The sequence below is a fragment of the Homalodisca vitripennis genome, unplaced genomic scaffold (genome assembly GCF_021130785.1).
Source record: "Homalodisca vitripennis isolate AUS2020 unplaced genomic scaffold, UT_GWSS_2.1 ScUCBcl_2211;HRSCAF=6734, whole genome shotgun sequence".
Classification (NCBI taxonomy): domain Eukaryota; kingdom Metazoa; phylum Arthropoda; class Insecta; order Hemiptera; family Cicadellidae; genus Homalodisca; species Homalodisca vitripennis.
In genome coordinates, this window is record NW_025778327.1 from 2,475 (window position 1) to 72,941 (window position 70,467).

General features: G+C 35.0%; 3 protein-coding genes across 3 annotated transcripts; 1 reads left to right on the forward strand and 2 right to left on the reverse strand.

The window, feature by feature from the left end:
• Positions 1 to 5,423: 5,423 nt before the first annotated feature.
• Positions 5,424 to 7,429, forward strand: LOC124371891 (N-acetyltransferase ESCO1-like). The gene is made up of 3 exons (XM_046830259.1): positions 5,424 to 5,559; positions 5,682 to 5,887; positions 7,188 to 7,429. The coding sequence occupies exons 1-3, from the start codon at positions 5,434 to 5,436 to the stop codon at positions 7,330 to 7,332; spliced, it is 477 nt and encodes a 158-aa protein (XP_046686215.1). The 5' UTR covers positions 5,424 to 5,433; the 3' UTR covers positions 7,333 to 7,429.
• A 1,671-nt stretch (positions 7,430 to 9,100) lies between these two features.
• On the reverse strand, positions 9,101 to 52,366 carry LOC124371890 (T-complex protein 1 subunit gamma-like). The gene is made up of 12 exons (XM_046830258.1): positions 52,205 to 52,366; positions 52,060 to 52,121; positions 41,973 to 42,149; positions 38,312 to 38,466; positions 24,932 to 25,118; positions 23,701 to 23,850; positions 20,963 to 21,121; positions 18,582 to 18,725; positions 17,332 to 17,529; positions 16,360 to 16,519; positions 14,392 to 14,504; positions 9,101 to 9,544 (listed from the first exon to the last, which is right to left on the reverse strand). The coding sequence occupies exons 1-12, from the start codon at positions 52,236 to 52,238 to the stop codon at positions 9,434 to 9,436; spliced, it is 1,650 nt and encodes a 549-aa protein (XP_046686214.1). The 5' UTR covers positions 52,239 to 52,366; the 3' UTR covers positions 9,101 to 9,433.
• Positions 52,367 to 67,378: 15,012 nt separating this feature from the next.
• On the reverse strand, positions 67,379 to 69,467 carry LOC124371889 (A disintegrin and metalloproteinase with thrombospondin motifs 7-like). Its single transcript, XM_046830257.1, has 2 exons — positions 69,334 to 69,467; positions 67,379 to 67,862 (listed from the first exon to the last, which is right to left on the reverse strand). Exons 1-2 carry the CDS (start codon positions 69,414 to 69,416, stop codon positions 67,442 to 67,444), a joined length of 504 nt encoding a protein of 167 aa, XP_046686213.1. The 5' UTR covers positions 69,417 to 69,467; the 3' UTR covers positions 67,379 to 67,441.
• Positions 69,468 to 70,467: the final 1,000 nt, after the last annotated feature.

Genomic DNA, 70,467 nt, shown 5'->3' on the forward strand with positions numbered 1-70,467 from the left:
CTCTCCTAAACCTGGAAAACTTAAAAATATCTGTTTACTTTTTGAACACACCTCGTTTAAACAAAATTACTTAATTCATGTAAAAAACAAGAAACTAAAACCCTTTTTTTAACATTAAATTGTAAATCTCATGTTCGCCACAACCCCACAGGGCTCTCAGCAGCAAGTCCCTGACCATTGTCCTGTCTTCACAATCCTTAACTCTTCTAATATCATAGGGGAGAACATTCCAAAGGTGGCAAGCCTGAACAGTAAATGACACATTAAAAATTGTTAATCTATGAATTGGAATTGATAGTAATTGGTTTTCCTTTTTGTCAGTTGTTCACTGATATTGGAAATAAAAATTGATATGATTAGACATATAAACAGGAGTTTAAAGATTTTATAATTAAATGTAGAGTTGGAAAAATATAGATTTTATGTACTTCTTGAAGTTTTATGGTGCTAAAAATATGATTTATTATGCTTGTGATGTCTGAGATTAAAAATAAAATATTCTAATACAGCAGTTCTTAGCACACTAATTGCAGTCTAATTGCTCAACAATCAAATAATAATCACTAAGATTGCTCTTAATAACCACTGAACATAAAAAAGTGTTAAAATAAAGTAAAAAACGTTTCTCTTTGGATTTTTAACATCACACATTTACTTTAAGCTTTTAACATGATATTTTTTAAATTTACCAATTTTAGGTAAGGAATAAGAAATTTACGTCCTGAAATCTAAGCTATTGTTCTAAATTAAACTACGTCTTCATTGTCTACAGAGAACTCAACGGGTGGTTCACAAACTTCAAGTGTCTATCCAAGTAAAAGTTTCTTGGAAAAGGCGTCAACTTTGTACAAGTTGAGAAGAGTGACACCTCCACGGATGAGAAAGTCACCTATACAAAAATCACCTTTTTCAACAGGTAACTTAAAAATTCTCTTGCTCAATCATATTCATTGAACATACTACTAAAAATGAAGTGAAATTCTAAAATTATACCGGGTGTCCCAAAAGTCCCACCCCCCTTTCTAACTTTTGAACGGTATTAAACTTACCAATATCCTTTGGAGGGTAGTTATAATGACAAATGATGATTTTTGCGCTACTTTGAGAACTTAGCCCCTCAACCCAAAATGGGGGGAGGGGGGGGAGGGTCAAGTCAAAATTTTCAAATGCAAACCCCCATCAAATGACACTTTATTTTAAAGGTCTTTATAAAAAGAAGAACAATGCCACAGATTAGAGGTGTCTATCTCAATCCAGTACGAAACAACGGCTTGTCATAGTTTTATTGAATTCTTAATTCATCTATTCAGACTTATTCTTAATACTAAGTAGTGCTAAATTAAACTTAAAACAATTAAACTTAATGTTGAAATCTTACCTCAACCTTTTTTAACCTCAAAGTAAATGCTCAAAATGGCCCCCATTTTCTCATCCCTACGGGACTGGTGTGAACAGCCAGTGTATGCGGTTTTACATTGTTTACATACCTGCAAACCATCGCTTCACCCATCAGCCCCTCCCTCACCTATCCGCAGATGTTTGGGTGGTAGTTGGAAGTGGTCGGCTCTGTCTACCTGCTCTTTCGCTAACGAGTCGTTGTCTGTTTCAGTAACAATATTCTAAACTGCGCGCGCTGCACTAGTTGTACAACACTTCACTTAGCACTGCTTGCCGGTCACTAACAGCGAGTGTTTTTCTAGCTTTAGCCGCTAGATGGCACATAAGTTGAGATATTTCAAATGGAAACAATTTATAACACTGAAATGTTAACCTTCTCCAAAGGATTCATAATCAAGGCTATTACTGACAAGAGGGTTAAGAGATTAATCATGCAAGCATTACTTAATATAATTTTTTATCTCTATTGCAGTGTAATTAAATTTTAATTGTATGTATGAGTGTTATTTTTTACTTATAGAGAGTGTTCCTGAACTCTCTATCAACCTTTTCAGATACTTTTCTTGGATCAAGACAAGCTGAAATATATATTTAAACTTTCAAAAACTCAGAAATTACCAAAACAGCTGCCATTTTGTTTTTGCACTTTACAATTTTTAACTTGAGACCGACGTTTTGTAATAATTTGAAATTTTGTATACACCTTCATGTTATGAACACCTAGTTAACGAACAAAATATTTATTACAAGCTTTATTTACAAAATGGCGGCTTCTTAAAAACATTTAACATCAAAATTTTTAATACCATACAATTGTTACATATAACTTATACTATTTAGACAATTTAATTACAAATACATTTAAACATTACAATATTAAGAAACCACCATTTTGAAAATAAATCTATTAAAAATATGATTCATAAAGATATATAATAAATTTCATCTTATTACAATAAACCGTTCTAATATTAAACATTGTTAAATGTATAAAATAAAATGTCGACTGTTTATTATTGAGTTAAAAAATTTGAATATGCTATATTGTTTTGTCTTTTGCCCAATACTAATTCTAGAAAAGGTAGGTACAGAGTTTGGAGGCACTGTACATGTACAGTTGGTATATATTTGAAAACATCAACAATTGCATAATTTTGTTGTCAAAATTGGAAAGAATAATACAGTTATGAGAAAAAGATACAGTTAAAAACCAAAAATAAAAAAATAATTTTTATTGCCATAACATTGTTATATAGTTTTAAAGTTTGCTTTTTACAATGGAGTACTTAAAAATAGTCATTCATGACCACATATTATCTTCTGTAAATGTTCCTGATATAATTTGTTAAGTGAAACTTTTTCAATTTTACATCACTAATGTACACATTTTTGTAATAGCAATAGATCCATATGCTGTGGGACTGGTAGTGGTGCAGGAGACCCTGCAGGAACATACACGACTGGTGGACGAGCTGAAACGTGACAGGGAGACACTGAGTTGGCGAGCAAGACAGGAGCCTTGTCCCTGCGATGTGGCCAGGCATCCGCGCCCCTGGACCATGGATATCATCACAGCTGTGCATAGCTACAGCTTCCTGCTCGACTGTCAGGTGAGTTTTGATGGTAGAGACTTACTTAGATACATTGCAACATTACTCTGTTATAATGTAAAAATATAGTTTATTCCAAGATTAATATTTTTCTTTACTTGCGTAGTTTTGTATATAATTCTCAATGTGCTGTATTAGCTGGTTGTTTACAGACAGATGATTGGTGTATGATCACTCGTCTTGTCTCTGATTGGTCACAGTAATATATGTATAAATGAATGTTTGTCTGTATGTCCTTTATAGACTTAGAAACTATTTGACAGATCATGATGAAAATTGTATATATTTATATATGTGTATATGTACTTTTCCATGTAGAAGGTTTATATGATATGCCCATTGATGTGATTCACCACCAGGTAGCGCTGCAAAGTATAAGTTATCAAAGCGCCTGCAAATTATAAACTGCAGTTACGAGACAGTTATGTATATTAAATAACCAAACACTATTTGAAGGTGTTAAGTTTTTATGTATATTTTGTCTTTAAAATAAATTTCTAGTTGAACTTAAAGCTTGAATGTTAGACCACTTTATAATAAAATACATGTACGTGTACAATGGCTATCAACATACACTTTTGACAGATTTTCTTGATCGTGGCAACAAGGTAAACTCTACATCGGTGTTGGAAATATAAATCACTTGAACTAGAAGTGCTCATACATGAGCAAAGCTTACGCAAAGTAAGCAAAGCCGTGGGAAACAGCAACTAGAATATACAAAAAACAAAAAAAACCCAGCAAAATTGGATCGGCGTAGCATCCCGTCTCATTCACTTCATTGTGAGTGTCCAGAGAACTGTAAATTGTCTTTCTCGCTCTCCCGTTTATAATTATTATACGCAAATTGGTCTCTTCCAAGATATACGATTTGTCCCCTTTGCCCAAGTCATGTCATGGACTATTTTTTAATCAAGCTTCCCTAAGTTCGCTGCCATGGGATTATTTTTCAAGCTATAAGGGTTCTTTTTATTTATTTATTTAATCGATTTCCCATTACACAGATTTCATACAATATTGTGCAATAATAAACTTAAACCAATAAACTAAAAAAAAAAAACAAGTTCAATCTTAACGATGGAAAGAAGAAAAAAAAAACAAAATTAAAGCTTCAGGTGGCACTTGAGACACTCCCTGTAGACTCCCATCGACTGGCCGATGTCAGCACTGCTCTTCAGCTTTAGAGAAGACGAGGCATACTTCAGTGTTGACTATAAGTAGGGGGCAAGGATCCTTTAGTGAAGAAACTCTTGGATCGAGTTCCTCTTGGCACTTTAAAGTCAATGGAGTCTAGAATCTCCGGGCAATCAAAAAGTGTGAAAGACCCTGTGACAATCTTACCATGAGGAAGTGCCATGCTGTGTTGTAGACAGTTTCAGTGATCTGGCAGTCCTATAATACTATATAACCTCTCTCTCTATTTGTATACCTTCTCCTTTCTTAACCACAGTGTTTTTAATTCAATTTTGGGATTTAAATCTCTTCTTTTGTTGATACGTGATTGTCTAACTAGCCCATTGGTTTTGGTTCATTTCGAGTCAGATTGTTTTTTGTAGTCTGAACTAGTTTCATACAATTCGTATTATTTGACAAGGTATTGATGTAGAATATTAATGCAAGAAGTTATAATAAAGTATTTCTTAAAACTTTAATGAGTCACCAAATTTTTTATATATATATTATATATACTTTTTTTGAAAAAGTTGTTGGTAACGATTTGTTTAAGATAGATTTATGACAGTTATATTTTCTTCAGAAAACAGACAATCAATAACAAAATGAGATTTAATCAAAATTTACTTTGGTTAAAAATATAACCAAAATTAATTCACTGAGGAATACCACAAAGATTTATACTATTCTCAATGACATTTATTTGTATATAAGTGTAGATTTCAATATAATGCAAATTTTGTCCTAAATTGTACAGTAAATTTATTTCATTTAACTTTAATTTAGACTGTAACTTACTGAACAACTTTAAAATATTAAAAAAAAATTTCAGATTTTCCCTCTGTTGAAGGTGTTGTTAAATTGTTACAAATTTCTTGGCATGAAGTCAATACTAAAGAGAATGCATTGTTATGATAAACATGTTTATCCAGCCAAATTATTTGTTTGTATAGAGCACAGGAAAAAATTACCGCAAATAATGTGTATTTACAAAAATGTTGTTTGACTAATAAGTTGCCAATCTAATCACTTTTGGAACTGAACATGTTCCTGAGGGTAAGAGTTGACCACCCCTCAGGAATAATAGTTTGTGAACCTTTTTAATTAGTACTTCTACTTATTTCAATATGTTTATCAGCCATAAAGTATAATAAATGTCAATCAACCGTATGTTGAAGGGTCTAGAGATGCTGAGGAGCAGAGTGGTGGGGGCCAAACAGCACAGAGACTGTAGTGGATCTATAATGTTCCGATGTTGGAGAGACATCACTGGAAAATGAAGGCAGAGAATGTGTTACGGTTTGTGGACATAGAGCTGGGTGTGGGCGATCAGATGGCATATGATCTCTTCCACTATGTGCAACCAGGCAACAGACAGGTATGCTAATGATAGTTTATATGTTTGTAGATGTAGAGATGGAAGTTGTAAACCTGTGAATTACATCATTCTCGCCATAATGCATACAGTACATTGTCTGATGTTAAGAGGTCTGTGTGCAGATCATGGTCGTGGTGTCTTCACGTAGAGTGGTGGGACTTATTATCGCTGAAAAGATGGAGTGGGCGAATCGGATTCTGATGGAGACAGAGAGATATCGAGACCTAGAAGAGGATCCGGTTCCGGTTCGGGTCGGTGTAAACCGATTGTGGATCCATGTCAGCATGAGGAGACAGCACTTGGCCACCTGTCTCTGCCATCTTGTGAGGTATTACACTAACCAACTGGTTTCCCCTTATCATTGATATATTATAGTGCTTCTTCTTTGCTGTAATGATAGATTTAAGATACATAATAGCATAGCATATTTAATGAAAAGTGTGATGCTAAAAGTAAGAAATTCCTTTCAAGAATTTTCCAAAATATTTGCCTCAGAGGAGTATCTCTGTGCTCACATATTACAGAGTATTAAATAATTTAAGTTTTTTAAGCACAGAACCAAATTTAATGTTCGTTCAGTTTTGAATAATTTACATGTTATAGATTGTTTTAAGATATATATTTTCAAAATTTACTTCTATTACGTTTTTATAACCAAAGTCCTGGAACTTTTTGCACGTTATTTCTTAAATAAATTATTTAATAAATGTGCAAGAAACCCTATGGGATCTTATGAACATGTAAGTTTGAAATACTATGGGTGATAAGAAAGTCTTATTGCATGGCCTCTCGGCCATTGCATCAGCCACCTGGAAGTATCTGTGCAGCATCCTCAAGAGTTGTGAAGAAACATGGTAGTGATTTTTCAAAGTAACATGCATGCCAGCCCACTAATTAATGTTAATTGATACCCAACATGACCACCCGGCACAGGCGACGGTTCACATCTTGAGCTACCTCAAAGGGACCCACCAAATTGCACTACTGTCCTAATTGAATAAAGTCAGTTCTAAAACTGTAATAATGGAAGTTTACAATATGCCTCTACTATTTATGGTTGGCTTCACTGAGCATGGTAACTTTGGAGTGTACCTGTTTAAGATTAATAAGTTTGAAAGCTTGGAGTATCCCTATGGGGATGCAGAGCATGGGTTCCTCTTCCGACCAAATGTTCTTCTTCTGCTGACGGTGGGAAAATGAAAGAAGGGGACTCGAGATAGCCGTAGGCCAGCTCTTACCGGACCATTGTGCGGAAAATAGTCTCAGACAGACAGATTTGGAATAGTGTCTCTGCCAATGTAAAGTGGGTGCTGAAAACCAAGAAATTAGAAGAAAGGTAATAGGCTTCAGCTCCGGAGTTGCCCAACCAATGACCTGATACTGTAGGAGTTCTCTCTTGGCTTAAGTAGGCACCCTTTTGAAGTAATGCAGAAAGCAGTCACAGGAGGGAGTAATGCTTGGGCCGTTGAAGCTTTTAGTGTGAGTCCCAGCGAAATTCACTGACGGTGCATTAGCACTTTTCCCATTGTAAAAAAAATAAATAAAAACGGTACTTTAATAAAATTTAAATTAAATTACAGTATAATCTTGAGTGAAGTTTTATTGTACTAAAACACTTTTTTTGGCAGGAAAATGTTTTATGAAGATGAAGAACTACAACTGAAAGATTTTGCCTTCAACGACATCTCTGATGCAGGAGTAGCATTTGCTAAAATGTTCCTTAAAACCAACGCAGTGCCCTTATATAGTGGAAAAACTGGAATGCGGCAATAATAGCTCATATACAGTACAATTCCATTTTAAGCTATTTGAAAATAGAAGCGGAATACAGTGGACCAAACTATTGTGTAAATATTTATTACACATTATAAAAATAACAGTAATTTACTGTACAAAATATGTAATAATACATCAATTTAATTGTTATAAAAAGAGATATATATTACAAAAATGCACATATGGACTTACAGGATGTCCTTTTGTAATCAGAACTTTAGCTTTATGATGGATAGTAATATAATAATTTATTCCAGATATTGTTGGTGAATACATTTAATTAATTAATTAAATAAGATATACACAGTAGATTTCCTTGATTGTTAAAACAGTGTAGAAATAAATTAGTACCTTCTACTGTAGCAAAAAATATTGCGTTATTAATTTTTTATTATATCTATATTTCCAAAGTTGTGGTTACACACAAAAAAGAGCCTGATACATATTTTAATACTTAGGAATTAAAAACAATGAATCTTATATACTGTATGTGTTTACCAACTTGTTTAATTTGGTTTTGTACATGATAAATTGTCCACAATCCATTTTAGATCTGTCATACATGGCAAAAGACTATAAGAAACATGGGTGACAGTCTGCAAGATAACCGACCCTGATGTAACATGTTAATAAATTTTGCCACAATTTGTAAAACTTGACTCCTTAACTTGTGATCCATTAACTCACTATTACTTTGTCATGGCTTTGACTCTAGTTCTCTAAAGCTTTGGAAGATTCCTGAAGCTACTGGAGAGTAATTGACATGTTGATTAATCTGCTCTAAATGAACAATTTTTTCATGTTGGCAAAAGTAGCCTACTTTTACATAACGCAAGAAATATATGAAATATAACTGACCTTATTAGTTAAATTTAGTCTACAGTGAATTCATCGAGCGCTGCCTTGCCCAGAGAGGCGAGCCTCTGGAGTTGTATCCAATCGGGGAGATAAACCCAGGAAAGTCCGTATGGACTGTTTCAATCCCTAGAATATTCACAAATAGTCACTCGCACCTTATCGTTTGTCCAAGATACTTGTTTCATTATATTATTGGTGCGTCTGTTTCACTTAGTAAAGTATGGTTTCAGTGTTAATTGTACTTTCAGTTATATAAAAATTAGTTTTTGACTAAGGACAAACCTATATAAAAATTTAGCGAAGTAAAAATATTTCAATTCAATTCAATTATTATTTTATTGCATAAAATACACAAGTACATACAGAAAATAATCAATGCAAAGTATGGGTTTAAATATCAAAATTTAAAAATCATTTGGAATTCCTAACTACATTCCACAAGTTATGGACTTGGTCAAATTTAATCAGTTGTTTTTACTAGTCTACTACTTACCTTTGATTTTTAATCTTGCCCAGGTTGTAAATTGTTAATTCTGACTTATAAAACTTTTAACTAGTCACCATTTTGTACTAGGTTAAGATGGAGACCTCTAGTTTGCATTGTTAGTTTTCTTTTAACTCATTATTAAGTACAATGTGTGATCTTCAAAATGAGGGGTCACTCTGAAATCATTTGAAATTTCTGAGTTGCCCCAAAATCCTCCATTTTAGGTTTGTGAACGAAGTTGTAATTATGCCCAAAAAGTACGTCATAACGTGACATAAAGGTGTGCAGAATTGAGCTTTTCTAATGTGATGCCATTACAATATTAACAGAGGGTCTCCAGACTTCTCCCATAATTATTATATAATTATAAGTCCCATAACTATTAAGGATTACACAAAGGACAAAAAATACTCCAAAACGTAGGCACTTATAGTGTAATTTTAATACAATACTCAATTACAAAATCATTTCAGCCTTTCTATTATCATGGTTAGGATAACCATAAGTGTTGCCTCATTGTGCTTGTGGAAACAGAGAAACGAGGAAGTTGGACAAGATTTGTCCAGGAACAACTCAATAAAAAACAATCTGGACAAATTTCACCAGGAACTTACCTATAGTAAAAACAAAAAAATAAATGCCATATTATGGAAGTAAAAAATTAGTACGCACAGATTAGATTAATTAAAAGATCACAGGTGTTACGATTAAGGAAAATTATAAATTAGTTTCAAAAGGCGGGGAATACTGATTCTATTCTTTCATTGACTCCTCTGTGGGCTGAGCTGTCTTCTGTTCTCCATCTCGGTCTTTCTTCTTTGAACCAGAGACGATATCATCGATTCTCAGCAGAAGGATGGCAGTCTAGAGCAAAAAATGTAATCAATTTCAACTTTTACTGCTATTGATAATGCATTTGAAGATAACTATAAAATATATAAAATAAATATGCTATTGAAACATGCCTTGTCTATGTACCTTGCAGTCCCTTAACCCTTGATCTGGCAAACAACTAATAACTTGTAATTTTACATTTCGCAGTGGTAAGCAACTAGGCATCAGCCATTTTTTACTGGTTTTTGGACGTGTTGCACCGCTCTGGTACCATCAGCTGTTTTCAGCCACTTTTTTTGTCAGTCCGCTTCCTGTTATACCTACGCATCACGTTAAAATAGTTGTTAAAATTGTTTTAGTCTCGGTTTATTGTATTCACCTATATGACTGATCCTTGAGGTTCAAATGTGATCATTTTTTATAGACCCACTAAGAAAGGAAGGTCTCCACCAGCAATTCAGAATAAAAACTATGTACATATAAATAAGTGTACTGTAGACCTCTGACTTGTTTGCGTGCGAGGGGACACAGGGGTGAGGGGGAAGGTCCGCTCCGCGATTGGGCCAAATAGGTCGTTGCCTAGCAACCGCACGTACTATTCACGATGTTTGTGTACGGCGCCACGGAAAGTCACTGCGCTAGCGCTGTTACACGCTCAGTAGCTACTAGTTAGTTGTGAGAATGGCGTCGGTGCGTAAAAGAGGACAGACTGTGCATAGTGAAGCAAGAGAAGTGATAAGGAGAGTGATAAGTAAGTGTGACGAAGAAGCGAGAACTGGTAATTTGCAGCACTTAATGAAACAGAGCAATTTGCGAGTCAAGAATTACACTGGTGTTTCGGTGAGGACAATTTCTAGCATTAGAAAGGAAGGAGATGCAGCTGGAGAGACACCTTTAACTACGCCTGGTAAGAAAAGGCCGTACTCGGAGGAGAAGAAATTTCATATGGATGATTTTGATAGAAGAGTCGTTCGAGATGTGGTGAGTGACTTTTATTTAGTGAGGAAGAAAGTGCCCACTGTTCCTAAACTGTTAATTGATTTAAAAGAAAAACTTGACTTCCCTTGGAAAGAAGAAACCCTACGAAGACTCCTGCACCAAATGGGATTTAAGTGGAAACGGTTGTAACAAACTAAGAAAAATTCTTATCGAGCGGCCAGACATAGTTAATTGGCGTGCTCGTTATTTGAGAGATATCCAACGGTTTCGACATGAAAAAAGACCAATATTTTACATTGATGAGACATGGGTGGACAACAATTTGACATTCGGGAAGTGCTGGAGTAGTGATGAAGTGCCTGGTGTGTTGACGAACACAAGTTCATCTAACAGACTGATTGTTGTAAACGCGGGTTCTACAGATGGATTTCTTAAAGGGGCTGCTTTAATTTTTAGGGCGGGTAAAGCGACGGGGGATTACCACGGACAAATGAATGGTAATAATTTTGAGAAATGGGCTGAAGAAAAACTCCTGCCTAACCTTCCAGAAAAAAGTGTTATTGTAATGAACAATGCACCCTATCATTGCCATCAAGAAAATAAGGCGCCAACAAAGTACGCTGTGAAAAAGGAAATGATAGACTGGCTGCAGAGTAACAACATACAATGCTCAGCAGATATGAAAAAGTTTCAGTTGTACGAGCTGATAGAAAAGCACAAACCTAAAGAAAAGGTGTATCGCATCGACGTGGCGTTGAAGAGGCGAGGCCATGCGGTTCTCAGATTACCACCCTACATGTGTGAATTAAACCCAATTGAGCTGGCCTGGGCTAAAATCAAGAGAGTGGTGAAAGGAAACAACATAAGAGGAGACCTGTCACTAACGAAACTGGAAGAGGCAACACGAGAAGCGCAAAGTTCTGTTAGCAAGATCGACTGGGAAGGCTTCACAAACCACACCTTGAAGCTAGAACAACACTACTGGGAACAGGACGGCTTGATGGAAGATGCCATCGACAAATTCGTGATTGAGTTGGGCGGAATGGACAGCAGTGACAGTGAAGTGTCAGATGACAGTGAGGAAGAAATATCTGACAGTGAACTGGCTCAACCTCTTCCAAGTACAAGTGATGATTAAATTGTAAGTCGTAAAATAGCACATTATTTATACATACATACACACACACACATATATATATATATATATATATATATATATATATATATATATACATATAATAGCAAAATTTCCTGCTGTTTTCCCTTTTTTATGTTAGAAATCAAATATAATCAACTTCCTCAAATATCAACTTGTAACTTTTAACTTAAACAATGTATTATGTATTCGGCAAATACCGTACTGTAAATTACCACTTCTCACTTCAGTGTTTATAAAATATTTAACAAAAATACTCTGTTTATTATATTTTTTAATTATACACCAACTATTATAATATATTATCAACATATTTATTATTTATTTATTTATTTTATTTACATGCAACAATACAGGTTACACACCCAATTACATTGTGCATGTTTAAATCAAGATGACATGCAATAATATTCACACATTAAAATAAATTCAATCCAGTCCAGTGTTCCACCAAAATAGTTCCATTAAATAGATAATTAAGCCTAAAGATAAATAACAGATACATATATATAGATATAACAACGTAACTATAATAAAATTATAAGATAAGCCATAACAAAAAGAACGCGCGCGCGCGTGTGTGTGTGTAATTAAAAGTATAAACATCTTAATAAAAATATTGGTAGTGTAATATATTTGTTAAATGTGTATATGTAAGGTATTAGATAGTCTAGCTCAGTTTATATCCCTCTGACAAAGTCTTTTGTATTGATTAATGTTATGTAAAAATATATCAACCTCCACAGGCAAAGAATTATGCAATCTCATCATTGTATTCAAAGGTGATGAAAAATGTGCTATTGTACGAGAAAAATTAATGTGAAACAAATTTTGGGATCTAATGTATTATAATGTATTATCAATATATTTCATGTATTTCACAACTTATTCTGGTTTATGTTTACATAATAATAAAATTTCAATTTGAAATTGTGTTTTCTATTGCCAATTACCAAGTATCAAGTGTTCATCATAAAGTTTACTCCAGAAATAAAACTATTTATAAAAAAAATAAATGTGTTGAATAGGCTACGAATAGTGTAATAGTGATTATATGATATTGATATTATGATATGAAGACGTATATTGAGAGGGTTGGGCTGTCAATGTTGACAGAACCGATGTTTTCGGTTGGGGTCGTAGACGGTGACGGAGAAGCGCCCCAGCAATGGCTGCCGCATTCCTCTCGCGCGCAATCAAGTCAGAGGTCTAGTGTATAAGTTAGTAGAAACCTTTTTATCGTTACAAAACAGTGAACATTTAGTAAAACTTGCATTTATTCTACATAACTGTGTTTGAAGCTAGAAGCTGTAAAAGGACAAATATTTTTTTTACTTAAAAACTTTTCAGTTATGGAAAGAAGAAATGTTTGATAAAAAAGTGTTTACTTAATTGTATTACTGTACTTTATTCTATTTTATGACATAAGATATTATATAATACATGTATGTTTACGTACAAATTTTATTATTTATACATGTAAACAAAAAAGTTTTTTGCACATAGTAAAAACAATTGTCTACCATTCTAGCTGTATTAGACTACACTTGAATTTTTTAGAAATTCTATTACTGTTGCTTGGTAGTGCAATTATAAAAATAAATATCATGCAATATATTGTGTTTTTGATTACCTTTTCAAGGACTTACAATTGGTATAGTCTATTATCGCATACAACACATAACAATAACTGGCAAAGTGATTTTAACCGGAGAGTACAAGAGAGTAATACATTGCACTGGTGGCACTTTCAGAACGACTAGGTCATCGCAAATTATGGTGACAGACGCTTGGAGGATTAACTCTATTTTCTGACTCTTATATGAGAACATTAAAAATTAAAAAAAAATATGTTAAAGCTAAGAGAAACAAACAGTTATTCAAGGTAGAGTATCTTTGGTTAACAAAAAATCTAAACTGCTTAAAAGGCAATAAAGCAAATTTTGAATCTAAAATAAATAACTAACTAATACTAATAAAAAACACACGTGGAAGTACAATAAATTGTGAAAAAATACATGGGTACTGGGGATAAGGGATACCAAGAAAAAAAATCAAATCAGACAGTATAGGCTGAGTATTTCCACATGTAGTCTTTCAAAGTTCAAGTTCAACTGTAAATCCACAACCTGCCCGTTTCTGATACTGGTAAAACAATTTAAGGTATCTTATAAAAGTTGTATTTCTATCATGTATTAGATAATTTTTTTTCTCAGATCACATATTTTTTAGCTTTATAAACCTAAAACCAACTGTCAGACAACTAGATAAAGACACAAAGTTGTCACTTTAAGGGTCTATAATAGTTACTGAAGATGATGTAACATTTATTTTAAGTGTGTCTGACGGTTAGGTTTGAACTATTTAAAAACTACTAAAATCGTGTAACATTTGTTTTGATTTAGCTTTAAAGGCTTTACAAGCTACAACACATTTGGTGACTTTGGAATATCACAACAAAGAATAGGCTCAAAATAGAAAAGCTTTTCTAGCCAGTCTCTCAACTACAGCAATGTGCAGCCTTCCAGACTGACGGACGCATCGTTCTGCAACTTCTTCCCAGGAACGTGTAAGATTTCTGTCTTAAAGAAAATTTGGCTTGCGGCTTCAGGATTATAACTATTTATAATTTTTTTTTTTACAAAGATTGATTTTTTTACTATTTAGAAAACTCACAGGCCTTCATTATTTGTAACTATCATATATTTTACTCTTTCCACATCTTCTCTTTCAATATAACCGACTTCTAGTTGAATAGGATAAGCACTGCACGTTTAATTACCTCCACTGCAGTCTTATAGATCTGCAACTTGACGGCCAGGGGCTCCCAGATGCCCAACTCCTTCATGTCTACGATTGCTCCAGTCTCTCCGTTGATGCCCCAACTAGTTCCACCTGTACAGAGGACAGACAGAATATTGTAATTTATAACGTACATAACATGGTATCGGGTTCTAACCAGAAAGATTTAATCTAGTTGAGTTAATAAAGAAATCTGGATGCTTGTTGTATTTAACCACTTAACTTAACCAGTGCGACTGAACTGTACGCTGACTACATTAAGAAATCGTCATGAGCGTTATACAACATTATACAAGTTTCATGAGTATTAATAAAAATTAGTAAAACAAATTTCAACTACTTCAACTATGTTTAAACCTTACTGAAGTTTAAATTACAATGATCTTTTAAAGCTAAAATCACAAAAAATTACAATATATTTTGAAGGTTTATGATTTTTTAGGTTGTTTAAAAAAAATTGATAACTAAATAAAGGTAGAGAATATATTTTGTAGCTACTGGAGCTGCACTTGTCCCTACAAGAAGCAACAGTTGTGTTCGAAGTGGACATTTTCCGGAAACTTTGTAAGTGAATATCTTTTGATATAATTAAGATTTACAAAGTATTTCAAGGAAATTATTAGATAGGATTTTATTTTAAACTTTTTGAGAGAGCTAAATTTTATTTTTGGGCCATGTTTTGAGAAGAGAAGAGGAATGCAAACTGAGGAGGGTAATGTACGGTAACCCAGAAGGAAGACGACCCCGTGGGAGACCGAAAGTGAGATGGTGGAACCAGGTGAAGGCTGATATGGAGAAGGTGGGCGCTTCAGAGGAAGATGCAGAGGACCGTTCAAGATGGAAGAGCTTTGTTGGTGCGGCTAAATATCACCTCCGATATAAATGGCCCTGGGAGTAAGTAAGTAAGTAAGTAAATTTTATTTTGATTTTGTTAAGTGTATAGAAGAAGAAAATTGATTTTGCTTTTAAAATTTTGTTTTGTTATAATAAATTAATTTGATCATTTAGCTTGCAATTTTCATCAGAGAAACTAATACAAAAATTCCTTGATAACTTAAAATTGCAATACTAGAGGACTGTTGCGACTTCCAACTGTAGGAGTGGCAGAAACCTTTACATTGGTGTTAGCTTATTTCAATTAATTTAATCATGTTATTATTTAGTAACTGTTTTCGCACACCCTCTTTATTGCTCTCTTACCAGACACATATCTCCATAGCGTAATTCGTTGTTTCAATATAGATTTATTGAGCACAATTATATTCATCATATTTTTAAATTTTTAACCCATATTTGAAGCCAATATTTATGAAGATTGTTAAATCCATGTGAATGTTGTCACAGTTTTCCCTAAGTGCTCACGATTGGTTATAAAAACATATAAAAAATCGTCTTGACAGTTTCTATAGTGGGCTTCTGAGAGCGTAATAGTAATTATAATGTTTTAAAAATGTTGAATGTGATAAAAATAATTACAAGCATAAGTTTTAGCAGATTTTTATGTTTTAAATCTTTAAACATGAACTTTTAAAACAGTTTTCAACCAAACACTTGATGAACAAGCACAAGGAAGATGAACATGTGTACAGTTTCATGTAAATCCTTATCTTAGTTTAGGGTTCCATTATGATGAAAATTATGATTGAGTGGGTTTTTGAGATTTGCTGCAATTAATTATGAAGTCATACAAGGAAAATTCATCTTAGGTGTTTATAGGATCAATGTGCAACTCAATGATAATTTTAATTCTTTCGAATGTGATCAAAATCAACATTAAAAGTACAGCGGATTTCCGCAGTTAGACTGTGAAAACCTGTTACTTAGTGAGAACTTAATAATAGGGACGATGAACAAAGCCCCACGTAAATTCGTTCTATAGTTTTGGAGATTTTGTGATGAGTCAGCCTATGGTATTTATAACGATAATGTTCATGTACTCCACTCTCACCTGTGGCATGCTTCGCCCTGAGTGCTGTAAGAGTACGGATTGTGTTCGCGCCGCCACAGTTCTGCGCAAGTGTACGTGGGATCACTTCCAGAGCCTGCGCCACAGCACGGTACGGCCACTGTGCCACTCCCTCCACACTCTTTCCTTTCTCTAGTAGTGCCTGCAACAACAACCATTCAAGGTATCTTACTGCTTGTAAAAGAGTTTCTGAACAAGACATCTACAGTAAAAGGATATAAGAACACAATTCTCTCTAGGGAGTTTGAGAAATGTTTCCTATATTCTGTTTTTGTTATGTGTGGTGTAATATGACTCTTGGTTTGTAACCCATACAAAGAATGTAACAATTTAACTAACTTATTTTTGGTTGTAAAATTATGTATGTAAGTTTTTTATTTATTTACTTTATTTAAAGTATTGTATATGAATCCAAATGAGTTTTTGTTGTAAAGGGAACACTTTTGAATATCTAAACAAAGTTGCCAAAAGAGTTTGAGATAATTTTTCTGGATAATGAAAAAAAACTTATTTGGATGTACTATAATGAGGCATCTGCAATAATTTTAAGACCCATATAAGATCATAAAAATGGTTGAGTATAAAAATAGTAATATCGGTGTTAACCAATGAAATAGATTTTTAATTAAATAATAAGTCTTTACATAGTTGGCTGAGGGGCTGAATTAACTTTGATTTCCAGAACTTTTATCTGAAAAGTGTTATATTATTTGATATATTTAACCCTTTCCATAACTCCCATTTTGACCCTCACCATAATCAGCATGTGGTTAATAATCATTTTATTCTTTTGGGAAAATTCCTTCCTCAATTTTATGAAAAGTTGCGTGCTAACACAATGCAAATTTGCTCTCCTGTCCCGATCTATAACGCAATCAATTACACAATTGTGTAATTCGACTTTAACGATCTTTGAGTTCCTACATTCAAATAAAAAAGTGACCGACAACTCACCTTAGACACTGCCATCTCCACTGCTCCACCGCCTGGAACCAGCCTGGGCTGCAGCATGATGTTCCTGGCCACATGAAGAGCATCCTGCAGATTGCGCTCAGTCTCGTTGAGTACGTCCTTGCTGGCCCCTCGCAGCATGATTGTACATGCCTTCGGGTCCTTGCACTCCGTGATGAAGCAGAAGTACTCGTCCCCGACCTGAACAAGGTGAACATGGTTGTCAAAATTATTTAATCCGTATAAGCCTATACTGGAGTAAATAATACAACGGTAACTTTCTTGAGAATACTGGGAACCCCATGAGTGGGGCAATGGGCAAATATGAGTTAAGGAAAATTAAAAAGAAAACAATGAATTTTTAGGCCAGGACTTATATTGTAACAAGAAGGCTATTGTACACAGCTCATGTTGGAATAATAATTTGTTTAAAAAGTTTCCGGATTCACATCTTATCATATCATATACTATACATTAAAGTTCACTCCTATGGGTCAAATAGTCAATAATACAGACTATCGCAAAGAGGTACATCGGTTACATGATGTTGTTCACTGAAAAAAGCCAAAAGAGTACAAATGCAAGGAAATTGACAACTCCATCATGATAATGCTCTAGCTCACAAATCACAACTTGTCTAGCAGTACTTGGTTAATCATCAAATTACACCGGTCCAAAAGCTCCTACTTACAAGATATTGCTCCTTGTGACATTTTTCTACCTTAAGTCTAACATCTGCTGAAAGGGCAAAGATGTAATGGAGATACAATACAATCTGACTTAGCAACTTTTTGAGGTTCTGACATGCCGCCATTTTGAAATCAAGCACACCACTCGTACACTTGAGTTAATCCCATAGCCATCATCTTGGTAAGCTGTTCTCAACATTAAAACACAAAATTTTACCACCTACACATTTTTCACTTAAACTTGCCATCACACGAAATGAAATAAGAACAAAACAGTGAAGCCAAAACCATCACTGCAAATGAACGGGACAAGCCAGATTGACAATACACGTGGCACTGAACTGGTAAAGTTGTGCTATATATGCTTGGCAGCAGGAATGCTTACTACACAATCCTAGCCTATGTAAATATTATTCAGAATACTTTGTACTTTCTCCTAGTATAATTAGTTGGTATTAGTTCAATTGTTATAAATGTATAACAGTTATAAAAAAAAACTATTAAATATAATGTGCCAGCGTATGAGCAGGCACTGTTAAGATAGTTTGGAGATAAAAATGTTACCTTCTTGATTTCAAAGAGACCTGCCCCAGTGCCCACATCATCTTCCTTAAGCTCCTCTGTTCTGTTGACAATTGTGGCACCGCAGGCTCGAGCAATACGATTGTTGTCGGACTTCCGTACCCGGCGCACAGCAGAAATGTTTGCCTGCAAAGTTTCATAAGTGTTACTTTGGTGACAATTCAATAAATTATAAAAGCTATTACACTCAATATAAGATGTAGATTAAATGATTTGTGTCAATAGCAAAATATTATTACGGATGTAATACATTTCTTTGTGTGTATGTAAGAAAATTAAAGATTTAAAACTGTAAGTCTGTACTTTTATTAATTATGTTATGTTCTAAATTACCAAACTATAGGATTCTTCTAAAGAATAAAATTATCAAATTAATACGAACTTGCTTAACTATTTTTAATACATTAAAAGAGCTTTAATATTCTACTTAACAAGTAATTTAAACATTTTAAGATACCTATTCATGTTTATTGATACCAATATCTTGGAAAGAACCTTTTTATTTTTAATGTGTAATGTAGATTTGTATACATATTACCTATAAACCAATATAAACTCGAGAGTTGATGTTTAATATTTCATTTATCTTAAGGTAAATAATATTTCCAATTATATATATATATAAACTACTGCCTGTATAAAAAATGTACTAGAATTTTGATTCTAGTACATTTTTTATACAGGGAGTAGTTTTTAAGAAATTCATAGACAAAATTCAAAGACATTTATTTAAATGATGAACTTAACTAGATTAGCATATGTAGAAAATTTTAACTTTCTACCTTTAATGGTTATTTAGAAAACAATTATAATGTAAAAAGCACAAACAGACAAGACAGATGGAAAACAATGCGTTTTAAGACATACATTTATAGGAACTTTTTGGTTTGTTTGACACCAGGAACAACCTCAAGAAGTTTGTTGGTGTATTTTAGTTACACCCTGTATATATTAACTTGGGTTGTTTAATTGCATAAATACTCATATAGAAACATAAAGTAAACTTCTTAGTATAGATTCCTTTAATATTTCAGCATTTGCCGTTCTCAAAAAGCATTTATAATAAGTATAATAAAATAAATATATATACCATTAGATTTTTATATAATATTTATTTTAGATGTTAGTAGTGAGTTTTATATTATTTATATTTATATATTTTATAATAAGTTTGAAAATAATATCCTCAAGATGGTGACCATTAGCAGCAACACATTGTTGAAAATCTTTGAAATTTTGTAGAACTCGACACATGTAACGAGGTGTAACGTTAACATCCTTAATACTCAGCTCCAGCAGTATGTGAGGGTGACGTTGAACACTGTATCCTTCAGGTATCCCCAAAGCAATAAATCAGAAATGTTAAAGTCTGGTGATCATGCGATCATGCTGGCCACTCCGTTTATTGTATCGTGATCACTGATTATTATTGTTTTTATAATATAACTGCACTGCAAACCCTTAACCCTCCCCACACGGTAGACGGATATATTAGAATGGTAGACTTTGACCAAAACGCCAAATACAGTAATATCCGATATTATAAATTATGTCTCTTGGAGAATGTTTTAGTTCGTTATCAAGGTTGCCAAGGAAGTATTTATAAATGAACTTCACTCTGCTGCATGGGGAGGGGAGTACCCTTTGTCTAACTCCGACCACGTGCTCCTCAGTTCTGCGTCTCTCCTACAGAACCGTGACCAAACATATCTGTAGCATGTATTATTGCTTTCTTGGTTGTCAAGTGTACATCTACAACGTATCTCGTTATTATTGTTCATCGTGTGGTACTGTTGTGATTAGTTAGAAATATTTAACTTGTTTTATAGCGCGACGAGGTGTATTTAATTTAATTTCAATTTACTTGATATGAACAGTTTTGTAAATAATTCTTTTTTTATTTTTATCAATAAAAATGCTAATTTTAAGTAAAAATGTCCTGTTTTATAACTTTTTGGTGTTGCCTAATATAATTCAGTTATAATAAAAATTAGCGTTGAACTTAAAGACATTTTTTTACTTGTCTTGGTGTTGTAGGAAAGATAATGGATTTATTAGTGGCGTGCAAAGGGTTAGTATTATTCAGTCCAAACCATGTCCAATACTGAAATCGGGTCATCTATACAGTGATAACAGACGTCCTCCTTTCTTCCTCACCAGCCCGAGAATCTGATCAAGCTTATCACCTTATCAATTCTGCCGCAATTAGTAATGTGTGAATGTATCATGGCACAATTTCTTAATACCTTCTAGTACAGAATAGAACAAAAAAATTGGTAATGAGAAACACACGTAGAATCTAAATTAGTAATCTCGTAATTTTATCCTTACTTATTCATTACAGAATAAAACAAACGATTCACCTTAACAAGATAATGTTGAGCGAGATCAGAAACTCCCTTCTCTGTGAAAACAACATCAGGTTTGAGTGCGATGATGTCCGCACATACTTTCTCTATGTATTCCTCTTCCAATTGTAGTATCCTTGTGAAGTCAGTTTCATTCATAATTTCCACATTTGTCTGAAATACACAGTACTCTTTAACAAACAAGTCACAGCTTTCAACACATGTAAATATTACAAAATGATAGCCAATAGAATACTAATATTTAAAGCAAAATTGTATCAAGTAAGGAAATAAAAAATTCAAAATTAACTATATTCAATATAATACTATAATATAAATTGATTTCATTGTTACTCTTACTGACTTAATAGATTTTCCAGAGCAATTCCTTACAGCAATAATTTTTATCTCTTGAAAAATTCTTTTAATTTTAAGTACTCTTCAAAGAGTTTTTATTGTATTTAACAAACTTAAATAATCAATAATTTAATCTAATTAACCCTTTGAGTGTCGCTAATTTTGACGCTACGAAAAGTGCATAAAGTGCCAGCGTCGCCAATTTTGACGTTTCGTATTTCGATAGTATTTTATATAGTACAAGATTATTTGGGCCAAATAATCAGACGGCTGTATTCAATAGGTTCCAAACTATCAATAAATACGAGTTTTATGTTGTTTCTCTACTATTTTATCTGTGAAACTTATGTTGTTTGGGTACTTATCAAGAAGCCACTATTTTTGGACGAGTTTTCCTTATCGGGGACAAAATAAATTACATTGTTAAAAACAACTGACTTTATTTAACCTATTTTGGAATGTACAAGTTATTACGACAGTCAATTAAATCAAAAACTATAAGAACAACGTTTCATTATTCGGAAATGTCAGGTCATTCGTGTGTCTATTTGGAGACGATTTGGAGATAAGAAGTATGACTCATCGAGTATTTTTCTATTCATTATGGAAGAAGGAACGTATAATGAAGTTTATTTTGATCTCTGATAAGGAAAACTCGTCCAAAAATAGTGGGCTGTGATAAGTACCTGTACGATGATTCTGTCTTACAGTCACGCGAAGTAGCGGACGAGTACCGTGTTGCGTAACGGCCTTTCTTGTTGTTTATGTGCCGATAACCAAGCATTTGAGTTAATACAAAATAAAATAGTAACTTATATAGTATTTTACTGTATTTCTTTACAAAAGTAATGTATGATTTGAGTTGTGTTCAAGCGAAAAACGTGAATTTTCAGTGTAAATATTATTAGGGTTATTATTTAGTAAATGTAAACTTTTATGTAAATATGTTAGCAAGTATTAGTTTCTAAATTTACTAATCATAATTATTTGTGTTGTATTAATGTTTTATTAGATTTATTGGGAAAACTACATCATTACTAAGTAATTTCTAAACTCTGACAAATGAAGTACAGTTTATAAAATGTCGATACCGGGCAGCATTTTGTTAATACATATAATGCCATGTTTTTAAAATTCTATAATAAGATATTACACATGGGTTTTATTTATAATCATATGGCCTTTATCATGGTATAAAGAAAAAAAATCTTAAAAATACCGTATACACACAAATTAGGTCGAAACTTAACTTTTTATACAAAAGTAAAAAACTTTTTTTATAAATACTGAAATTTTTTAATTTTTTTAAATCAACTTTTATTTGTAACGATATGTATCATATTCTGCATTTAATAAGAAAAAAAAACAACAACAAAATGATGGAAATCTGTTTGGTAGTTATTTTACAACAGCTTTTTTCCCAAAAGCTTACAAATATGCGAAAAACAGCGTGGCACTTTATGCATATGCCTTCAGAAAGTACCCGTGGCACTCAAAGGGTTAATTAAGTAAACATAAAATATGCTTGAAATTTTTGGTTTGCATTAAAACACCTGTTAAATTAAAAATTAACATTAATGTTGTTTATTTGCAAATTGATGAGTTATTACTGTAAACAATGTTATTGTTTCAGAGAATAACAGTGTTTGTACAATGGTTGCTTCCAAGTATGTTATAAATTTTGCGATTCCAAAGGCACGAAACAAGTGGACGCATCGAGCACGGGTTTTAATTGCTAAGCAATACAGCCAGCCTAGTGCCCCTAGTTGTACTTTCATGAATATACACGTTTTTGACATACAGTTGGTTATTGTTTTTTCTATTCCAAAGGACATAACCCATTCAATGAATGTTATTTTATGGTCTGAAGTGTCTTGTAGCCTGGGAGGTCATCGTATGTGCATAAAAATGTCTTGATTTTTTGGAATTTACAAACTAAAAACTATTAACAACTTACCTAAAACCAGTTAGTTGGTGATAAAGGTAAATATTACAAAATATTTTGTTTTTAATTAAATAAAATGGCTTACTCTACTCACATAAATTTTGGACAGCAAAAGTAGTATGTAGATTATTGTTTATGCATTTATTTATGAAAACATATTACAATGCTACTATGAAGACATATTTTTACAATGCTACACCTCCAATTATTGTTTAGTAACAGTACAGATAAAATGTGTTGGTGTGGCTCCCAACTAAATATGAGCTTGGCATTGTAAAATGTTTTCAAATGTATACAGCAGTTAAGGGGTTAAAATTTAAATCAAGCAAGAAAAGTGAATTTACCTAACTTAAGACAATTGGCCTAAAACATTATAAAACCAGTTCAACAAATAATTTAGCTACCTGGGGGGAAGTTGACCTAGTTTACAAAATTACACTGATGTACATACCTGACTCTCACCCTTCTTGTATTCTAATGTACAGTCCAACAACACAATCCGAGGGTTCTTGATCACCCGCCGCATCTTCGGATGGGTAACGTCCTTGTTGATCATGACACCATTGAGGACATAGGAGTCTTCAATACTTCCTCCGGGGATCTAAAAAACAGTATTATTTGTGTGTATTAAGTCCTGAATTTCATTTTTAATTTCTGTTTATAAATTTTGTACTACATTAATTAAATTACAAACATATGTATACAAATACAGTATTGCCAAATGGACTTAAAAATCCATTGTGTGAATACAAAAATGTATTTATAGGTATAGAAAAACACTGAAAAAGAAGATGATATATCTATTCCAAAGATAGCTTGTTACACACAAATAATTTAAATTTGTTTACCAAATGTGCATGTTTCATTCTAAAAATTCTTCTGATTTTGTCAAATGTACAGTATCCTACAGCTCATCCTAATTTTAATGACACTTTTGGCATTCAGAAAAGAGCAATAAGAATTTTACATAATAATCCAGTTTTTCTCAACACTGCAAACCCCTTTTTAAAAGTCTGCAAATACTTTAACTTTGCCAAGTCAATATATTTTAGAAATTTGAATATTTTATGTAAAGAATAGGAATAGGTGTTAAATAATAGGCCTACTGACATTTACAATACAAGGAGAAATTTTGTGTAATTTCTATTCATAAAACTTTAAAAATTAAAAATGTTATTTAACATTTTGCTTTTATTACATGGTTTGTATATAATAAATAACATTTTACAAATTAAAAAAATTTAAATAAACCAAGGATGTCTTAAAAGAATATTAAACATATATTAATAAACAAAACCTTTTACTTTCAAAATAAAGAGTTTTTAAGAAAATAACTAAACAATTCTAAGCTCTGATTTTGGGAAGATTGAATTTAATCTACCTACATGGTACATTTAATCGTTTTTGGATTTATATTATAGTTTCTAGTAAATTATGAAAGCTAAAACTAGCACTGGTTGAATATTATATCCAGTTATTGTTAGAAAGTAATTTTAAGTATTTACACAATGACAATTTATCAATGTACTATTCTATATCAAATTTAAAATAACATTTAATTAATTGATTTCTGAAATAATCAATCCATACAATCAACAGCCGCAAATTCAAATCCATGCTCAATCCTAAATATTCCATTGGAAGGAAATGTCTAGAACTTGATGAATTATATTATTAGTTACCTTTTCGACTCGAGCGTATCTCTTGATGTCAATCTCCTTCCGCCCGTTCTCTTCCAGCATCACAGTCTGGACGGCCTCCAGGGCAATCTTACACGCCATGTCTGCCCAGCGTCCGATAAACTTAGTGCCAACACATGACTTGACTACCTCGGTCAGCCGTTCCTTGTCAGTTACATCCAGAGGAGTACTAGAACAGGGAAAAATAACTCATTTATTTACTAACCTCAAATATTGGGCTGGATATGGCTCGCATCTTGGTTACATCTTCCAAGGTATCTGTTGGAACTCTACTTGAGCCACGAGTAGAGCTCTATTTAGGAGGACTAATATTTGTGGCAAATTATCTCAAAGTGTGGTTAGCCCTTCTGCCATCAGTATTGAACTTATTTGATTGTTTTCTCAGATTACCGGACCACTACTGTTGGCTATGGCTGTTCTCCGTGCTCAGGTCATTGATTTGCCATTCTGGGTGTCAGACCACTATGTGTGCCCCACTGTATTACACAGTTATAAAATTCAACCCTTATCTAATTATGGCTGTAGTGTGTAGTGGCTCTTGGCCAAATAAGTAACTAAATTATTGTTACTCAATTTGTAGCACATGCCATAGTAAACGTTGTTTTGAATAATTAAATTTTAACTTTGTGAACTATTTGAGAATTTCATGTAAATCTCAGTCATTTTAAGAGCTGAAGGAAATACTACCATTTAAATTCCAGTTGAAGTAGCATACTTGGTGTTGCAAACACTAAGTGACAATGTAGAACCCAGCCAGCTACTATGCATTGTTCGGCGAGCTGAGAGGACAACCACCTGAGACTCCATTTGAGCTGAGCAAGAGATAAGGCCACACTTAGAGGCCTAACGATCGCAAAGAGTTAATGTACAACTAGATGGTTCGTGTGGCCTAGAAACTAGCCTAGCAGAAATTCTGCACTAATATTGACAGTTTGTGGGATGGTGTAAAAGCTTAAAAGGACTGATTGAGTGATCGGTTTGTTTAATCCCTACAAATTTTCTGGTAGAGATAAAGTAAGACTGGACAGCTTATAGCAGGGGCAGAATCTTCTCTTTCCACTCTCCTGCAGGATGTTTGAGGCATGCATAGCTCTCAGGTATATTCCTCAAGTACGGAGATTCTTTAGATTTGTTTTGACAACAAGGCAGGGGGGAGGTCTAGTCTGGACTGTATTTAATCCATTAGGCTGGTATGCCTGTCCTTCATTTTAAACCCCATAAACCTGGTTTTTGAAGTTTGGTTCCAATTATTAGGAATGAAAGCTATGATAAGTCCTAGAAATATGCAAACCATCGTGCATAATCATATTCTAGAGGAATCATGTCATACTTCCTTGTACCAATAGTGTATACTTACTTACTTACTTCCGTGGCTCTTGGTACCCAAGGTGGTACTTTGCCTCGCCAACACACTGCCTCCAGATCTCTCTATCCAATAGTGTATAGGAAAATAAAACAAATGCACCAAAAAATGTAGTTCTGGGTGTCCCCTTTGACATTTAAGGGTTACTGACAACCCTGGAACTCAGATGATTGATCGTTGTAGCTATGGGACACTGAACCAGTGTTGTTACCACCTTTCTTCTTGGGACAACACTCAATGCAGGAACAACCAGGCGCTGCCCTCAGAATAGTGTGTATACCCTCCTATTATGAGGAACCTGGTAGTAGATGACTTGTAGTTTATTTAAGAATAGTGATGTTTTCGTATAAGTCTAGCGTGACTGGTTAAGCTTCTTCTTCTTCTATGGGGCGGCCTATTGTCATGCACTTAAGCCTCAAGGGCCTTTTGCACACCCTGGAAGCACACCATGAGGCCTACCATTCTATGATTTCAGCAGTTCCAGTCAGGTCCTCCTGGGGAAATTCACCACCCTTGTCCAAACCACCAAAGATGGCATACCGCTCCCTTGCTGTTATAGGACAATCAAAGAGCATGTATTCGGCAATTTCATCCCGCTCATCAAACATTCTACAGAGCAGATCCTCCTGATGGATGCTGACTCTGTGAAGATGCTTCCTTAGGTGACCATGTTCCATGATGAGACCTATAACCCGAGAAAAACATTGATCTACTTAGTGAGAGAAGGTCAGATGCCACTCTGGAGGCAGACGACTGTACCATGGTAAAGCTTAACACTCAATGAACTGATGAATCAAGTCTGGACTTGGTGGAAACCATTGTGATAAAGTTAGTGTTAATGGTAATTCAGCCAAGGCTCCTTTCTGCTGAAAGTGAACTAATCTAATCAATCAATCATATCTTTATTCAATGAATACATGTTGTACAATGAATAGTGTCACACTATATTACAAATCCTTAAAAACCAATATAAACTAAGTGATCTATGGTTCCTTAGTGCTGGTCAGCTCATAAAATTCTTTATATGAGTAAAGAATCGTCTTTTGGTAAGTCTTTTGACATTAATCTGTTCCCCAATGGGGTGTGTCAGGGACAGAATTTCCATTGAACATTTTGCAGCTAATGTGATGAAGTTTCAACAAGCCACGGGATCTCATATACAGATAATAACTTACAACGAAAATTCAAACCACAATTTAAGAAATGGACTTTCACACGCAGACTTTTTGAAGGAGTTGAGACACATCATCAGCATTCATCAGGCATCATTCGACAGGCAGCGAGAAACAAACCAAACATCAGATTTGACTTTGGATGACTCTTCAACCTTGGAAGAAAGAAATGACATTCCACACGCGGGACCAGTGCAGTTGACCACCAGTTCTATATTAAGTGATAGTGGAGAGTCATTAGATCGTTCTAGTGATATCAGTGTTCACTTTGAGGAGGAATTGTCATCTGTTAACTCTTTAAACTCCTCAGTCATTCAAAGCCAGACTACGACTTAAAAAATAATGGTAAAAATAAGAATATAAAAATTTTTCATCAAAATATTCAAAATTTAAAATCTAGAATTGAACCTTTACAAATTGTCTTAGATGAAATAGATCCGCATATAATTGTTTTATCTGAACATGACATGAGGTCTCATGATATTGACAGACTTAATATTAACAATTACAGAGTAACATCACATTTTTGCAGAGAAAAATCAAATAAGGGAGGAGTAATAATCTTAAGTAAAGAACAAATTGAGTGGACACAGGTGGCAATTCGTCTTCCAAAGAGTTTGTGTGAGGAGAGACAGTTTGAGTTTTGTGCAACATTGTTCCTTTTTAAAAATTTTAAGTTTGTTTTAATTGGTCTTTACAGGTCCCCCAGCTCAAATGTTAATGTATTTTTGGATAAATTAAGTTGTCTTATAGATTTAGTTATTAAAAAGTATCCATATATTATTTTAGCAGGGGACTTAAATATAAATGTTTTAAAAAATAGTAGCGAACATGTAAAACTTAAAAATATCTTGAAAAGCTTTGATATGAATTATGCAGTAAATTTCCCAACAAGAGTATTCCAAGGGTCTGTATCAGCAATAGATAATTTCTTAACTAGTTTAAAAAAATATCAAATATTAGTAACTGGAGTAATAACTATGCTATCTGACCATGATGGTCAAGTATTAGAAATAGTGAATACATGTAGAAATAATGTAAGAAATAATTGTTTAATAAATATCAAGAGGGATTTTTCAGAAGAAAATATGGTAATGTTCAAAGAACTATTAGAGAGGGAAACGTGGCAGACGGTTTTTCTTTCACCTGTGCATGAAAAATTTGGTATCCTATATAATATACAGCCGCATGTGTAACTGACTGACTGACTCACTCACTGACTGACAGATATATACAAATTCTAACATAGTTCTAGAAGTGCTGGAAACTTGAAATTTGGCATGCAGGTACCTTTTGCAATATGACCTGGAGGAAAAGTCTGAAAACCGGACTTTTTTACTTTTAAAACCCCTCAAAAAAATTCGAGAAAATTCATGCATTTTTCACCCCTGCAGGCCTTTTTTGTAAGCCCGATAGCGGGCGAACCGTTGGAGCTAGCTCGGATCTGACGAAAAATTCATGGTCAGGAATGGAGTGAACTACAAAAAAGGTCCAGTGACTTTTTGCTCTATCTTCCATGGTTAAGCGACAAAACGCTCGAACATTTGACATTCCAGAGATTTTTTCGCTTAAAATAAAGTTTCGAGCCCGATAGCGACCGAACGGTAGGTCGTAGCTCAAATCTGATTGACCCATCAAATTAGCAAATGACGTGATCTACAGAAAAGGCCCAGTGACTTTTTGCCCTATCTGCATTGGTTTGGCCGAAAAACGTGGTTATGTGCAATTTATTTGTAATATTTACGTGAACATTTTGTTTTTGGTGTCGATAGCGGCAAAAAAATTGTCGGAAGTCAAAATAAAACATAGGTTAGATTTAGGAAATAATATGATCTACAAAAAGGGTTGAGTGACTTTTTACTATATCTCCATTAGTTTGACCGCAAAACGCGATTAAGTGAAAATATTTTGAAAATTTTCGCCTACAAATCTACATTCCGGGCTTGATAGCGGCTAAACGGTTGGGTCGTAGCTCAAAAAATGCGACCTAATAAGTTTTAGTAAACAACGTGTTCTACAAAAAAAGTCCAGTAACTTTTTGCTGTATGTACTTTAATAAGCCTGAAAAAACGCGATAAATAGCAAAATATTTGTCGTGAATTGGAAATTTTTGGAGTTTTAAATATATATTAGGCCTATATGTGACTAATATTTGTGTAATTCAATCAGGATTCAGGCTTTGCTAGGTTAACGAGTGAATACAACCCCACATAATAAGTTGGCTGAGCGTTAGCTATGCGTCAATAGTAGATAGGGACAGAATAAATTTTTATTTTGTTCACAGACACAACACCGTCTAAAATAGGGACAGGTGTGTCATTAGCCCCCGGTAACATTAACCCCCCTCCGAGGATTTCCTGGTATGACCAGATAACCTCCTGAGTAAATTAAACCCCCTGATGTGTTAACCCCCCGGTAACATTAACCCCCCCCCCCCAGGGAATTTCCTGGCTTGACTAGATAATCTCCTGATGATATTAAACCAACTGTTCAACTTAAAATACTGCCTTTTAAGGTCTGTTTTTATTACGTTTATAATAAACAATTCACGATAGCTGACCTGTGCAAACTTTTCTTCCGAGCTCATTCCAGGCTAAACAAAAGTTCGCAGCTAAAATCTGACGACGGAATCGGAAGATAAAATTAAATTTCCGACAAGAAAGGTCCAGTCACTTTTTCACGTATCTCTAACGGTTAAGCCGCAAAACGCCCTCAAAGTCAAAAGTTTGGGTAAATCCGGAAAATTAAACTATGGTATACATACGTCCTCTGACTTTGGTTAAAACCAAATTCTTCTTGTCTCCAAATTTCACGAACACATAACTTAACTCTTCTACCACATCAATTGATTAATATTATACACCACACATCTTTTGGCTGAGCGTTAGCGAAGCATTACGACCCGTAAGATTCTCGAGAACGGATACATAAAATTTGGAAACTTCACGTCTGAATTTAACCAATCACCGAACTACGCTTATCCCCGAATTTAGACAACACCCAAATGGGGGCCTGGGGGCGTAGCCCCCAGCGAGCCGAAGGCGAGTCCCATATATATACAGCCGCATGTGTAACTGACTGACTGACTCACTGATAGGCGATACAAATTCTAACCCACTTCTAGAAGTGCTGGAAACACCAAATTTTGGACACACGTAGCTGGAGTCTTGAAACCACCGGGAAAAGTCTGAAAACCCGAATTTTTTAATTTTGAACCCCTCAAAAAAAATTCGCGAAGTGACCCCTTTTTGCCCTTACAGGCTTTTCTTTGAAACCCGATAGCGGGCGAAACCGTTGGAGCTAGCTTCGATCTGACGAAAAATTCATAATCAGGAATGAAGTGAACTACAAAAAAGGTCTAGTGACTTTTTGCTATATCTCCATCGGTTTGGCCGCAAAACGCGATTAGATTAAAATATTTTGAAATTTTCGCCCAAAAATTTACCTTTCGGGCTCGATAGCGGCTAAACGGTTGGTCGTAGCTCAAAACAAATTTTCAATGGGATTTAGGAAATCACGTAATCTACAAAAAAGGTCATGTAACTTTTTGCCCTACCCTCAATGGTTTGGCCGCATAACGCGTTTTAAAGTATTGATTTTCTAAGTTTTACGTAAGATATTGTTTTCTGGGCTCCATTGCAGACAAAAAATTAGTTTTAGGCCAGATAAAAAATTTGATTTTGATACTAAATAATGCGATCTACAAAAAAGGTTCAGTCACTTTTTACTCTATCTGTCATGGTTTGGCCGTAAAACGTGATTATGTTGAAAATTTCACTGAAAAACTTTCATTCTGGGCTCGATATTGGACGAACCGTTGGCCTTAGCTTAAATGTAAAATTGTTTCTAACTAGCTATTGATAGGATCTAAAAAAAAGGTTCAGCAGCTTTCTATCGTTTATCTTTCCGTAAGCCTGATAAATGCTCTAAATGACAAATTCTTCGTCGTTACTTTTAGGTGTTTTAAATTTTTCAACTTTAATTAGTGCGCTTCATGCTGGTTCCAGCTTGCCCTTGTATTATTACGTTAAAGAGTGACTAAAACCCCCCTCCACGTCGGGAGTTGGCTGAGCGTTAGTGAAGTTTCAATAGTAGATAGGGACAGAGTGTTTTTTATTATGTTCAAAGACACAACACCCTCTAAAATAGACCCACGTGTGTCATTAACCACTTGTAACATTAACCCCCCCCCCGGGAATTTATTCATATTACCAGAAAATATCCTGACTAAATTAAACCCCCTGATGTCTTAACCCCCTTTAACATTAATCTCCCCCCCTCCCGGGAATTTCCTGGCATGACAAGATAAACCTCTGAGCAAATTAAACCCCCTAAACAACTTAAAAATAATGACTCAGGGTTGGGTTTTTGTTATATTTACACTAAACAATTCACAATAGCCCACCAGTGCAGTCCTTTCTCCACAGCTCCGTACTGGCTAAACCAGACGTCGTAGCTAAAATCCGAGGCCAGAATCGAAAGATAAAATTAAATTTCCGACAAGAAAGGTCCAGTCACTTTTTCTCGTATCTCTAACGGTTAAGCCACAAAAGGCCTTTGAAGTCAAAACTTTAAATAATTCTGGAAAATTCGATAAAATGGGTCAACTTTTAACTCCCTAATCCCTAGTCTTAAGCTCGGACATAACCTTTCCCCGAATACCGCTTATCCCCGAATTTAAGGCACTTACTTTGGGGGCCTGGGGGCGTAGCCCCCAGCGAGCCGAAGGCGAGTCCTATATTATATACAGCCGCATATGTAACTGACTGACTGACTGACTGACTGACTGACTGATAGGGTATACAAATTCTAACCCACTTCTAGAAGTGCTGGAAACACCAAATTTTGCACACACGTAGCTGGAGTCCTCAAACCAATGGGAAAAGTCTGAAAACCGGAATTTTTTACTTTTGAACCCCTCAAAAAAATTCGCGAAGTGACCCCTGTTTTGGCCTTGCAGCTTCCCTTTGAAGCCCGATAGCGGGCGAACCGTTGGAGCTAGCTTCGATCTGACGAAAAATTCATGGTCAGGAATGAAGTGAACTACAAAAAAGGTCCAGTGACTTTTTGCTCTAACTCCATCGGTTCGGCCGCAAAACGCGATTACATTAAAATATTTTGAAATTTTCGCCTAAACATTTACCTTTCGGGCTCGATAGCGGCTAAACGGTTGGTCGTAGCTCAAAACAAATTTTCAATGGGATTTAGCAAATCGCGTGATCTACAAAAAAGGTTTAGTAACATTTTGCCCTATCATCAACGGTTTGGCCGCATTACGCGTTTTAAAGTATCGATTTTTTCAGTTTTACGTGAAATTTTGTTTTCTGGGCTTTATTGCAGGCAAAATTCTAAATTTAGCACAAAATAAATAATTGATTTTAACACTAATTAACGCGATCTACAAAAAAGGTCTAGTAACCTTTTGCTCTATCTCCATTGGTTCAGCTAATAAATGTAAATATTTCTTAATTTGTATTTAAGAATTTTGTTTCTAGAGTCGATAGCGGCCAAACAAATAGTTCTAGCTTAAATGTAAAAATGTTTATGACTACAAATTGATGGGATCTACAAAAAAGGTCATGTACCTTTTTATTGTATGTCCTTCAATAAGCCCGAAAACGCTATAATTAGCAAAATATTTGTCGTGGATTGGCAATTTTTGGAGTTTTTAAACCAATATGTGACTAATATTTTGTGTAATTCGTTCCAGATTCAGTTTGCACTTGCTTTGCTAGGTTAACTAGTGAATACAACACCACATTATAAATTGGCTGAGCGTTGGCTAAGCGTCAATAGTAGATAGGGACAGAGTGAATTTGTATTATGTTCACAGACACAACACCCTCTAAAATAAGTCCAAGTGTGTCATTAACCCCCGGTAACATTAACCCCCCCCCGGGGATTTCCTGGTATGACCAGATAACCTCCTGAGTACATTAAACCCCCTGATGTGTTAACCCCCCCGGTAACATTAGCCCCCCCGGGATTTCCTGGTATGACCAGATAAGCTCCTGAGTACATTAAACCTCCTGAAATGTTAACCCCCCCCGGTAACATTAAACCCCCCCCAGGGAATTTCCTGGCATGGCCTCATGTCCGAATTTTACCAATCACCAAATCGCTCTTTTCCCCACCAGTGCAGACATTTATTCCAAGCGTTGTACCGACTAAACCATAGGTCGTAGATCAAATCTGAGGGCACAATCGAAAGAGAAAATTAAATTTCCGACAAGAAAGGTCCAGTCACTTTTTCCCGTATCTCTAACGGTTAAGCAGTAAAATGCCATTAAAGTCAAAAATTTGATTAATAAATAAAATTTCAATAAATTAGGCCTAATTTAAACACCCAGACCCTAGTATAATTCTCAGATATTACCCGTCACTGAATTCCGCTTATCCCCGAAATTGGCCAACACCCAAATGGGGGCCTGGGGGCGTAGCCCCCAGCGAGCCGAAGGCGAGTCTAATATATATACAACCGCATGTGTAACTGACTGACTGACTGACTCACTCACGTATACTAATTCTAACCTACTTCCAGATGAGTTAGAGACTTGAAATTTGGTACACAGATAGCTTTCCACGTGTAACCACCAGGAAAATCCCGAAAAGTGAGAATTTTTCATTTTCAACCCCTCAAAAAAATTCCCAAAAAATCGCGCATTCTTCACCCCTGCAGGCATTTTTTGTAAGCCCGATAGCGGGCGAACCGTTGGAGCTAGCTCGGATCTGACGGAAAATTCATGGTCAGGAATGAAGTGAACTACAAAAAAGGTCTAATGACTTTTTGCTCTATCTTCCATGGTTAAGCGACAAAACGCTCGAACATTTGAAATTCCAGAGATTTTTTCAATAAAAATAATGTTTCAAGCCCGATAGCGGCCGACGAACCGTTGTCGTCGTTAGCTCAAATCTGATTGACCCATCAAATTAGCAAATTGCGCGATCTACAGAAAAGGTCCAGTAATCTTTTGCCCTATCTCGATTGGTTTGGCCGAAAAAACGTGATTATGTACAATTTTGTTGTAACTTTTACGCGAAACTTTTGTTTTTGGGGTCGATAGCGGCGAAACCATTGGTCGGAGGTCAAAATAAGACTAACGTTTTATTTAGGAAATAAGATGACCTACAAAAAAGGTCCAGTGACTTTTTACTATATTTCCCTTAGTTTGACCGCAAAACGCGATTAAGTGAAAATATTGGACATTTTCGCCTAAAAATTTACATTCCGGGCTTGATAGCGGCTAAACGGTTGGTCGTAACTCAAAACAAATTTTAAACGGGATTTAGGAAATCACGTGATCTACAGAAAAGGTTCAGTGACTTCGGGAGTTGGCTGAGCGTTAGCTAAGCGTCAATAGTAGATAGGGACAGAGGAATATTTATTATGTTCACAGACACAATACCCTCTAAAAAAGGCCCAAGTGTGTCATTAACCCCCGGTAATATTAACCCCCCCCCCGGGGATTTCCTGGTATGACCTGATAACCTCCTGTACATTCAACCCCCTGATGTGTTAACCCCCCTGGTAACATTAAACCCCCCCAGGGAATTTCCTGCCATGACCTCATGTCCGAATTTTACCAGTCACCAAATCTCTTAACCCCCCCCCCCTGGGAAGATCCTGGTATGACCAGATAACCCCCTGGAGACTTATCCCCCGGTAACGTTAACCCCCCCTGGGAATTTGTTCATATGACCAGACAATATCCTGACGAAATTAAACCCCCTCTTGTCTTAACCTCCTTAACATTAATCACCCACCCAGGGAATTTCTCGCCTTGACTAGATAGTCTCCTGGTGATATTAAACCCCCTGTTCGACTTAAAATACTGCCTTGAGGTTGGTTTTTATTATGTTTATACTAAACAATTCAAGATAGCTGACCCGTGCAGACTTTTCTCCCGAGCTCATTTCTGGCTAAACCATAGGTCGTAGATCAGATCTGAGGGCACAATCGAAAGACAAAATTAAATTTCCAACAAGAAAGGTCCAGTCACTTTTTGTCGTATCTCTAACGGTTTAACCGCAAAATGCCCTCAAAGTCAAAAGTTTTTACGAATCCGGAAAAACATCTATGAAAAAGGTCAATTTTTAAATCCCTTGTCATTTACTTAATGTCCGGACTTAACCAGTCACCGAATTCCGCTTATCCCCGAATTTGCAAGCGTTTACTTTGGGGGCCTGGGGGCGTAGCCCCCAGCGAGCCGAAGGCGAGTATTTTACAGTACATTCATCAACTACTTTAATATATCTTTTCCAAAGAAATGTTTTAAAACAAAAAAAGTTCTGAATAAATGGATAAACCAAGAGTTAAAGGAGGAAAAACAAAATATAATTCAACTAAATAAGAAAGCTCGAGTAACAAATGATTTGAATCTATCTAAACTATGTAAGCACAAAAATAAAATCTACAAAACAAATTTACTGACAGCTAAAAAAGATTTCTTCGATCAAAAAATTAAAAAGTCAAAAAATAAAAATAAAACTACTTGGAATATAATAAATTCAGAAACTGGTGACAAGTTAAAGAGCTTTAACAACATCAAAATTAAAAATAATAACCAAGTAATTGTGAATCCACTGAAAATAAGTAAAATTTTCAATGAATTCTTTACAGGAATGATATCTGCCAATGTAAATACGGTCAATGGCACCTGCATAAACAATAATCTATCGGTCATTAGTGGGCAAAATTTATTTGGTTCTAATTTTGAAAAAAATATTTTATTTAACACAAACAGATGAGATGGAAATCCATAAGATAATAAACTCTTTTCAAAACAAATTTTCAAGTGGCCATGATGACATCCCAATGACAATCATAAAAACTGTGAATAAACAACTGAGCAAAGTATTAGTACATTTAATAAATTCATCATTTATTTGTGGTATTTTTCCTGATCAACTCAAAATTGCAAAAGTTATCCCAATCTACAAAAAAAATGACCCCTTGGATATTAAAAATTATCGACCAGTATCACTATTGCCATCACTATCAAAAATTTATGAAAAAGTAGTTTATAGCAGACTTATGCAATTTTTAGAGAATAATGATATTCTGGAGACTATTCAACATGGCTTCAGAAAACAAAAATCAACAATCACAGCAGTGGTAAGCTTTATTGAATCAATTATAGAGGCAATAGACAGAGGAGAAAAAGTAATAGGAATTTTTATGGACCTGTCTAAAGCATTTGACAGTGTGAATCATTCACTGCTATTGCTGAAGCTGCAAGAGTTGGGTATAAAAAACAATGCATTAAGTTGGTTTGAATCATATCTTTCTAATAGAAAACAATTTGTTCAAATTAACCACATTACTGAAAAAAAATTATGTAGTTAAATTTCAATCCAACCTTGAATCAATAAATGTAGGGGTACCGCAAGGCTCCATTTTAGGACCTCTCCTTTTTTTGTGTTATTTAAATAACATAGCAAAATGTTTAAATTTTGAGCCTTATTCAGGACTTTGTCTCTATGCTGACGACTCTAACTTGAAAGTTTCAGGGAAGACAGTAGAAGAGATAGAGTTACTGACCTCAATCGAATTGGCTTGTATTGAACAATTTTTTCAAAACCACAATTTAACTCTAAATTCTGATAAAACCAAGCTTGTAAATTTTAAAACAAAACAATCCAATCAAATTTTAGATTTAAATATTGAAATTAATGACAGTGTAATTGAGAGGGTTGATCAGATAAAATTTCTAGGATTATTGGTTGATAGTAATTTGTCATGGGATGAACATACTAAATTGGTTTTAAACAAAATAAATTCAGGCCTATTTGCAATTCGAAAGATGTTAAATTTGTGTAGTTTGGAAACTTTAAAATTGATTTATTATTCTCATATCCAGTCTCACATAGCCTATGGCATTTGTGTATATGGAACAACAAAAATGGAAAACCTCACGGAAATATTGAAAGTCCAAAAAAGAGCAGTCAGAGTCATGTTACATCTGAATTTTAATGATTCTGTCAAAGAAAAGTTCAAAGAATTAAAAATATTGACCGTTTATGGGCTATTTATTTATGAGTGCATAATGTTCCTAAGATACAACCCACTAAGGGATCAACATTATTTTATTCACTCGTACAATACACGACACAAAAATGAGTCTAATTTTCCAAGTTACCGTCTGGAGTTCTAAAAAAAAAAACAACATTTGCAGGAAATAAATTCTTGAAAAAGTTACCAGAAGAAATTAAAAAAGAGGACAATTGTAATATATTTAAGAAAAAAGTTAAAAGCATTTTTGACAGGTTTAGCTTTGTACTCTATAGAGGAATTTGAAAAGGGTATTTTTTAATAATAACAATTGATTTTTAGATTTAGTTTTGGATGTAGTCTTTATTTTATATTATTGAAACTTGACACTATTCTAATGTAAGAAATGTACTATATGTTTTTGAATAAAGAATATTTGACTATTGACTATTGACTATAGATATTTCTTGTTGTCATCAATTTTGTCCAGATAATACTATGTAGTTCTTCAATACACACAAATTCCGTAATATGAGACTATAAATGCATGAAAGATCATTTTAAGAACGTAGATACTACACAGAAATTGCTTTCTCCCAATAACAAAGCATTCAGAGTTTACTTTTTATCACCTCTTTCTAGTTATCCTCTTGATCAAGCGATCATATTGCAGATTGTGAAAAAATAGCAATACTGATTCTTTCGGATAACTAAAAAAAAAAAGAAATCCTGTTATCATCATAACTGTACTATAAATAGATACACAGAATAAAACAAAACATTGAAGAAAGACTAAATTAAAAGACAAAGTAATGAGAAGTAGTATTACGACAGACCTGATATTGTCCTGCAGTAGTGTCACCATATCTTCCAGTGCCTGCCGATACGCCTTGATTACGACAGTGGGGTGCAGGTTCTGCTCTAGGAACTGCTCAGCTACTCCGAGCATCTCGCCTGCCAATACAATCACTGACGTTGTGCCGTCTCCAACCTGCTCGGGCAACATATTTCAACTTGGTAATGTTCTTCTCTTCAACTTAACACCTGACATAGTACATAGCTACAACACCCGTAATAAAGATAAAACAATAATTAACTTTCATAGATCGGATAAGTCAATCAATTGTCACTCAGCCTTTCACTTAAGATTTGCAATAAATTGGGGCTTCTCATTCTCAAATAGCCCGTAAAAGCATTTAAACACATTTTGCCATTGGTTGTTAATGTCTCCCTTTTATTCAGTTCAGGAATTTCTCACACAAATAATTTATGTTTCTGATTTGTTGTAGGTTGTGTGTATGTAAATGTACTGGTCTAATCTTACTTATTGATTGTTAATTTTTTATTTTTTGTAGTATTTTATACCTATGTTGATTTTTATATTTATTGGGGACTTTTGAGAAATTGAATACATATTGATACAATTTTGTTGCTTTTAATTGTTAATGTGTTGTTGTGAATAGTTTTAAAGCAGCATGCTAAAATTAACTAGATATACTGCCTCAAATCACTAAGCTTCTATAATGTTGCTGCAAATGCTACAGTTTTGTTCTCTGTATGATTTCTATTTTATTTAGTTTTTAGAATAGTACATTGTTTCATATAGTTTTGACTTGACCATCTGAGGACAAATAGACATTGTCATTACTTGCAGAAGTCTCAAGGCAATAAACATGATTTGAATTTGAATTTAACAATTTAGGAGTTTTAATTCATTTTAAATTAACCAGTAAGTTTTAACCTTAAATGCATATATATCCGCTAAAGACTGTGTTTGTACTGGAAATGTTGTGGATATACCCATGAAATCAGAGCTAAAACCATACCAACTCATTTTTTATGTTAAATTATTTAAAACTGTATTTATTACAGGAGATTTTGAAAAAATATGAGTAAACTCTTGAAACATGAATTGAGCGATTATTTTTAAGGGAACTTGTTTTGTGCAGGGTTGGCAACACTGCAGTCTGATAAATCAGCATGTGTTTTTTTATGTAAAACCGTCAATCAAATTATTTGGTACAAATTTACTATCACACACCAAGTTTAACATAAAAAAGGGTTTATATAACAAATTCTTTTAGTTCTGAACTTAAAAAATCTGATGTATTTTGCCGATTTTCAGTCGTCCATGAATGTTAAGAAAACAGTTTAACTCAGGAGGAAAAGCCCTGAAAAGATATTTAATCCTTCAGAATGTAACATACATAACAATGGGAAAGTCGTTTTGCTTATTTCAGACTAATTATTTTATTTTTGTAATATCATTTCACATCAATAATATTCTTTTAATTAATGAAAGAGTTTCAAGGTAGCCAGTCATGGCTGACTTCTGAAAATTGTTTACTGCTACAGCAATCTGAATTTTGCTATGAAGAAAGGTAGACTATTGTACAATCTTAAACTCAGATACTATTGGAAACTAATGATTTTGATGTCCACAGCTGATAGGGAACTTGATCGCCACTAATATTCAATATTCTGCTACCATACGTGCACTACTAAGTATATAGTTGACTTGAAAATTAAGTAAACAAGTATCTAACTGTGTTGATACTCTCAAAACCATAAGCATGCACTATATTTCACAAATGATAGATGTTAGGTTTTATTATAATTTAAACTAAGCCAATACTGAGCCTGGTTACACATTTCTGCTATTTGATATATTTAATTCATTATTTTGATAAACTAATAATACATTTTGTAGAAAATTAACATTTCATTCAATTTAATTTTGTTAGTATAAAAGAGGTTTGTCAGTAGTTTTAGATGTTAAAAATTGTCAATTTAAAATTTTATATCTGAATGCCATTTTTGATCATTTGTTTTATAATAAAGTATTCTTACAAATTTGAAACTTTTACTATTAGTAGACCGCAATAAATTACTAAAAAAATTGTCTTTAAAAATATACTGAGCAAAAAACACTAAACGTTGATTTTGTTTTAAAAATGTAATTATAGGGTTTGAAAATTCTGCAGTGGCTCTATAGTTTAACACCTTCACTGCAAGTCTAGTCATGTATCGACTCTTAGATATAAAGATACCATCATCAGTAGATAAAAACAAAATTTTCTGAACAGTGAGCCTAAAGTGATAGCACTACTAACATTTGTTCATATGTGTTGTGTGTATTAACCCTTTAAGCGTCATGAAAAATTGGACCTGATCTTTGATAAAGTTACAATTTTTTAAAATTTCCAATGTGTAAAGTTAAATTTATTTTCGTTTCTGTATGACAAAATAGAGTTATTTAACGGTAAATAAAATTTGTTTAGCCCTTTTTGGATTTCCTAGGCTAATTTTTAACTTTTGAGAATACTGTAGTATAGCAGTGTAGTTGTCACTAATATTTTTATCATTTATTCAGTAAGTAGGGGAATGAAACACAGTTTTATAGATAAACATATACTATATTACAAACCAATAAAATTAGAAAAATACAAAAGTAGACAAAGAGTGTTTATTTGGTGGCGGGCTGTCACAACTGACATTCCGCGCGTCTCCCGCAAGCCACTGTTATCGCGTGGACTTTGAACTTTCTTATCGCTCGGCAACCTGTAGGACGGCCTTGCGGGGCTTGAATTATGTTTCTTGCTTTCTGAGAACATCCTTATGACCGTAGTAAAATATTAAAAAGTAATTGCTCAGAATTACCAAATCTTCAAATTCCGAATCGTCTGGATTCGCCATTCACACGAATAATGGTAAAAAAAAACTAAATAAATACTGGAATCTGCTGTATATAATATGAATAATTTACTTTAAAAAGAATAGGACACAACAGAAAATTAGCGATAACCGAAATACATATGCGTGTACCGGACGCTTCTCACTAACTAACTGACTATAGATGCCTTGACGGGAGCTCCCGTCAATGACTTTGTGAAAGGCACGGGCCACGCCCGCTAGACAGTGTTTGGCCAATTAGAAGCAACTGCCACTCCCATTGTAACAGAATTCGAGGCAGGGCAACCCGTCTGTATGTCACATGACTACTAGAACCATCTAGCAGCAAAATATTCAACTAACATAGCAGTAAGAAAATAAATAATGCAAAAACGCGGATCCACGGCAATAACGTTTTGAGCTTGTAGTAGCCCTCCGCGGATCCGCGTCAATAACACTGGAAAGGTTAAGTAACTAAACATTCATTTTACCAAAACTAACTGATTAATGTATTGTTTTTATCCTCCGTTGATGGTATCTTAATGCAGAAATGTGTGATTTTAATCTTGGATTATACAAGGTATGTTTTAGCCTATAATTTAAAAAAAATATTAAACAACACATGTTTTTAAATGCAAACAATTTTGGTATGTGTCCCTAGTTGGCCTATAATTATTTGTGCCAAAAACTCAAGACTCTCATTTGCTTGTAGATTAATACAATCTCCAACAATATCTTATAAACAGCAATGAAATATTTTACACCTATTACTCAAAGTTAGTCGCAACAATAATTTATGTACAAAATATACAACGCAGCTCGTACCTCTTCGTCTTGGGTCCTGGCAATTTCAATCATGGACTTGGCCGCTGGGTGCTGGACAGTGATCTCCCGCAGGATGGCATTGCCGTCGTTGGTCATCACGATGCCCCCCATAGGGTCCATCAGCATCTTGAGCATGGCCTGGGGTCCCAGACATGTCCGTATCACATCCGCTATGGCCTGCAACCAGCCATTGTTGATGAGTAAGCTGCAGGGAACTGTGTCTCTCCCTTTTCAACCCCCACACTAATTTTGCTGACATTATTAAATCTCATGAGTATTTATTAAATTACTGTATCGGTTAACAGTACACATTTGAAAAAAAAAACCTAATTATCTTAAATTAGACAGTTTAATTTATTTTCTACATAGCATACTCAGAAAACATAGTAATAGGAGAAAAATATAAATGCGAGGTACCAGTTTTCATTAATATAAAATTAATGTTTTATTTTTGCTAATAATTCTTAAAATCTTTGTTTTATAAAAATGGCAAACTATAAATAACTGAAAATAGTAATTTTTTTTACCAAATATTTATAAACCAAATTAGAAAAACGTACGCAACATAAGTTGTAGATTAGTGAAATTTCACTTATGTAACGTAAAACAAACAATACTATAACAATCGGCACCAGCCGATACATAACCACACCAACAAGGAAACAATACAACAAGACATACAACCTTCAACATCAACTGGAACAGAACAATGAAGGGATATATCTGCTGGCAGCAACTGATGACGAGTGCACAGAATACAAGGCAACAATGTAACAAGACATTAACAACTTTTAACATTAACTGGAAAAGAACAATAAAGAGGTATCTGTTAGCAGCTGATGACGAGTGCTCAGAATACAAGGCAACAATGTAACAAGACATTAACAACTTTTAACATTAACTGGAAAAGAACAATAAAGGGGTATCTGTTGGCAGCTGATGACGAGTGCTCAGAATACAAGGCAACAATGTAACAAGACATTAACAACTTTTAACATTAACTGGAAAAGAACAATAAAGGGGTATCTGTTGGCAGCTGATGACGAGTGCTCAGAATACATGGAAACAACATACAATGAATCTGATGTACGATGGTCTCCAAAAACTTCAAAAATTCTGCCGCTTCCATAATCTGTACATTGCCAAGACAGTAATAAAAGATTTTTCAATACTGAATTTTATATAAACAATTGGGCTTTATTACAATAAGTGGCCACAATGACAATCAATATTTATGAGTAACGAATCCCGAATCCCTAATATAACTACTATTTTAAATTACAGTATAGATCGGCTGTTTTTATATCTTAAAAAATAATAATTTAATGATGCATAAAAACTATCTAGGTTTTAATTATAAATTGTAACAAACAAAACGGTATATTATTTAGTTACTTTATACTATTTTGAAGTATAATCATGTCCGACACCTTATGACACAAGTAACACATGTACATCACCACTGTATTTGCGACCAGCCATTAGTCAAATACCATACATATGATTTTACTTTGTTTGAATAAATTTGGAACAATAATACCAAACCAAATTATGTTGTAGGCTTTTAAGATTATATTAAATATTTTTTATATTCTGTAAAATAATAACAGCTGGCAATTATTAACTAAGAATATCTATACGGTAATTTTTTTTTATTCGATAGTTTAAAATTTCTCATTGAGTGTCGTGATAGTCACTTATTATACTGCAGCCAACAAATGTGCCTGACAACAAAATTGGCTGCAGCTAGCAACATTATAAAAAAAATACTCCTTTGAAAATACGGAGATTTTGAGATAAATGATAGAGATTGACATTGACGACTAAAGTATTAGAAGTATTGATTTAAGGGTTGAAAATTCAATGTTTTGTTGGGGACAGTATTTTAGAAAATTTAAGTTTATTTAGGATGTATTATATGTTAATACAAATTAAATATAGAATGGGGCAGATAGATGATATATTCAATATAAATAGTGATTGAAAATTCCTGAATTGAACCATCACAGTCAGTTAGTGTTCTTTGCTGATGTGATGTGAGTTTACGACAACGCAGTGTGTGGATTGAGGGGTAAGAGGCTACAAGGAGTTGAGGAGGGGCTTGCCAGTGACACCTTCCAAAACATATGGTTGATTAAAAAAGAATGAGTGACAAAATTCTTTATATATAGCTTTGTTTTTTTACTAAATAACAGTAGTAACGTAAGTATTATAATGGTAACAAAGTTTTATAAACTAAAACACTATCATTTTTCTAAGTTACATGTTGACCTCAAATTTATATCCTGGTTTATCAGACACACTTTGTTTCAAGACTGCTATGATATTTGAATTTTCGAGATAAACAAAATTTAGCAAAATCCTCTACAATTTTCCAGCAGATAGAATCAGCATACACTCTTGTCACAATTTGCAAAGAACTATGTTGTAACAGTTTCACTTATGTATAAACAGAATGTTTATATTTGTTTAATTACTCTTTAACACTCCAGTCAAGAAATAGGCTCAAAAATAAAACTTTTTTATTTTCTTCATTATAAAGTAGAAAATAGGCAGACACAATCATTTACTTAGATTGATTAATATACAACAAACAAATGAAATAAGATAAGCATACAAAGAGATTATATGTTAGCATTGTCTATAATGCTAACATATAATCTTTAAAATTTATTTTTTATTGTAACAATAAACCAATGACAAAATATATATATATACACATATATATATATATATACATATATATATATATATATATATACAGTACATATATATAGGCTATATATGCCAATTTTTATGGGGTTACTTGAAAAAAAAAAGAACGTTTTATTAACCCCAAAACTTTCAACCCTTGGCTTAGTTTCATATTGATTATACCTTGTTTGGAATAACGGAATGGAATATCTGGAAAACTTATGAACACGATTAAATGATGTTTTTATCACTCAATTTCACCTAGTGGAACATATAAAAAATTCAGTGACTTTTCTTGATGTAGATGTTCAATTCAATAACAGTCGCTTAAAACTAAAATTAATGTCAAGGATACAAATATTATGCAATACCTACATTATGGGAGCTCCCATCCACTGTATGTAAAGAAATGCATCCCCAAGGATCTTGCTCTAAGAGCTAAGAATCTATGTACAGATGAAATTGACTTCTACAATAATTATATAGCATCATTGCCAAATTCATTAATTGACAGAGGATACCCAACAAATTGATTAATTGTGAAATGGCTAAACCCAAACACCTAACTAATGTTTTAAATATTAAGGAAAAAGATGCTAAATTTATAACTCAGTACCATCGTAGATTACAAGAATAAATAATGGAATTATGAAAATTGCCTACAAAACAGAATAATTTCCAAAACCAAAGGATCTTTTTAATAGGCCTCCTAAAACTATTTTTAAAATGCCACCAAATTTGAAAACTTTATTAGTTAATCCAAAATCTATTTAAAATAACAACAACAATCAAAATTTCAAACACAAATGCCATCCATGCAATAAACCACGCTGTGGAATATGCAATATGATGCAATTGACAAACTGTTACAAAGTTGCATTACACAAGAAAAAATTCTATTACAGAAGATATCACATTTAACAGCAAAAATGTGTAACAATGCGTCGAAGTCCGACATCAAAATTTATCAAAGACCCGTGTTTACACATGCTGTACAACACAATCAAACCTTTGAAAATTGTTTCTCTCCAATTGGCATCAAGAAGTTTAAAAAATTATGAAAATAAAAAATACACAAAATTATTGTTAAGAAGATATGAACAAACCAACATATTTGGCTCAAATAAAAATCACCAGTTGGATTAAATCTGAGGTAAAGTTAATTTAAATGTTTCAACATTTTAAATCTTTCTCTGTAGGCCTATCTAAGAAAAGTTACATACAGTGGAGTCCCGCTAATCCGAACACGTGTAATCCGAACGTCGGTTAATCCGAACAGGTCCAGGAGGAATTATTTATAACGATAATGAACAGTTATAGGAACTAATTACATAAAAAATGAAAATGGGTGCATCATTTCGTACATAAACAAAGAAAACTTTAATTAAATAGACATACAGTATTTTATTAAGACAAATTGTGTACGGTACAGTACATAAATAATGAAGTTAAATACAGTACCAAATTGAAACTTATAGGTTAAGTATGAGTTAAATTACTGTATTAAGAAGTGAAATAAAAAAAAAATTGGACATACAGTACTGATATTATTATTGAGTACAATATTAATTGTTAAAAGACATAAATTCAGTTATTGTCTTCTGTCGCATTAAAGAGAGTCTACTGGATGACGCGTAGTTTCGTACAAGTATTGAACGCGTGGACCCGTACATTATCCAGTACGCTCACATTGCTTAACAATAGAACTCTCACACTAAATACGGTAAATGTGCTTAGTATTCGCAAACACGTTTATTTGTCAAGAAATACAATGCAACAGTCAGAAAACATGTTTTAATAAACAATGTTGATAATTCCATAACAAAATAGACCCATTCTCAAGTTTAAAACCGTATTTTTCTGTAATTCTGGCTAATCCGAACAATCACATAATCCGAATAGGGCTCGGTCCCAATTAGGTCGGATTAACGGGACTCTACTGTATTTTATTTAGCCTACTGTTTAGATTCCATATTCATTATTGTATTTAATGTTTTTCTTTTATTGTTTATATTTTTACTATAGCTTACATGCTTTTAACCCTAGAACTGTTAATCGACATAATTATGTCGGTTAATGCCGCTTTTGTGGTGTTAACCGTCAAAATTTTGTCGATCAAACATTCCCTCCTATAATTACTTTTTATAATATACTCCGGTAACGTATCGATATAATTCATGCACCATTGGATTCGGGAAGAAAAATGCTAAGGAACAGATGAGTTTTATTCCTCTTTGTATTATGGTTATGACGTAGCAAGCTTGTTATTTTTGAACGTAAAAGAAAACGCGACTCCGTTTGTTGTGACCGCCATATTGCCGCTGCCGTTCTGTATCACTTTCGTGCCGAGCTGTGGATATTTGTAAGTTTTAATAGTTTTACGCGTGTTTTAGTGTCGTATTTAATGTGTAGTGTGTTGTTTGATGTCGTAGTAGTGTAAACATATATATTTTAGAATGAATCAATTTCTATTTACTGAAATATGTTTGAGAAATTACCGGCTTTGTGTAGGCTATGGCAAAATGACTTGGCTAAAATTCATTTCACATAGTTTGTTATTGTTTTCACTTACTAAACGTTATTTATAGAACTCTTTTAGCTCTGAAGTAACTATTTATTTTTGGTAAATAGATAGTTTTCACAATAAAATATATATTTCCTGTAATTTCTTTGGTTATATATAATAACTGTTTGGGTTATTCTCTATTTTTTTTTATATCTTTAGTTATATTTATAGTTTTCTAACTACATAATATTTCCTATTACTTATAAACCATAAATTTATAAATTTAGATATAGTACAAGCTTTAGAAACTATTTTATATTTTGCTGAATGAAAATTTTTCGCAAAATTTTTGAATAATGGCAAAATTTAACTTTTTTTACTTTTCAAAAAATAATTTATGGTAATTATTTCATTACTACTGTATATTCTATTTTATTCTAAGTAATAAAATATGCAAAATAACATGTATTCATAGATAAATGTATTTGAAAAACTTGTTTTACCAAAGTCTTACGTGTACACCCGATTTTCAGAATTTATACGCATCGCTGCTTTTTGTTCTATAGCTTTATGATGCTTTCATAAATGTGTATAATGTTTATGTTTTTCTGAAACTAGATAAAAATTTGACACAGAATGGCTATCTCACTTATAAATATTTCTCACTATAACTTCATTTGCTAGGTATGGTCCCCCCCAAATTTAAGAAATATTTTTCGTAAATTTTATATTTGATTAAAAAAAGGGTTTATTAGAAAATTTTTGATGGTTAATTTTACAATATAGTGCAATTCTACGTTTCATTCTGAACACAAAAATATATACTCTTATTTATATTGCTTTTATTTTATATTTTTAATAATTTTTTTAAAAAAACCTTGCGCGAAGCTCCAAAACAGCCCGACACTACAGGATGAAATGACCGCCAGTTCTAGGGTTAATCCTAGAAAAACAATATTGAAAAAAAAAAATACAAATTACTGTCATTACCACAGACGAAATCAAAATATGTAACATCACCTAGATACATATGTTTTGGCAGAATATTTTTTTAACAACTAAGTACATTGTTATAAATACCAACTAGTAAATCTTTACTTACACAACTTCATGTTATTAGTAGCATTTTCAAATGAGAAATGTTTAAAAAGCAATAGTAAACAATTAAATTTTAAAGGCCTGCAATTAAAAGCAACCTCTTAAAGGAACTCTAGTTGAATAGGCTGATAGTAATGCTTCAAACCATCAACACTCATAATTTGAAACTAAATTAATAACTTAGCAGAGATGCCTTGACACTAAAAAAATCAAGTGACAAACCATTTATGATTTTTGAAAAATGCTCGTGTCTGCCAAAAACCTGCTTGTCAATGATCACTTTGTACCATTGCTACTTGTAGGGATAGGTGTATTGTTGTAGACTTATCCATTAGAAATGAACAATTTTAATTCTTAATATCAATATGCTCAAAAAACGGTACTTTAGTATTATCCGGAGACCACTATTTTGGGATGAGTTTTCCTTATTGGTAACCAAAATAAAGTTCATCATATGTTATTAGTACTTTCCTTGTTTCATAATGAATCGAACAATACCTGATGAGTCATATTTCTGTCGCCAAATCATCTCAAAATAGGCATAGACACACGAATCACCTGTTATCACTTGTTCTTTTAGTTTTTGTTTTCAGTAATTGCTGTGTGCTTGATTAATTTATAACTTCAAGCTTCTGGAATTTACCTCAAACTGAATAGGAAAGTTTTTTATTGGAAAAATACATGTGGCGATCGGGAGTAGTGGCGATGCATTAAACTCAATTTTTGCCAACATCACTTCCTGATGGGAAGCAGAATACAACAACCGTTTGTCGTAATAACTTGTAAATTTCAAAATAGGTCAAATAAAGCCGGGTCTTTTTAATACTGCAGTTTATTTTATTTTGGTCCCTGATAAGGAAAACTTGTCCAAAAATAATGGCCTCTGGATAATACCAAATTACCCCAAAAAACTAGAGATATCAAACCATTAAACCACCCATTTTAAAATGTATAAAGCCGGGGCAAAAAAATACTAAAATCACATTATTTCAACCTTTCCAAACATTGTTATTAATATTCTACTTTTAACTACAATGCAACTTTCTGCACAACAAAAACTAATACAAACAAGTACATCTTAAAGGGCCCTTAAAAGCAGCTTTAAAATTGGAACTGTAGCAAATACTCTTGTAACCATCTTTGTAAATACCTCCCGTTTTGCTTCATGATAAAAAGCAGTACTAGTCAATAATTCAACAAACAGTTGTCTCAGCTCACAAAAATACAAAACCATGATGGATATTGATTATATTCCCAAGTGTAGCTATAACAAGCACACATTGGAGAACTGCGCCAGGTTGTTTTCCAGACTGCCACACAGTTTTACCCTCATCCCTAATATTTAGGTAAACTTATGTACAAATACTAATTGCTTATAGGCCTAATTGTCCACATTGAATTAGGCTGAAGACTGTGTCAGTTTGCTATAGAAATTGCAATATATCCTGTATCACCATTAATATTTCACTATTCAGAGAGATTTACTAGAGATGATTAGTGGACTTGTTTTCATACACGTTACATTTTATCGATGAGTTTTCACAAAAATATTCTACATTTGTAATGAAAGGGACTTTAATAAGTGGCCTAACTCGTTATTCACTTGTTATAGAATGCTTTTATCAAATGAATAATTTGCTATTATGATTTAGTTAAGTTTAAATATAACTTTAACTTATTAATAAATTATAATAATGTTTAGTATAAACAATAAACAACAAGAAGTAACTGATTTTTGGAGAATTTAAAAAGGTGATGAATATGAGATTGAGAGTTATTGGTGAGCAGTCAGAGAGGTTATATTTGTTATTTTTTTGAACAATTTAGAGCTGCTATTGACAAATCTCAACCGAATGAAAACCCACATCCTGATTGGTGGTGATGTTAACTCTAAGTTTGATGTTATACAAGATCAACCCAGTGTGAGAAAATGATTAAACCTTCTCATGCAGTTTGATTGTAAATATCTTAATAATAAGACTACTTGTTTTAATTCCTGCCTCGATAACATTTTTACCAACATTCCACTCGAGCTGAGTAGTATCTGTTCATATCAGTGATCACAGTGGCCTGGACACAAGTCTGAATATATCATCTGTTCCTGACTTCAATAACTACAAAAAATATGTATTCCGTAACCTTTCTTCTCGTTGTCTGGACCATTTTTCAGAATTTTTAGGTAGTGTGGATTGGGTGAAACTAATCGAGGAAAACCACTTGCCTCCTGAAGAGGTTGAGGAGTAGAATACTGGCATACTGTCTTGTAGACCGTTTAGGTGATTTTTTTGTATTACTGAGATGTGCACCTGTCTGGGGAGAATTCTTTCCTCATTTCACAAAAGTGATTGTTAACTGCTATTAAAGCAAGCTGTAAGTATTGTGTATTATCGCTGATATGTAGGCCTATGCTTAAGTTGGTTTTGTTATTTTTAATGCTATTGTTGAATTGATAATTGCTTTTGCTATGTGTTATAATTCCTATTCCATGCGATTATTGTATAATGTTGAAGTTGGATAATATACCGAATTGTTCAATAACAATCACACAAAGAGCACAGACCGATTAAAAGTCTCCCCATGACAGGAATAGTTTGGTTAAAAAAATCTAGTACAAACTCAAAAGGATTGTTAATCACATTGACCCATTTCACTGCTAAGGTTTTCTGTTGGGTAGGGTACGATAAGCGGAAAACCGGTTTTTTTTATATATCGAAGAATGTAACCATCGATACCTAATATTCGCATCTCATATCCTAGACTATCAATCGATATAAAAGTATCTATAGTCCTCAATAACAATCATGTTTTCAATTAAAATATGAATTTAATATTTACAGTGATCAAACAAATTATTACAACCAAAATTAGGAAAACTGAAGACGACGATATTTCCTCCTCTCACAGTTACAGTTGTTTCTTTCCCACAAATTTCACATAATGGGTTTTTTGGTACGAGTCCAACATGTTGAAGTCACGAAAAACACGTCTTATCATCTTTCAAAGCAATGTTGTGTAGTTTTCTAAAATTTACTGCTATTTTGAATAATCAAATGTTACTTATTCTATGTAAAATTGAAATATTACTTTACATGTATTATTTGAAAGTGTTTACAGCTGTTGATATAGATTATTTAAGTTAATTGTTCAAAATAATTAATTAGTATCGATTTATGATATCGATGGTTATGATTAATTAATATCGTTTGCCAATTTCGATATAAAAAAACCGGGTTCGCTTTTCGTACCCTACTCCTTCTGTTCAAAGAACTATTTGCCGCAGACCGCAACACAGTGATAGCTACAAGTATGTATAATCAAACTTTGAACTTTGTGGAATTCTGATCCATTACCCGATAGGTATCATCATTCTTTAGATTGTTTTGAGTTGGTTGCCAGCAGTGCTGGAAAATGTATTAAAGTCAAACATAATCGAATGGTTAATGCATTTGTAATGTAATTTAAAAGGTATAAACATCGAAAAAGTTATTCTGCCCATCAAAGCCTCAAGCTTTTCATGAGTAATTTGGACATCATTCCTTCTATATTAAAACAAAAAAAAGTTAAAAATATTTTTAAGCTGAAAACAAAAAAGAAAAACAGATGTCTTTTAAAACTGTCCATAGAACCCTTAAAAATTGAGCTTTCAAAGCAGAGTGGTAGCCTAATTCTAAGATAATATTTACTCTAAAGTTAAGGTTTTTTCAAACTATACCTTAGCTCTACAATTTATTTCCTTTAAATTGTGACGTTTTCTACATGAAAGAAAGTATTTCAAAAGAAAATGCTCACCTTTCCAGCAGCTATATTTTCCACCTGCACCTTCCTCCCAGAATCTCTTTTGGTGTTTTGACCTGAAACCGGATTAGGTTAGAATCTTATGTATTGTTGATGTAAAAATTACAAGACATCATTAGTAAAAAACAATGTTACTTACTTAACACTAAAATAGGAGCTGAGCCGCCGAACATTTTCAGATAGAACCAACTAATCCACTTACAAAATCCAGAAAGTAAAGCACGAGACAACGAAAATCGTGATTACAAGGTGTGGGCAACACTACTAGCAAGTGCGGAGGCCGGAGAGTGACAAACACCACTAAACTAGTTTACTGCATTCTGCATTCTATTTGTCTGACTAATAGATAACACAGAGGAAAGTAAAGGTCATGATTATAATAAAACTTATTTTCAGGTTTTATTCCCATTTAAGCAAACTTCTCTGGTTCAGCTCTTTGTGGTTAGTCGGCAACCTATTGTGACCTGTATTCTTTCGTTCAATTTTAATCATTAGTGTTTTGTTTTTATTAAGAGCATATTTTAGAGTTAGTTTGCATGGAGTTGTGACTTATGCGTGTCACAGCGCTCTGGTATGATTTGTTTATTTCAACCTAGATTGTAATCAGTGTTAGGTTTGTTATTCACTTGATGAATAGATCAGTTTGCAGATATCTAACCGTAGTGTTAATGATTTTTTTGTATCACTGAACAATAGCAAATGTCCGAAAAAAATCATGTTTCCTTCCATAGTCAAAAACAAACTTCAAACAAAGAAATTGTGCCTACTACGGCAAATGTTCCTTTTTCGAGTCATGTGAGCTGTTCAGAAAGCAGTTTCGTGTTCTCTGAAGTGAGTAATAATGGTGCATTATACTATATCACATCTCTTTATATCTTATCTTCCCAAGACAATTTTTTTTACTTAAAGGATGCTTACATTTTTCAGCCCAAACTAAAGTATAAACGTTTTATTTTAGTTGTGGATTTCAATATAGAAATTCTATCAGGCAATAAAGATTCTATCAGATATAAGAATTTAATTACACCTTTTGGGCTAAATATAAGTTTTACTGATTCATTAGTGTAACGAAACAATCTTCAACTACAATATTGTGGTTGTTGAGGTGTATTTAATTTAATTTTATAACCGATAGATTATGTCTCACTGTTCGGGAAAACTGCATTGAATAAAAACGTGGTCTTCAATGTGGAATACAATCAAAACGTGCGAAAACCCTCAAGTCAAGAAAGCTATATGTGGAATAGCTACGAAAATTCATTTTTATGCTTTTCGTTCTTTCACGGGTGTATTCATTGCATGAGTTAAAAGTTGTATACTCGTATTTCGCTTATGTCCAATCAGTTATTCAATTCGGTATTATCGCATGAAATGGGGCGTTGAAGTCAATAATTTACCCATTACTTGTAACTCAAAAATCAATTATAAAACAGCCCTAAAAACCTATGCGCTATCCCACTGTTGAACAATTGTATAACTTTAAAGTAGTTGATATTCGTCAATTATTTGTAAAAGCCCTTATCCAATATTGTTTTCATAATAACTTCAATTTCCTACAAATACGTGATTATGCCTACTCTACCAGATACCAAATCAGTATAGGACTTTTAGTGCCACATTTATTTAAAACCATAAATAAAATACACTCTTAATATCCGGCACTTAAATCTATTAAGATTATTTCTAATACTCCTATAGCAATTCTTTGAAAGTAGGCATGCCGTCGAAGCGATGATAACGTCTATATTCTCCGACTGATGTACTCTGACGACTCGAGCAGGTCAAGAATAATACAGATCACTCCGTGCATTAATAAAATTTTGTTTCTTTAGGTAAAAAGTGCATGTGTCTTTCTCCCTCCCCTCCCTCATCTCTCTCCCTTCCCCTCCCTCTCACCCTCTCTTTCCCTCCCTCCCTCTCTCTCACATCCTCATATGAATCATAGATGTTTTGTATATATGTACAAATTTATTCTTTATTTTTCTTGATTTGTATAAATTTTTACACTTTATCATTTATTATCCTCACGCTTACCAGTGTATAGTATTCTCAGACCGTTAACGTTATAAACGGTTAGTTTGATGAGTCACCACTGTTTACGCGTAGTTTAGTCAGTCTTATTTAGCTTACAGTGAAACTAAAGTTTCTTTGTACTGCATTCCTTTCAGAATGTTTTCTTATTCATTTTCACATGAATCTAACACTTCATCATTAGCCAGAGAAGAGGGATTTGTAAAATGGAAAAAAATAGTGATGAATTACCAGAACATGAAAATCCCTCGAATCACAAACATTGGTTTAGCATGGGTTAAATCTTTAGAGACAAATTTTGGGAAAGGAGGTGTAGATAAAAACTGCAATACGCTATTCTAAATGAAGAATCTGACTGGAAAAAAGTCTTACATTGCATTATTGATTCTATTTTATATTTAGTAAAACAAGGAAGTCCATTTAGAGGAACAAGTGAAAGATGTAATTTTGTAAAATCCAGAAAGTGGGAAATTTCTTAACACACAATAGCTCTTTTGTCCCAATACAATATTCTACTTCAACACATTTAACGCCATGAAAAAGGACAGCTAAGCTATTTTTCATCTGGAAATCAGGATGAATTCCTTGACATTATTGCCAAGAAAATAAGAGCAGATATAATCCAAGATGTTAAAAAAGCTAAGCATTTTCCATGAAGTTCAACTGTACACCAGACATCAGTCACAACAAACCAATGACGTAGATAATTCGATATTTAAAATTAAATAATAATTGTTCTGAATTTGAGGAAACTTTCATAGATGTTTTTCTTGTTCTGATAAACTGGGGAAGGTATTTCCTCGGAAATTGTGAATAAAGTGGATAATGATGGTTTGAATACGAAGCTATGTAGAGACCAATCGTATGATTATGGTGCTAATATGGCTAGAAAGTACCAAGAAGTGCAAGCTAACTCACTAAACTTAGCCGGAGTTCACGCTGCTGATAATTGTCTCCCAGCACAAAATTATTTTTGGAGTGTTACATTCCCTTTACAACTACTTCAGTGCACCTCAAAATGGGAAATGCTTTAAAATACGCTCCCTTAACACTGAAGGCAGAAAGTAAAACAAGGTGGTCAGCACGACTAGAGTCTGTTGAAGTAGTCTTCACACATATTGATAAATTATTCCTAGCGCTTGAATATTTATGTGCCAATGGGCCCACGCCAGAGACTAAAAACTGAAGCTAGAGCTTTGTTGTATCGAATGAAAGATTTTAAGTTTATTGTGTTGACTTGCTTTTGGTACAGTGTAGGCTACTAGTGTACGGTACTGTACAGTTCACTGTACAGTGTACAGTGCCAATTGATAGAGTCAATAAGTTCCTTCAAGGAGAAGACGTGACAGTTGACAGAGCTATGCGAAATATCCAAGGGTTAATACATCTTTTGTCTTTAAAGAGAGACAGTTTAGGGTCGGAAGCTATCGCAGATGTTAAGATCATGGCCCAAGATAACGGTTTGGAAACTGACTTTAAAGAAAAAAGAAAAAGAAAAAAAGATACCTGGTGAAATCTGTGAAGATGAAGAATACGAGTATTGTTTAACGCAAGAAGAAATTTTCAGAACTTCTCTAATGGAAATACTTGACAGAATTTTGAGTGAAATGAACACCAGATTTTATGCATCAAGAAATGTTAAAATTATAAATTTGGATTTTTGAGTGGTTCCCAAATCAATGATCTCGATTTAGAGGAATTAAAAATTAGAGCAAAACTATTGGCTGATAGTTATCAAGATGATTTGAATAAAGATGAAATGTTCTATAGAAAGTTTCAAATTGCATGCACTTAAAATACATATGGATAATAATTTAAATATGGATTATAATTTAAGAAATTCTACACCACAATAGACTTTTCAAGTTATTTATGAGCTTAATTTACAAGAAGGCTGCCCGAACATTACAATAGCTCTTCAAATATTCCTTACTCTCCCAGCCTTTGTTGCTTCGTGGGAAAGATGTTTTAGCAAGCTGAAATTAATTAAAAATATTCAAGAAGTACTATGAAACAACCATGCTCATAGTTCAGTTTCGTTTTGATTTGTTTAAATTATTTATTTATCTATACCAACTGACACACTGACAACGCAAAATTTGCGAGTAGTATGAAGAGTCTATGGACAACCAGAAAGGACTGAGAAATACTATAAAACTATAAAAGCACTTTCGCACACTTCCCGTACTTTAAGCGAGAGAGTCTGGCGAGTAATGTCAATAAACACACACCGATTAGTTGTCTTATCATCATTCTTATCTCTATCGTTGTTTACGGTAGTTGTCTTTTAGTGACTTCTGTTAATGATAAATGCTAACAGTGTTAGTTGTAACGAAGAAATAAAAGTACAACACCTTTAATTTGCCGGTTATACTATTTAAAAATCTTTTATTTTAATTTGATTTTATTGTTACACTTTTCGGTAAAAATTGTCTAACTATGGGTATGCGTTTAGTTGATTTTATAACATATTTTAATAATAAAATTTTCGCAAAAACTGTGTAACATGTCATTTTTATAGGGGGTTTAAATAAGGCATTTTTATTTTTTTGAGAGGAGAATATTTTTTTAGTTTAATGACATGTTATGATTTTTTATTTCTTCCACCTACAATTATACTCCAATACCTCAACGCCATCGCAGGAGACGTCAGCTGGCGGGGTCCGGCTCGACCGGGTAAGACGCGGAGTTTCAGGATACATCCGCCGGAGTTCGCTTCAAGGGCTGAAGCGCCTTACAGCGGACAACTCCAGTACTGCAGTACGTAAGTACGCTGTGCCTGGCTTCCTCGCTCTCTCGGTCGCTGTCTTTCGGTCGGTGTCTAGCAGTCGAAGTCGTCGAGTCGGAGCCGCCGCCCCCATACACGCCACGATAAGGTGCAAGTAAGTAGGTACTTATTTACCTGCCAAAACACGGTTTTACCTGAACTTGCCTAGTCACTAACGATAGGATAAGTACATGACATTACGTACTTAAGCTGCTAACAGAATATAATTATAGATATAAAGTGTATCAAGAAAATAGATCAGTACGAATAGGATTAGATCCTATTACTAGTAAAAAAGAGTTTGAATTAAGTTTTACTTAATTTATCGTTTCTTTTCGAGGCCGCTGGGTCGCTTGACGTACGTACGTTGGCACCAGCGCTCCTGAGCTTCAGCCTAAGAGTAATCTAATTTAGTTTTACTTAAATTATCGTTTCTTTTCGAGGCCGCTGGGTCGCTTGACGTACGTTGGCACCAGCGCTCCTGAGCTTCAGGCTAAGCGTAATATAATTTAGTTTTACTTAATTATCGTTTCTTTTCGAGGTCGCTGGGTCGCTTGACGTACGTACGTTGGCACCAGCTTTCCTGAATTTTGGACTAGGATTGAACGTAGTTTAATTTAGTTTATCGTTTCTTTTCGAGGCCGCTGGGTCGCTTGACGTACGTTGGCACCAGCGTTCCTGAGCTTCGGGCTAGGCGTAATTTAATTTAGTTTTACTTAGTTTATCGTTTCTTTTCGAGGCCGCTGGATCGCTTGACGTACGTTGGCACCAGCGTTCCTGAGCTTCGGGCTAGGTTAAATTTAATTTAATTTTACTTAGTTTATCGTTTCTTTTCGAGGCCACTGGGTTGCTTGACGTACGTTGGCACCAGCGTTCCTGAGCTTCGAGCTAGGTTAAATTTAGTTTAATTTTATTTAGTTTCTCGTTTCTTTTCGAGGCCACTGGGTTGCTTGACGTACGTTGGCACCAGCGTTCCTGAGCTTCGGGCTAGGTTAAATTTAGTTTAATTTTATTTAGTTTATCGTTTCTTTTCGAGGCCGCTGGGTCGCTTGACGTACGTTGGCACCAGCGTTCCTGAGCTTCGGGCTAGGCGTAATTTAATTTAGTTTTACTTAGTTTATCGTTTCTTTTCGAGGCCGCTGGGTCGCTTGACGTACGTTGGCACCAGCGTTCCTTAGTTTCGAGCTCGAGTCGAGCTATGTGTGATTTCGAGCGAACTAGTGTTCGCATTTAGATTTATTTAGTTATTATTTCTCTTTTTTGGCCGCGGGGTCGCTTGACGTAAGTTGGCTCCAGCGTTCCTCGTTTTCGAGCTTCAGTTGAACTAACAACTGTCGTATTAGGGGACGTTTAGGTGGTGGAACAGTCATCCTAAAGCAAATGCTGACGCCTTCCCTTTATTCCCTTTCGTTTCCGAGTCTGCGATGATGAAAGCATGTTGATCCGTTGATCATCGGTGCTGTATTTGCTTCGGCTTTTGGTTTTACATTAATTCGGTTCTGAGCTGAACTTGGAAACTACCTCTCCCTTTCGAACCCTGGATTTTACCCCTCTCGACTGTTCTATCCGGTGTCTTAGGGTTATATAATTTTATAAACTATCCCTGACCCGATTAACCGTTATAAATTTGGCGCCCGAACAGGGACGATTTAAACGATTAAATTTTCTTAAAATTCTGATTATTTAAGGAAATTAGTTTAAAATGTTTGAAAACGTTATATTTTGCAAGTTCTTTGCAGTTTTACGCTGGCTGTTGGGAATATTTTATATTTTGCCAACCTCAAACAAAAGGGCCGATTTAGATAAGGCTAACGGTACTAAGGGTCATAAAGATACGCCTGTACCATTGTCTACAGAAACTCCACCTTTGGCAACACTTAATGTTCCCACTAGGCAACCGGAAACAATAAAAGATAAATCCCCAACGGAAAATGACCCATATGTTGGATGGGTCTATCGCTTAGACAAAACCCAACTACGCAACGAATTATTAAAATACAATCTTGATAGTGAGGGAAAAGTTGACGAATTAAGAAAACGATACGTAGCATATTTACGGTTGGATAAATTAACGACTTCAGAGCGTGAGGTCGAGAACGAAGATAATAGGATGGACTATGCGGGCGTATTAGGAGGCAATTCCGTATCTCAAACCCGCAGGATAATGGGCAGCAACGAGCAAAACGAAAGCATGGCTATTCGTGAAATTCTTGGACTCCCTCCTAACGCTGACAGCAGAACTCTAAGGGAAATGATTTTATCGTTAAAAACCACTAGAGAATTCCAGCCTTCAGCTAATGGCACGATGGGAACTCCGCACACAAACGTAGTACATAGCCACCAATCGATGTTACCGAACTATTCACTTCCGACGTATACACAAACGAATCCGGTCGGACTACAAAAACGACCAGGTTGTTTCGATCAGCAGAATGACTCGCCTAACTTATGCAACCTAGTAAGGAAATGGAATCTTCGTTTTGACGGAGTGAAAGGACCGATCTCGTTCCTAGAGAGATTGGATGAGCTACTCGACGCGTACGGCATTGAACGAAACGACATCCTTACAGCCTTGCCAGAGATTTTCCAAAACTCTGCACTCCTGTGGTATAGGAACAACAAGGACTTATGGGACAATTATGTGGATTTTCGGAGGGACTTTGAAACACAGTTTCTTCCTCCTGGATACAAACAAAATCTTGATGATGAGATCCGGAAGCGTACACAAGGTCAAGAGGAGCAATTTAAAGACTTTGTCGTGGCTTTAATGACATTAATGCGCAGAAGAGGTTCGTTAACACTAGACGAAAAACTAAATATTTTATATTCAAACATGCGTCCCGAGTATAAACTTACGATGAAACGACAAGAATGTAGGACCATATCTGATATGATTCACCAGGCTGAGCAGTATGAAGAATATTTGAGGGCCCGAAACACTTACCGGCCTCCTCCACTGCCATCACTCGCCCTAGTGCCAGAGACGGCATACTATGCAAAGAAGAAGTGTGATAAATCTCACGAAGCGTCTGCGGTTAGCAAGAACGGCGTTATAAAGACAAAACCCGCTCAAGTAGAAAATGAAATGAGTTGCACCATTCATGGCGAGGCGAACCACACGCAAAGACGGACGACAGAAACCAAAATTGTCAAACCTAACGTTCAAAAAGATAAACGTGAGCTTAACGTGAGGTTCCAAACCCCAGTTAACACGGTGAGGCGTATACGCGACGACACCATATGTTGGAACTGCGAAAAAAGAGGGCATTTTTTTCGAGAATGCCAGAGGCCCAAGACCTTGAGGTGTTTTTATTGTAAGCGACAAGGTATAGCAACTACCGCTTGCAATTGCCAGACGGGAAACGGTCGGTGGACTCAGCCGAGAAGGGGTCACCTGAGTCCCAACCGAAGAAATTAAGAACGACCCCAGAAGACTGGCAGAGTTGGCTTCGCACAATAGCGAATTTTTTCTGGATCAGTACAGAGCAGTAGAAACATGGACAGCAGACCACACATCGAAATAGAAATCTACGGTAGCATATTTTCTGCTCTAATAGATACTGGGGCAACGATTTCGATGGTGGGAAAGAGACTAGCTGAGCATTTGTGAAGAAACGGAAATGTACCATTTACACGCCCGATGAAAATCCGGATGGCTGATGGCTCACAGACATCGTTAGAAGAATATTATACGTTCGAAGGCTTGATCTCCTATAGAGATACGACACATACGTTCGAAACACTTTGCGTGCCGTCACTTACTTCGGACCTGATAGTTGGTGTCGATTCGATTGAATCGTTGGGGTTGCTGACATATGATTTCCCTCCCCAGACGCGACACGAACGTAATATCTTCTTACAGAAGAGTGATGTAGGGGATGTTAGCGGATTGAATCAGCTTTCAGAAGATGAACAAGAGGTCTTAGAAACATTTCTAACAGAGGAGTTGCCTAAATTTAATGATGTTAGGAATAAAACAACACTAGTTGAACACAATATTCGCTTGATCGATAATACACATATTAAACAAATAAACTATACGAGAAACCCGGTATATGAGCAACAAATTGAACATATAGGATCGTTTGCGGCTGAAAATTGTTCAGCTCAGAAAAGAGGGCAGATAAACAGGAGACCACTCCAGGAAGAGATTACGGATGAATCCAATGATGTAGGGATGGTTGATAGGAACCTATGGTATAAAAGGCTATACAAGATGGCCGCAAAGGGTGACTCGAATCTGGTTATAAAAGATGGGAACCTCTATCGTCGAGTGATCGTAAAAGGAAATAACGGATGCAGGCAAGCCCACTGGAAAATGTGTGTTCGCGAGGAGGACCGCCCGAAAGTACTGCAAGAAAAATCACGACATTGAAACTGCAGGTCATTTGGGTGTTAGAAAAACCGCCTTAAAGCTCTCCCAATGTTATTACTGGCCAGGTTGGTTTCGTGACGTAAAGGCATACGTAAAAAAATGTCTGATATGTCAACGATATAAAGTTGAGCAAACGAAGCCCGCCGGGAAGATGTATTTTCGTAAGCCACAAGGTCCGTGGTACACGGTTACCGCAGATATAGTGGGCCCCTTACCACGATCGAAGAGTGGAAATCGGTTTATACTAGTGTGTCAAGATTACTACAGCAAGTGGTTAGAACTTAGTCCACTTAGATCGGCCACGTCAGCTAATGTGGTAAAGAATTTCAAAGAGATGATTTTGTTCAGATACGGTGCACCCAGCGTTTTAATAACCGATAATGGGTCCCAATTTGTTTCGAAAATTTTTCGGGATCTTTGTAGGGACTGGAGCGTCGACTGTCAACTGACGGCCCCTTATAGTCCTCAGAGCAATCCAGTAGAACGTTCTAACCGCGTCATCAAAACCTTGATATCGCAATTCGTTGGTGAAGACCACCGATCGTGGGATGCTAAACTAAGTGAGTTTAGGTATGCTTTAAATACAGCTAACCATGAATCGACAAAATTCACGCCAGCCATGCTTAACTTTGGACGCGAGCTGAGACTGCCTAAAGCAATATGTGGACCTGCATTTGAGTACTCCGTCGACCAGGAAACGACTACACGAGAAGAACGACACGAACAACGAATGGAAGAATTTAAAAGGATTTATCAAAGCTGTCATCGCAATTTAGCCCGTGCCTTCCAGAGGCAGTCACGATATTATGACCTCAGTCGACGAGATCATAATCTCCGTGTTGGAAAGTTGGTCTGGAAAAGACATCACACCCTATCTTCAGCCCCTGACGCGTATGCATCGAAGCTGGCGCCCCGTTTTGTAGGCCCTTTCGAGGTAATTAGGTTTAAAAGCCCAAATATCGTAGAGTTGAAAGACCGCTCGACGAACAAGACTCAAACGGCCCACGTAAAAGACGTAAAAACGTATATGGGATCCAACTGATGGAAATCAATCTGCAGTTTACAGTTGTTTCAGAAGAGTCCTTTAGTTTAACTTTTTTCTCGTTTTGTTTCCCCGAAGTGGGTGGGGGATGTAACATGTCATTTTTATAGGGGGTTTAAATAAGGCATTTTTATTTTTTTGAGAGGAGAATATTTTTTTAGTTTAATGACATGTTATGATTTTTTATTTCTTCCACCTACAATTATACTCCAATACCTCAACGCCATCGCAGGAGACGTCAGCTGGCGGGGTCCGGCTCGACCGGGTAAGACGCGGAGTTTCAGGATACATCCGCCGGAGTTCGCTTCAAGGGCTGAAGCGCCTTACAGCGGACAACTCCAGTACTGCAGTACGTAAGTACGCTGTGCCTGGCTTCCTCGCTCTCTCGGTCGCTGTCTTTCGGTCGGTGTCTAGCAGTCGAAGTCGTCGAGTCGGAGCCGCCGCCCCCATACACGCCACGATAAGGTGCAAGTAAGTAGGTACTTATTTACCTGCCAAAACACGGTTTTACCTGAACTTGCCTAGTCACTAACGATAGGATAAGTACATGACATTACGTACTTAAGCTGCTAACAGAATATAATTATAGATATAAAGTGTATCAAGAAAATAGATCAGTACGAATAGGATTAGATCCTATTACTAGTAAAAAAAGAGTTTGAATTAAGTTTTACTTAATTTATCGTTTCTTTTCGAGGCCGCTGGGTCGCTTGACGTACGTACGTTGGCACCAGCGCTCCTGAGCTTCAGCCTAAGAGTAATCTAATTTAGTTTTACTTAAATTATCGTTTCTTTTCGAGGCCGCTGGGTCGCTTGACGTACGTTGGCACCAGCGCTCCTGAGCTTCAGGCTAAGCGTAATATAATTTAGTTTTACTTAATTATCGTTTTCTTTTCGAGGTCGCTGGGTCGCTTGACGTACGTACGTTGGCACCAGCGTTCCTGAATTTTGGACTAGGATTGAACGTAGTTTAATTTAGTTTATCGTTTCTTTTCGAGGCCGCTGGGTCGCTTGACGTACGTTGGCACCAGCGTTCCTGAGCTTCGGGCTAGGCGTAATTTAATTTAGTTTTACTTAGTTTATCGTTTCTTTTCGAGGCCGCTGGATCGCTTGACGTACGTTGGCACCAGCGTTCCTGAGCTTCGGGCTAGGTGTAATTTAATTTAGTTTTACTTAGTTTATCGTTTCTTTTCGAGGCCACTGGGTTGCTTGACGTACGTTGGCACCAGCGTTCCTGAGCTTCGGGCTAGGTTAAATTTAGTTTAATTTTATTTAGTTTTATCTTTTCTTTTCGAGGCCACTGGGTTGCTTGACGTACGTTGGCACCAGCGTTCCTGAGCTTCGGGCTAGGCGTAATTTAATTTAGTTTTACTTAGTTTATCGTTTCTTTTCGAGGCCGCTGGGTCGCTTGACGTACGTTGGCACCAGCGCTCCTGAGCTTCAGGCTAAGCGTAATTTAATTTAGTTTTACTTAATTATCGTTTCTTTTCGAGGTCGCTGGGTCGCTTGACGTACGTACGTTGGCACCAGCGTTCCTGAATTTTGGACTAGGATTGAACGTAGTTTAATTTAGTTTATCGTTTCTTTTCGAGGCCGCTGGGTCGCTTGACGTACGTTGGCACCAGCGTTCCTGAGCTTCGGGCTAGGCGTAATTTAATTTAGTTTTACTTAGTTTATCGTTTCTTTTCGAGGCCGCTGGATCGCTTGACGTACGTTGGCACCAGCGTTCCTGAGCTTCGGGCTAGGTTAAATTTAATTTAATTTTACTTAGTTTATCGTTTCTTTTCGAGGCCACTGGGTTGCTTGACGTACGTTGGCACCAGCGTTCCTGAGCTTCGGGCTAGGTTAAATTTAGTTTAATTTTATTTAGTTTATCGTTTCTTTTCGAGGCCACTGGGTTGCTTGACGTACGTTGGCACCAGCGTTCCTGAGCTTCGGGCTAGGCGTAATTTAATTTAGTTTTACTTAGTTTATCGTTTCTTTTCGAGGCCGCTGGGTCGCTTGACGTACGTTGGCACCAGCGTTCCTTAGTTTCGAGCTCGAGTCGAGCTATGTGTGATTTCGAGCGAACTAGTGTTCGCATTTAGATTTATTTAGTTATCATTTCTCTTTTTTGGCCGCGGGGTCACTTGACGTAAGTTGGCTCCAGCGTTCCTCGTTTTCGAGCTTCAGTTGAACTAACAACTGTCGTATTAGGGGACGTTTAGGTGGTGGAACAGTCATCCTAAAGCAAATGCTGACGCCTTCCCTTTATTCCCTTTCGTTTCCGAGTCTGCGATGATGAAAGCATGTTGATCCGTTGATCATCGGTGCTGTATTTGCTTCGGCTTTTGGTTTTACATTAATTCGGTTCTGAGCTGAACTTGGAAACTACCTCTCCCTTTCGAACCCTGGATTTTACCCCTCTCGACTGTTCTATCCGGTGTCTTAGGGTTATATAATTTTATAAACTATCCCTGACCCGATTAACCGTTATAACTGTGCGTACCCAATCAAAGTAAAGTATCGCGGTCTCTTAAATAATATTTGACTTGAGATTCGTATTCTTTAACTTTTTAACGTAAAGAGAAAATTACGTTTTCTGTGTGTATATCAATTGCATGAATACAATATAAATAACTAGTAATGATAAAAAACGCTTTATTAGCTAGTAAATGCTAAGCTCATATTCAAATAATCTTGCAAACTTTATGTAAACCGTACATACCTATCAGACCTACATATAACGTTCAGATTTGCTCCTAGATAATAGTAGAATTACATATAAACTAAAACACAAAGTTTAAAAAGTAGTAAAATTTCTTACAACGAATATTTAAATCATAACTGAATATAGAGCGGAAAATGCAGGCTACATTCGTATCTTTGCTATAAATTAATTAGGTTCGTACTGCGATTCGGTCATTATTATCCTAGCTACTATACATTAAAGTACAATATATTACATAGCGCCCCACCGTTAAGAGATAAATCGACTCTATCACTATTGTAGTAGAGATTTCATGAAAATTTCACACAGAAATCTTTACATGTATATTATTTGAAGTACAATTCCATACAGAAATATTTACCTGTACATTTGTAAAACGGCCATCACAACGGTTTCTGTCTGTACTATCTTTAAATCCTCTACACACCATGTCATGGCTGCCTAAATATAGGAATTTTGCTACAACGACATCTACGATCATAGCACAATGTACAAAATGTCTCCGCCACCTGTCATCGCTGAAGTGCAGTCTATAATAATCAGAGTTGCAAAGAAAATTGCTTTGATCATATTTTGTAGCAATCACTTTTTCCTATTCCTAAAATTAATGAACTTGTTTTCATTTTAAAGCCGCGCCGCAGCCTACATAGAGAGTTACATCAGTTGTGTACTGTGCTAGAATGTTGGGCATTTTATTTGTGAAGATATGTTTTTCTTAATACAGTAACTTATCATTGAGTATAGTTATTTAACATAATAGTTTCCAAATGTAGGCATTTTTAAATATAGTTTTGTAAAATATCATACGAACTGCGGCAGCAGTCCTCTGTTCACACAACGGTTCCAGTAACGTAGCTTGTAACTTATGAAAGCATTAGTAGCTTTTATTTTTAAAAGAGACTAGCCTAAGTATCAATATACGGATTGCCATATCTAGTAGCAGGCTGGAGCAACACTCTGCTGACTAGTACAGAGCTAGAAGAGTGTTGTAAACTGTAGCACGTCACATCCTTCATATTTATGACATAATCTCACACCTCGCAGTGCTAGACCAAATATTCGCAACACATCTTTTGTATCCGCTACCGGACAGGTAGCAGATATTTCCCACGACTAGGTGAATTGTTAGAAAATGGGACCACCCTGTTGAGGCCATACGTATTATTTGTAATAATACAATTAAAAGAAGGAGAGAAGATGCTCAGTGTGTCACCAGAAAATTGAAAACTGGAAACTCTCTGATGATGAAAAAGATGCTTGTAAGACAAAGTCTTCTACACTATAAATAACATTTTTCCACATCTAATAATGTACATGTTTAGGACAAACTACAAGAATATGTAGCACAGTGTATTGTATGTTTGTCATAAAACGTTAAAGGGAGAAAGAGAACTTGAAACATTATCAAACCCTGATAAAATATATACCTGTACATGGTGAGGCAGACCTCCCGTTCGCAATGTACAATGTCTGAACCGAAAACCTGCCTTCTTAGCTTTCACGAATACCCCCTGATTTCGACCCCCAAACATTCGGGAAAGTAATTTTTAACACAAAAAATGACACTTTGGAGTGCATATGAAACTAATAAAAATTAGTATTTTTTGCACTATTTCTCAACCATAAAGCTAAACTTTAGAACAAATCTTAGTTTTTAAGAGACAGGTATTGATAGGTGTAATGAAAATCATACCTTGCTTTTAAAACTTGTTAGATTTTACGAGTTTGAAATATCCTAAATTTCAATTATTTAAAAAATGGAAAGTGCTGAAACGTGACTACTGAAATATATTAAAAAAGTACTTCGTTGGTAACCTTGGTTAAAATTTGAATTTGGTAAGTTATTAATAAGGTAGCAGTAAAAAAATGTGAAATTATACAACACGTTGGACAAACACTGTATGCAAGCAGGGAAAATAAAAAATCTTTATTTCATATTCATTATTATTTATTCATATATTATTGAAATCTTTTTTCAAAATGATCAGTGAGTATAAACACCTTTAAATTGAGGTACGGTTCGACCTACCTTTACATTTGAAAATATTTTTTAAAAAATTACCCAATTCCCCCCTTTTTCAACGTACCATTTTTTGTACTTTTGGGCATTCAAAACTATTTTCCCGAATTGTTGGGGACAAAAATAGGGACGTTTTCTTTAAAACAAAGAAGGTAGGTTTCTTGGTTCAACTGTTATACGAGTACATCGTGACTGGTGGCCTGCTTCACTCTGTATAATACACTTTATATCAGGGTGGTAGTGGTGACATCAGAGTTTGATCATTCCAAGTTCTTATCTTTTATATGAATAAGGTCTGAAAAGCCAAATGACCAACTGAAATTAAGTTTGACTGTTACACACGGGTTTAAGAAATAATTTAAACAATGCAGAGTACAAAAATGATGGCTACTTTTAATTTTTACAACTTGTTAGAAAGTACATACATTTATTTACAAGGTCTGTGTGTCAGTGGTCGGACAATGCCTATAGCACTGTTTGACAGAGATGGGTTTAGTCTGAGAGTCGCACTTGATGGAACCGCAGAAGATGGTACGCTTCTTGAAGCCGATGCCACAGCTGACAGAACACTGACTCCAGGGCAGAACGGTCCACTTGTTGTACCTCTTGGGGGACTGTTTTAGTTGGAGGGTCTCTCGATAGTTCAGGAGCATGTTCGGAGCAGAGGTCGGGTCCAGGAGACACAGGGGGATGTCCGGGCAAGGCTCGATGTGACGGGGGCGAGGCTGTCCCTCGCACTCATTGTCGGGGAGAGCCAGCTCGTCACTGCCCGAGACACAGATGACACTGCGACGACGTACAGCCTGCTCTCCGCAAGTCACAGGACACAGCTGCCATGGCCCGATCCACCATCTGTGGAGTTTAAGTGGTAATTATTATAACTTGTATAAGAACTCTGAGCTATACAGGAAATTTGAAAGAAACCCAGCACGATTCATTCAAACGAAACTCTGGAAAAGCTGTATATGTAGTAAGACAAAAATGTACACTGTCTAGTAGTAGTAAAAATGAACACTGAAATTTTGAGAGCGAGATTTATACATCTTTATATGTATATATAAATATAAACACACACACACACACACACACACACACACACACACACACACACACACACACACACACATAAATCTCATGTCACGATGTTCGTTTTTGTTAGTCTTCGAAACCAGTGAACCGATTCAGGGCCTAGTGTTACTAGGCCCTGGAACCGATTACAATGGAATTTTGATAATATGTTTGGTCCAACTTAACAAATATGATAGTTTTTATCTCGATAAATAAACGTCAATTTTGTTATTGCGAATTTTAAAGTTTTTTTTTTATGGACCTTCAGTTCACTTTTAGAGTCTGTTAAATGCATTTACATTCTTTACATTGAAAGCATAGAGTAAGCTTGATAGGAACATGAATTCTTATATCAACCTTTTCTGCATCTCCTTTTAGCATAGAGAACTCTAACAAAATATCCAGATAAGAAACTTAAAAGTTTTAATAAAAATATACTTTTAACTATACATCTTAGTAATAATGTTAAGTATGCAGTACTTGGTTAGTACTTTATATTGACATAAACTTAAAGGTACCTTTTGCTATTATACTTCGTCTGTTATAAAATCCATCCATGGAACAAAAGTCCAAAGACCAGAGGCCATAGATATACACTTTTTTGACAGATTTTCTTGATCGTGGCAACAAGACAAACTCAACATTGGTGACGGAAAATATAATTTACCTGAACCAGAAATGCTCATACACGTGCAAAGCCCACGAAATTGTAGAAGCCTCGGGTAATTTATATATATGTAAGCAATAAATAATTTTAATATTACTTATTATTAATTTATTGTACTTGAATTTAATGCAATACATAGTGATGCATAATTTGTGTATAATATTAATCGTATAGTAACCAAACCACAGCGAAGCGTGACCGGGTCAGCTAGTAATGTTATAATGGGGGGGGGGGGTGCTTAGGGGGCTCAAGTCCCCCAAACTTTGAAATACAAACTTTATAATTGCACCAATTAGTTTGTTTTTAAGCTAGAACACATTATGTATGAGACCTTAACGCTCGACAATTTCCCGGAGAAGATTCACAAGCCCCTATTTTTAGAGGGTATTTTATACCTCCTAAACCACCCAGTGTTCTAGCCCCGAAATTATTTTCTATAAAACACCACTGGTTGATCATGTCAAGCAGGCTGTAGGATTGGTCTCACCTCACATCTTACGTAAATTCCTTTATTTATATAATTACTGACATGAATATAATTGATGCTATTGCATATTTTTGAAGTTAAGTGAATAACAAATGAATCACCTGACAGGGCAGGGTTGGAGGTTGCAGACCCTCATCCTGTCTGAGGGCCGAGAGTCTTGGCGACACTTGCCGGGGGCAGGCATCTCTGAGCTTGTGTGTCGACAGACGGCCCGAGATATCTGCTCACCGCCGCCTCCACACGTGGCTGAGCAGGTGTGGACCAATCTGACATCTGCCACTCGAACTCGTCTATAGGCATCGGAATGCTCGTTAGGGCAGCGTGAACTCGAACAGCACGCCCGGGTTGTCATCCCGGAATATCACCTGGAGACATATTGTGCTCAAGAGATTGGACTTCCTCCCAAACATGTATCACTACAGAGCTTTTAAGTGCAATGTACGCATGGGAAATTCTTTATTTCCCCCAGACATAAACTATTTCAACCTAAATAGTACTCATTTTAAAAAATACTTATTTTTACATTATTTATAGACAATAAATATTGTCTTTATAATTTTAAATATTCTTTTCAATTATAAAAAATCTAAGTCAATTTAAAACAAGAGTACGCATCACCAACCATGAGTATTCTAAGAGTACTGTGTAATAGGCTTTTCTGAGTTTTGAAATCTATCGCTTATCTCGTTCTCAAGATTTCCTGCGGACAGATAGACAGACAGTCAATCAAAACAGAAAGTAAATTCTCACACCTCCCGGCAGACAGAAGAGAAATTGGATCATCCTACTGAATAATTGGATTCAATGACGCCCAGCCATCTTCCATGGTTAGACATGCATTATCATAGAACTCATTCTTGTTTATTTAGAGATAAGTTTCGTGCAAAATTCTAACCCAATAAAATCTCACTCAGGGACAAGTCAACTAGCTTCAGTCGTATCTCAATATGAGAATTGGTATTGTTACTCAATTATGAAATCAGAACAATAGATATTGTTATTAGTTTTTTTCTTCTTCTTGTACCAATCACTTAACCTCAAAGCCTACTGCGCATACCTGAAGTATGAAATGAAGCCTTGGCATTTACAGTTTCTGTAGTCCCTCAAAACACTGAAAACAACCAATCAGGCCTCTCTAAGGAAGGTTTTAAAATTCTTGCTATAGTACAGACAAATAGGGGGGGGGGGGTGGCTTGGAATGTAAATTTATTGGGAAAGTTTTACTTGCCCCCCCC

Bases quoted from the DNA above. Each gene is read 5' to 3' on its own strand.
- LOC124371889 (XM_046830257.1), bottom strand. From the start codon at position 69,416: ATGCCTGCCCCCGGCAAGTGTCGCCAAGACTCTCGGCCCTCAGACAGG. The intron at 67,863-69,333 runs GTGATTCATTTG...TAAACTCCACAG, and splicing joins CTCCAACCCTGCCCTGTCAG to ATGGTGGATCGGGCCATGGC.
- LOC124371890 (XM_046830258.1), bottom strand. From the start codon at position 52,238: ATGTTCGGCGGCTCAGCTCCTATTTTAGTGTTAA. The intron at 38,467-41,972 runs GTACGAGCTGCG...TTGCCCGAGCAG, and splicing joins CCAGGACCCAAGACGAAGAG to GTTGGAGACGGCACAACGTC. The intron at 14,505-16,359 runs GTGAGAGTGGAG...TCCTCTGTACAG, and splicing joins CAGGGCGAAGCATGCCACAG to GTGGAACTAGTTGGGGCATC.
- LOC124371891 (XM_046830259.1), top strand. From the start codon at position 5,434: ATGTTGGAGAGACATCACTGGAAAATGAAGGCAGAGAATGTGTTACGG. The intron at 5,560-5,681 runs GTATGCTAATGA...GTCTGTGTGCAG, and splicing joins TGCAACCAGGCAACAGACAG to ATCATGGTCGTGGTGTCTTC. The intron at 5,888-7,187 runs GTATTACACTAA...TTTTTTTGGCAG, and splicing joins TGTCTCTGCCATCTTGTGAG to GAAAATGTTTTATGAAGATG.